This window comes from Gigantopelta aegis, chromosome 4 (genome assembly GCF_016097555.1).
Source record: "Gigantopelta aegis isolate Gae_Host chromosome 4, Gae_host_genome, whole genome shotgun sequence".
NCBI lineage: Eukaryota > Metazoa > Mollusca > Gastropoda > Neomphalida > Peltospiridae > Gigantopelta > Gigantopelta aegis.
In genome coordinates, this window is record NC_054702.1 from 97678828 (window position 1) to 97739098 (window position 60271).

The window sequence follows — 60271 nt, forward strand, 5'->3', positions numbered from 1 at the left end:
AAAGTGAAAGAGATAATAATCAAATAAAAATAAATAACCAAGATTTTAATTTTAAAAATTTGGGGGATGGGAATATGTGAGGTGTCATTTTTGTATATGTTCACGAGAGGCGATTCTGATGTAAGTTGTTCACATACGAGAAATGTGTAGCTTTAATATTGCCTGAAGTTACCAACACAGTTTATGTATTGCCTGAGGCACGCCAGTTTCTTTTTAAAATGATGTTACATTCATCGTATAACAGGTATAAAAGAAAGGCAACACTGACGTTAGATACCAGCTGACACACTGAGTTGTACAAAACCAGGTAAGAGTGTCTTCGTTTATTTTCTAACTTTGTATGTTAGGGCATAGGGCAATTCCAGCATAACTGACATGGCATTCAAATAACATTCAAACTTTTGTTTAGGTGAAAATAATGTTAAAACAAGACAACTGATTTAAGAAAAATCTAACTGACATGGCAAATTCGCTCATCTACCTGTATATTTTAATTTCGTTTAATGTATTCCTTTATGTGTGCTCTTTATATAATATGTACGTTAATTAAAACGTTTTATAAATTACAGATAGTCTCCCATAAGTCTTGTAAGGAATGGCTTACATATTTATTGTATTTTATATTACATTTTATCAGTGTGTGCATAAGGTTAGACTTAAATAAAGTATTTCTCTGCCTTGTAGTAACAACATTTAAAATAAGAATTATGTTAATGTAGTTATCATTTTACTATATTTTGGGAGATGATTGCAGGCACACATTGAACTAAAATATACAAGAATAAAAATGTAAATTTATAAACTGTTGTTGTTTTAAAGTTAAACTGCTGTAAAGCTGGATAATATGAAGTTGGAATTATGTGTAACTAAAGTGGCATATTTAAAAGAATCAATTAGCTTTACATCGAAACGTTTTAAGATACTTAAAATATTATTTTATTACATTTATTAGTTTAAGTTTTTAATATTTAATATTGTAGACAAAACATGATGTACTACAGTACTGGACTTCTTTTTGTCATCTGCGTAGCTGTGATTTGCTCAAACAGTCCAGGTTTGTACGTCACGAACGCTGTAGAACATTCAATTAATATTTTAAAGAGAATGGATCTAGAGGTTTTATTTCCAGACATGATTTGATAGAGTGTGGTCATGCTGATTTATATTTCATGGCTCGGCAGAGATATGATAATAATTGTGATTTCATGGTTCAACAAAGACTATGATAATGATTCAGATTTTATGGTTCAACAAAGACTATGATAATGATTCAGATTATATGGTTCAACAAAGACTATGATAATGATTCAGATTTTATGGTTCAACAAAGACCATGATAATGATTAATATGTTATGGTTCAACAAAGACCATGATAATGATTCAGATTTTATGGTTCAACAAAGACTATGATAATGATTTAGATTATATGGTTCAACAAATACCATGATAATGATTAAGATTTTATGGTTCAACAAATACCATTGTTAAATGATATTCAACAGAAGTCACGATAATGATTCAGATTCTATGTTTCAACCAACAGAGGTCATGATTGGAATTTAGATTCCATCTTTCAACCAACAGAGGTCATGATAATGATTCAGATTTTACTTACTGTTTAACCAAATCAATTGTAGCGTTTATCAGTACAGAGCTTAAAATTATTTGTAATGTTGTGTGTTTAAATACTTTCCGAACTGTGGTTGTCATCATCACTAGATCACTGGATAAATGGTGGTAATCTCCGACAGTTTGATCTACATAATACACGTCAGTTGGCCTAATCAAAGTGTTTTATTCACACACGTCAGATTAGTCTTTTACATTGGACTAAAACAAACAGAATATTATTTTAATTGTCAGCTTGAATTATATAATAAATAAATCAAATCTGTTTATTTATTTCAGCTGCCGCAAATGCATGTCCGGTACGTTACACCATCTTTCAGTTTATTAACAATGTACATACTTTACAAAATATTATTCATTTAATTTACATTATTAACTCCTCGATCTCCCTCCCTCAGTCTCACTCACCGCCGCCCCCCCCCCCCTCTCTCTCTCTCTCTCTCTCTCTCTCTCTCTCTCCTCTCTCTCTCTCTCTCTCTCTCTCTCTCTCTCTCTCTCTCGCACACACACACACCAAATATCTGTAGTTTACAATGGTCTGAGGTGTCGTAAGCAAATATTCCTTGTTTTCATGTTTATCTCGGCAATGGGTTGCTTCCATCACTCTAGACAAATTGGCATACTTATCATATGATAACTATAGCTTAAAATGTCGCCAAACAAACATTACTTTTCGTAGTCTTCCATGCGAAGCTGGTAAATAAACATATCGTACGCGCGGGAGATATGCAAATGATCATGTCATTAAAATTATATAATTGTAGCAGTAGCATGTCCTATGTACAAATATTTAAAATAAACGTATTTCTCTTCATTTACAACAAATGGTCATATATTCAAACGTTTTAAAGACGATCTGAACAATAAAGTTGTACAAGAGGAATCTTACTTTTAAAAAATGCTGCATTTTGTTTGCAAGTAGAAACAAACATGAAAGTAATTATTATATTATAACCAGACTATATATAATACAACAGACAAACCAACATATATAACCAAGTGTGTGCTTTTGATCCTCGTCGGTGGGCCCATTTGGCTATTTCTCGTTCAAGCCAGGGCACCACGACTGACATATCTACGGTCGTGGTATGTGCTATCCTATCTGTGGAATGGTGCTACTAACAGAACAAATGTAGGGGGTTTTCTCTCAAAGATAATACGTCAGATTACCAAATGTTTGACATCCAATAGCCGATGATTAATAAATTATTATGCTCTAGTGGTGTAGTTAAATAAAACAAATATTTGTTGTAAATGTATAATTATGCGAACAATGGAAGGTTTCGTTAATGCCATGCGTATTTCTAATTAATCTTTAATCTGTAATCTAAATCAGTATAGTAGAAATTTAAATTACAACTATTTTTTATTGGCATCAATCATATTGTTATTATTTTATTTATTTTTCATTGTACATTCTAAATATTGTCTTGAGCTAACTGATTAAATCCGCAGTATCTGTATTTGACGTGTATTAATGTCACAAACAATTGCAACAACCTCCTAATAGACATATACTAAAATTCAAATAGCCAATTGAGAAATGCCACTGCAGAACATTTTGCAAATGTTGAAGAGCTTTTTAAAGGGACTATACCGAGTCCGTAACCATTGGAACAGACAGTAACCTCATCACATGTAATACATTTGGGTAATGAAACAAATTTAAAAAAAGTGAAATGTAAAGCATTATATCAATAAATATATCATAGATTCTCTTTGAACTAATTTTATTTCAAATGTATTTGGTGGTTGTAAAATATTTTGTACGAAATTATTGTAGGTAAAAATCAATGTTGAATATAGGATTATCAAAACTGCAGGAAAGATACATTAATTCATGTTCTAAGTTAGAAAATGTAATTCTATTTCATGTTAATAATTTTAAGGGACCATTCTAAGATTGTAGACTTTTAAAAGGCTTTTGGCAAATAAAGTATTTTACGTTATTAAAATTGGGGCGAGACGTAGCCCAGCGGTAAAGCGCACGCCTGATGCGCGGTCGGTGTAGGATCGATCCACGTCGGTGGGCCCATTGGGCTATTTCTCATTCCAGCCAGTGCACCACGACTGGTATATCAAGGACCGTGATATGTAGTATCCTGTCTGTGGGATGGTACATATAAAATATCCCTTGCTACTTATGAAAAAATATAGCAGGTTTCCTCTCTATGACTGTGTCAAAATGATTATATGTTTGACATCCATTAGCCGATGATTAATAAATCAACGTGCTCTAGTGGTGTCGTTAAACAAAACAAACTTTTATTAAAATTACAATTTACTTACCTTTCTGGTTTCAATTATGAATATCTCTGTAACCAATGCCTTTCTGGATATCGTAATATTTTGTAGTATCTGAATATCGAAATGCATTCCAAATATATTTATCCATATATTTAAACCAGAAAAAGTATTTATTTTGTTGTCATCAGGTAATATCGCCTTATTGGTAAGCAACCTTATTTTGTTACTTACTTCATACTGGTTTGTAATCAACATACTATTTTCAAAGACAAGGTTATTACGGATGTCCTATAATAGTAGAGTTAATGTTTATATGACAAACTAATAGGATACTGAACAAGCGGAAAATTAGTTATTGTTAAAGAAAATCATCAGCAATGTACCATAATATAATAATCATGAACTCATTAATATATTTTGTTGCAGGCAATGGTGTGCCCAAAAGGCACAACATGTAAACAGTTCTGCGTCTCGTCCAATTCAGGTAGGTTGTTAATCATCATATAAACAACAGTGAAAATGATGTTTCATATTAATTAGCGCTTTCGCTTCTTTAAGAGGATCTTCAGATGTGTTCATTTCACTGTTGTATATATATATATATATATATATATATTGTCACGGGGATTCTATAATTCCCGTAACTGAATAAACACGATTATCCAAATCTCTCCCCTAACTGTATATCTATTAGATCTCTCTGTAACAGGCGGTTAAACCCTAGTATGGCTCGTCTCTAGGTATGATCAGAGATACGATCTTATATAAAGTATATATTATTATAGCACGTTAGTTCTCTAGAAACACAACAAAAACACAATACACTTTGGAATCTGTATTAATCTACGCTGACAAATGTACAGCCGTAGTAGTTAATTAATAACAGCAATAATAACAACCCAGAACTGATCACTTAATTAGTTAATCTCTAGGTGTCTAGTTACACAATATGCGAATCACTTCACCGTGACACAACCCCCACATGTGTGATAATTGAGAAACGCTTCCAGGAGAAGTTAATTAATAAAGGAATTACAACACCATTCCTAACTGTTTAATTTTTAATTAACCCTTACTACTCGTTCAGTAACGTGTGATAATTTAGAAACGCTTCCAGGGGAACTTAATTAATAAAGGAATTACAGCTCTATTCCTAACGGGTTAATTTTTAATTAACCCTAACTACTCATTCAGTAACCTTGTAACACAGAATTAATACTGGTACCTATCACAATAAAGACAATAACCTACAGTTTACCCAGGTCTTCTAGGATGACTGGCTAAGCTTTATATTACCAAATACTCGTATAATGTTAGAACAAAAAGTCTACGATTTACTTCGTCAGATGACCGAAGACACTGTCTAAAGAATATTGATATAATACAGTATCAAAATATTTAAAGTCACATCAATCACATCAAGGTTATACACAGAGCAGAAATGATATTTACCAAAGTCCAAACGGACTAACGTTCCCGGGAAGCTTCCTTTTCGTTCTCCTCGATATCTCTAAAAACTAGCTATTTATTATACATCAGAATATTGCCTGGGGGTACAAGGCGGTACCTCCCCCTATCATCTGATATTCCACCTCTCCCAGAGTCGGTATAATTTCTCTGATCGTCAGATTTACTGACGCCTTGGTCGCCAAATCACGGTCGTCGAACCCGCACTCGCAGAGGTATTACGTAACTACTCGCCACATGGCCTCCACAGCTGGACTAAGTGCATATTGGAATGCCCGATCGTGCGAAGTATTACGTAACATGTTGCCCACCTGAGCTACGTGCAATGAAACTGCACACGGCCTTCTAAAACAATTAAAATCGCCACAGGCGAAAACAAATTTAAGAGCATGTACCGTCACATATATATATATATCATATCATATCATATATACATACATGTATATATATATATATATATATATATATATATATATATATATATATATATATATATATACTCAGGAAAAAAAGTTCATGTGCATCATTACAATATCAGTGAGACTTATCTTTTAAAATTAAAAAATATTGTGTTTTACATAGATGTACTAATGATCTGTTAACAGTACAGTGATCCTCTTCTGTCTTCTGAACTTAAAGTATGTTCTACACAATGCTTGGTGCCCCGTCGGTGACGATGTAACCGAACCACGCACTAATGTACGGCCATGGTCGTACTTTGTAATCAATTTGCTGTAACCTCACCGTGGTGCAGGGGTGTAACATTCTCTTTGAGAATGGCCAATACAGCACAAAATTGAAGTTTTGAGTAAAATTCAGTATCCGTAAAATTCTGTGATATTTGTGTTTTTGCACAGTTCTTTACACTGTTTTTGTTTAAACCTTGAATTTTTATATTGATGTTGATCATCACTTTATTTATTTGCATTACCATAGTTTGACACCCAATAGCCGATGTATTTTTCGTGCTGGGGTGTCGTTAAACATTCATTCATTCATTCATTCATTCATTGTAATCAATTAATCGGTTGCGTATAGTTCTTCCACTGATTGGCCTTAACTCAGAGATGTATTGGGATGTTAAACTTGTCATTTCCAAATGATTCAATTCTTTATTCACTCAGACCATATACATGGTACATGAGGTAATATAATAATATAATATTTACAAAGTGAGCAAGTTACAAAAATATACAGATAACATTTGGAGAACAAAGTATAATAAATAAATAATATAGTAAATACATGTACTCATCTTCATTTCTAGATCACATTCTTGTTAAACCTTGTTTAATGTAATCACATAGTTTTATTAAAACATGTTTACTCTGCTAATTAAAAAGTATATTAATTTTTTTAACATTTGGCTGTATATAATAATAATTAGATAAATATAGTACTCTAATATCATTTAGTGCTTTACATTCAAATAAGAAGTGAAATTCGTCACCAATACAACCACTATTACATATATTACATAATCTTTCTTCCTTTGGTAAATGAGTCGCATCTTCCTATTTCAATGGGTAGTCTGTGGTTAGCAAGTCTAAATCTGGTAAATACAATTCTTCGTTTCAAAGGGAGTATGTCTAGGTATGGTTCATATGAATGTTCATTTTTAAATAATCTATAAATGATACCTTTTGGTGAGTTTTCTAGAGAACTGTTCCATTCCTGTATATACATATCGCGATAAATTCTTTAAATTTTTTGTGCTAAACATTTTCTATTGACATTAACATAAAATTGGTTTAACCAAATATAGATTAGACCAGCTAGATCTAAAATATTGTTCACTTTACACAACCATCTAGATTTAAAAGTATCATTTTCATACAGACTGAACAGAAATTTGTATATAATGGCAGACATTTTCTGCTCTTTGAAGTCGATATTCCGTTTCCATTAGCTAATAATTCTACTATATATTGTGTATTTTACGGGAAATCTCACGAGCTCACCATATATCATAAAGCTTGGGGTACTGTTTTTAACACTAAGAATGCGTTTACGAAATGATAAATGAACTCTTTCTATATCGTCTAATTTTTCAAAACCCCATACATCACAACAATACAGTAAAATCCATATGTGAACCCTCTTGATATTGACAATTTGTTAATGTGACGTTAGGTGTTGACTCCCTAAACATAAAAGATCCCTAATATCCCTAAGCTGTCGAGAATAATTATATTCTATATGCAATTATTTGGTGCACAGGAACTTTTTTCGCGAGTATATATAGATAATATCTTACATTTTCAGTGCAACCAAAGTACCGGTATGTGATATTTTTCAGATCACATACTTTAAGAATTTGATAACTTTGCAAATTATTGACATTTAAGCGAACGTACTAGGGTAACACTCCAAAATAGACCTACGCATTCATATTCATCAACCGACCTCGGTGGCGTCGTGGTTAGGCCATCGGTCAACGGGCTGGTAGGTACTGGGTTCGGATCCCAGTCGAGACATGGGATTTTTAATCCAGATACCGACTCCAAACCCTGAGTGAGTGCTCCGCAAGGCTCAATGGGTAGGTGTAAACCACTTGCACCGACCAGTGATCCATAACTGGTTCAACAAAGGCCATGGTTTGTGCTATTCTGCCTGTGGGAAGCGCAAATAAAAGATCCCTTGCTGTTAATCGGAAAGAGTAGCCCATGAAGTGGCGACAGCGGGTTTCCCCTCAAAATCTGTGTGATCCCTAACCCTATGTCTGACGCCATATAACCGTAAATAAAATTTGTTGAGTGCGTCATTAAATAAAACATTTCTTTCTTTCTTTCTTTCTTTCATATTCATTAAACAAAAACATTTCAATAGCAACTTTACATTGAAAGCTGTCCAGCGTTCAGAAAACAAAGACCGTTTAGCACTAGTTTATTATCATGTAAGGATATCCAAAATGACGTCTTTCACGTTTGACGTCATTTCCATTCAAAAAGAAACCGCGCCACATATTCTTATGTCATTTGAATATCGCATAACGGTTGACTGGAATTAAAGTTGCGAATACTCTTTACAAAAACACGTTGTATTAAACTTGCGATTATATGATAAAGGGATTATTACCCTCGTGTGTTTCGGTATCGTCAATATCATATATTAGGAATAAAAATACTACTCAAAAGAATTTAAGGGTCAAAAATTTATAACCAAATAAGTTTCAGAGTGTATTAGATTGATGATGTAAACTACACCAAAAATTTAATTTATTGTTCCATATTTACAAAAAACCACAAATAAACGTCACTGTATACAAGAAAGTCACATGACATGCTGTCAAAGTTGAAGGTTGTCAAACATGGATTTTACACATTAGAACATTCGTTTAATAGTGTGTGAATCCACCCCTGGCGCGAATACACTCGACACATCGTTGCCTCATGCTGTTGATCAGACGTCTGAAGAACTCTTGGGGAATGGCCTGCCACTCTGCCAAATGAAGGCGACCCAGATCATGAAGGTTGGCCGGAGGGGCATGGTTATCCCGAACTCTCCTGCCTAATTCGTCCCAGGCGTACTCTATTGGGGCCAAGTCAGGCGAATATGCTGGCCAATCCATCCTGGCCATACCTTGTTGTCTGAGAAAGTCCGTTACCACCCTGGCGCGGTGTGGGGTCTGGCATTGTCATCCTGCAGAACTGCCCCGCCGCCAATCTGCTGAAGGCCTGGGAGAACCAACGGCCGGATAATCTCATTCAGATAGCGGATTCCATTCAGATTGCCATCCACCACATAGAGGGGGGTCCTGTGGTGGATATAGATGCCGCCCCACACTATGACGCTGCCACCACCGAACCGGTGACGTTGTCTAATGTTAACGTCAGCGAAGCGCTCCCCAGGACGTCTGTAGACACGAATCCGACCGTCGTTGAACTGGAGAATAAATCTGGACTCATCAGTGAACATCACTCGACCCCACTGAACACGTTGCCACCGCAGATGAAGCCTGCAACAGTGACGTCTGGCCGTTCTGTGACGTGGTAGGAGTGGTGGTCGAACAGCCTGGCGACGGCAGCGTAGATTATTGGCTCTCAAACGATTGCGTATGGTTTGATCAGACACTCGAGTTCCAGTCGCAGTCCGCAGATTGTCACGTAATCGGCGTGTAGTGGTTGTGCGTTGACGTAGAGCCATATTGGTGATGTAGCGGTCCTCTCTATTTGTAGTGCTTCGGGGTCTTCCCGAACGTGGACGATTTCAAACAGAATTCGTTGCTTGGTACCGTTGCCACAGTCGGCCAACGACACTCTGACTGACACCAAGTCTCAGAGCAACATTTCTTTGCGTATTGCCATCCTGAAGCCAAGCAATAGCCCTTCCTCGATCTTCGATAGTCAGTTGAAGTCGTACCATTGTCGAATTTGGAGTGTGCACCGTACACGAACGCAAGCTCCAATTATACGGAAATTCAGCATTGGGAACATGGAATACACGTGCAAAGCGTGCAAATGAAGCGCTTTGTGAAAAAGCAAGTTATGGGCACTTAGCAGACCTTTCGCTTTCGCCCTAATTTACGTGCAAATGTAAGCATGTTTTCGCCATTAGAACTGGTCGACAGTGTCAATGACAGTGGATTTTAATTCATTTATGGGTTGCTTAGACCCACTTTCGTCAAAATGGAACAATACCATGCGTGACATTATGGTCTAGCTAATATAATTGACATTCAGAAAATAATGTCGAAAATATCGTCTGACCCTTAAATGCTTTTGAGTAGTATATATATATATATATATATATATAGAGGTTATTTCCAAAGTTTGTTTCGGTACCGTTAATGTCATACATAAGGAATAACAATTGTATTATGCGAGGCTCTGCCTACATACGTTTATACTTGTACGTTAAGGGGTACCCGCGTGGTCTGTAAGCCCCACGTATATTGTGGATTAATTTGAGCATTCGTTTTAAAGAATGTCACTATAGCGGAATGGTTATTGTGGTTTGGGGGATCATAGATTTGAGTCCTAGCAACGCATGAAAGACTGTTTATGAGGCAAATGAGTGTTTTATTCCCTGTACCGGTGCTTTAATAACTATCTTTGTCATAGGCGTACGTGCTCTAAATTTTTCTTTAGAGGGGCAGGTTGGATTTTGTACGAATTAAACGAAAATGCACGAATCTGAATAACAACATTTATTACTGATAAACAGCTATACAGGGTTGCAAACAAATCACTACACATTTTTACATGGATTACTGATATAATGATGGAAATATATGGTAAAAGGTCTCAGGTTAGCACATTTTGCTCGAAAATCTGTATAGATTTTGCCCAAATTTGAAAATTTGTTCCAGCACAACAGGGGGAGGTGGGAGGAGGGGTTCTCGCATGCTTATGATGTTTATACTATTTATACCCGACAAATACACAATATATAGATATTCATCAATCTATACCTTTCCTCTTGCTTACCTACCTACATACATACTCACACACATACATGCCACAGGTTCGAGTCCCAACAACGGCATGTGTGAGGCCAGAAAGGTTTTAATTATGCCCTGCGCCAGTACGTTAATATCTATGTATGTTATAGTGAAACCCGACATACATACAATATATAGATATGCACACATCAATACATAAGTTTCAGGTCTTCGGAGGTATGTTTGGTCACCTTGTAATACGTGTTTTATATTTATTACAGTGTGTAGAGATCCACTGAAAATTGGTCCTTGTAGAGCTGCAGTTCCACGCTTCTATTACAACAGCTTAACCAATACATGCGACTCATTCTCCTGGGGAGGATGTCAACCGAACGGCAACAACTTCGAAACTTTTGCCGAATGTTTCTTGACATGCTTAGACCAACGCAAGGGTTAAAGTGTTAAAAGTTTATTGATCAAAAGCTAACAGAATATTATAAGGTTAATAGTTTACACCTACGTATTCAGTATATATATACATATATATATATATATATATATATATATACATATACATATACATACATCCATCTATCCATCCATCCTTTCATTTAAATTTAGTCTCGATACTGTACACCCTGATGTCCATAGGTCAAGATTAAAAATCGATAATAAACAACAACCCCCTAACCCCCGAAAACCCCCCACAAAAAAAACAAAAAAACAACAACAACAACAAAAAACAACAAAACAAACAATTACTGTTTGAATCATTAAATTTTTATGCTATACGTGTATACGACTTGGAAATTCTAATTTGTTGTTAATATCTGTCCGATTCTCTTTTTTTTTACTTTTAGCTTACCCCGTTTTTCACTCTAATGTGTTTTGGTTATTATTAAAACAATACCAGCACTGTTTTGGTTGTTGTTATTATTGTTGGTGATAATGCGTTCTACATGATTAGACTGAAGCGCTGATCTATATAATTGTACTGTAAGAATGGTCATGGCTACAATATCTCGCAGTCTCGGTTCCAATAGATAGCAACTACGTAAATGGTCCCGACAGCCTACTGTTTTTCAGACTGATAGCACACCAAATATAACCATAAATGAAAAACATTTCCCTCACCAAACGTTGAAGTAAAACTAGTAATTAAAATGTACTTGTAAAAAGGTAAAATTAAAAACCAATGTGGCGGCATATCAAGCTTGGAGTCCAGACTACTCTGTCGCAAAACATAGGATGAGAAAAATATCTATAAGTCTGTGTAGGTCGAGTTTGATTAATTTTGAGTAGAACAAATCAGCTAATCTCTGGATATGTCATGACGCTGACCTCCTAGACTTTGATTTGAGCAGGACAAATCAGCTAATCTCTGGATATGTCATGACGCCAACCTCCTAGACTTTGATTTGAGCAAGACAAATCAGCTAATCTCTGGATATGTCATGACGCCAACCTCCTAGACTTTGATTTGAGCAGGACAAATCAGCTAATCTCTGGATATGTCATGACGCTGACCTCCTAGACTTTGATTTGAGAAGGACAAATCAGCTAAAATCTTTGGATATGTCATGACGTTGACCTCCTAGACTTTGTTTTGAGCAGGGCAAATCAGCTAATCTCTGGATATGTCATGACGCTGACCTCCTAGACTTTGATTTGAGTAGAATAAATCAGCTAATCTCTGGATATGTCATGACGCTGACCTCCTAGGCTTTGATTTGAGCAGGACAAATCAGCTAATCTCTGGATATGTCATGACGCTTACCTCCTAGACTTTGATTTGAGCAGGACAAATCAGCTAATCTTTGGATATCTTATGACGCTGACCTCCTAGGCTTTGATTTGAGCAGGACAAATCAGCTAATCTCTGGATATGTCATGACGCTGACCTCCTAGACTTTGATTTGAGAAGGACAAATCAGCTAATCTCTGGATATGTCATGACGCCAACCTCCTAGACTTTGATTTGAGCAAGACAAATCAGCTAATCTCTGGATATGTCATGACGCCAACCTCCTAGACTTTGATTTGAGCAGGACAAATCAGCTAATCTCTGGATATGTCATGACGCTGACCTCCTAGACTTTGATTTGAGAAGGACAAATCAGCTAAAATCTTTGGATATGTCATGACGTTGACCTCCTAGACTTTGATTTAAGCAGGGCAAATCAGCTAATCTCTGGATATGTCATGACGCTTACCTGCTAGGCTTTGATTTGAGCAGGACAAATCAGCTAATCTCTGGATATGTCATGACGCTGACCTCCTAGACTTTGATTTGAGTAGAATAAATCAGCTAATCTCTGGATATGTCATGACGCTGACCTCCTAGGCTTTGATTTGAGCAGAACAAATCAGCTAATCTCTGGATATGTCATGACGCCTACCTCCTAGACATTGATTTGAGCAAGACAAATCAGCTAATCTCTGGATATGTCATGACGTTGACCTCCTAGACTTTGATTTGATTAGGACAAATCAGTTAATCTCTGGATATGTCATGACGCTGACCTCCTAGGCTTTGATTTGAGCAGGACAAATCAGCTTATCTCTGGATATGTCATGACGCTGACCTCCTAGACTCTGTTTGTGGGTTAATGACTTTTGCAGCTGCATGGGCATAGGGGATGGGGAGTAGTCTGATTTTTGCCCAAGTTTAACGAAAATGCCCAAATCTGGATAACATTTATTTATAAAATTTGCATTATTACTAAACAGCTATAAATGGTTTCAAACGAATTACCATTAATTTTTACTTGTATTACAACTAATATTGTGAATAGAAGGTGGAAATATATATTGAAAAGTTTTATCGAGTTAAAATATATCCATCACAAGTGTATGCATAAGAAAAAAAAACATGCAGTTGAAAGGCGGTATCATTGACAAATAATGAAATCATGTTAATCTACTTTGGTTCCTGCGCGTATTTTACAAACATTCTCTAGAATACCAAGGTTAACTGCACAAAGAACAAATCCTGGGAGATTGTTAGCATTTGCCAATATGCAATGCACCTGTAAAGCAGGGCATCATCTGTATTACTACCAATAATAGTACTATATAAGTACATAATAAATATTAAGTTAAATTATTAGAAAACAATATATACAAACATGTCTTGTATTTACACCCATGTACATGTATGTTGTATGCTTTCGAACTGACTACTGCATCTAATTATACCCACGTATTCAGTATACAGTACCTGTACGAATATGGTCGACTAACAATCGTTCTATTTTTGTGGAACGTAGTTGGTCTGACTGGTAGCGTTTCGGCCTAACAATTGCGGGCGATTGGGTGCCACAGGTTTGGGGCTCGGTAACGGCATGAGGAAATTTGTGAAGGCAATAAAGGATTTTAATATCCCCTGTGCCAGTGCGTCATTGAATATATGTATGTTTAAGTCAAAACCCAACATACATACAATAGAGATATTCAAAATATAAAAATACATACATACATACATACATATCACACACAAATATTATATATAAAAAAAAACCTACCGGTACCACCAACAGTTTAACAACATGTTTTGGCCATTTTACCTTTTTCAAATTAAACTGTATATTAAAGGGACATTCCTGAGTTTGCTGCAATTGTTAAGATGCTATCGACTAACAGAGACTTTTGAACGATTGTAATTACATATCAAAGATATTTCTTCTGCATAAAATATTAGTGGCTGTATATTAAACGTGTTTCTGGTCGTTCTAATATTTGTACTAGGTTAAATTCATTTTATTTCCTTTTTTTTTTTTTTCGTACGTACGAAATTATTTGAAGCCCAAACTGGATTTTGTCTTCTTACAAATATTAAGACGACCAGAAACACATTGAATATACAGACACTGATATTCTAAACAAGAAAATATATTTAAAATATAAGCTTAATCATAGAAATATTTTATTAATCGGAAACATCTTAGAATGCAGCAAACTCAGGAATGTCCCTTTCAGGGGCGGAATTTAGCTCAGTCGGTCGAGTGTTCGCTTCAGGTGCTTGCGTCACTGGATGGAACCACCTTGGTTTTCTCAAAATATTAACTTAAAAAAAAAATAAAAAAATCTACAAAACGATTTGGGTATGACGCCATACCCGTTTTACGCTCTGGCAGAAACCCTGAATAATGTGGTCCTGTTTCAGTCTATTACAGGAACGTCGGAGCAGGGAGAGGGAGGGGGCTTTAGCCCCTCCAACAATTCTGAATAATAAAAAATATATTATTGGCATTTACCAGTATTTCATTATTTGTCATGATTAATATTTTTACTTGTAGAATGCTTTGTGATGATGAAATATGTACTGGTAGAATGCAGGAACTTGTATTTCAAGTCATTTCGTTTTCAAATAATTTGGGAAAGCAGGTCCCCATACCTCCTGAAAACTGTTCGCTCACCCCTTCCCCGCCGCCAATATTCACCTGCTTTTGCCTAACATGCATTTGCATTTATACCAGATATTGACATTTACAGAATTTTTTTGTTTTGTTTAACGACACCACTGGAGCGCATTGATTAATTAATCATCGCCTATTGGATGTCAAACATTTGGTAATTCTGACACGTAGTTATCAGAGGAAAACCACTACATTTTTCCTAATGCAGCAAGGGATCTTTTATATGCACCATCCCACAGACAGGATAGCACATGCCACGGCCTTTGATATACCAGTCGTGGTGCACTGGCTGGAACGAGAAATAGCCCAATGGGCCCACCGACAGGGATCGATCCCAAACCGACCGCGCATCAAGCGAGCGCTTTACCACTGGGCTACGTCCCGCCCCAACATTTACATATGCACACTATGCCAAGTTTGTAATGTTGTCATAGCCATTACCATTCCACCCTAGTGTCTTTCATTCTCCCATGGGCTTCCAGGCCAGGTATCCCCTTTTCACAGTAAGCCTACAGAACAAGAATACCTGTTAAAAACAACAACAATTTAAAGGGACATTCCTCAGTTTGGTGCAATGTTTAACATGTTATTGACTAACAGAGACTTTTTAACGATTGTAATTACATATCAAATATATTTTTCTGCATAAAATATTAGTGGCTGTATATTAAACGTGTTTTTGGTCGTTCTAATATTTGTACTAGGTAAAATGTCTTCTTTTTTTTCGTACGTACGAAATTATTTGAAGACAAAATCCAGTTTGGGCTTCTTACAAATATTAAGACAACCAGAAACACACTGAATGTACAGACATCGATATCTAAACAAGAAAATAATTATATTTAATACGTAAGTTTAACCGTAGAAATATTTTATTAGTCGGAAACATCTTACAGTGCAGAAAACTCAGGAATGTCCCTTTACAACCCCAAACACAAAGACAAACAACGAAATCTCTCCTCTCGGGTTTATAGGGTTTATTTCACAGGGAAACAGTTGATGAATATTCGCCCGACCCAGTTTAATGGACGCATGCACATTATTCGGTTTGTTTCTTTATTTTCATTATGTCAGTTGTTAAACTATTTCTCCCATTCTGTTCTGTCCCGGGTCAGATCCCTGGCCATGCCAGAGACCGGACCCTAGATGGACATGCCGAAACCTACGTGGTAGATGGGCACGTAAATATAGTTCTCACTCACTCTCTAGTTTTCCATATTTGTTGGTTTCTGGATTGGTAGCGAGTAGATGGGCACGGATGACGTCAGTTATGAGAATACCCCCACTTATTGTCCTCCCTTTTCAGTTAGGTCTGAGCAGCAGCTTACTCTAATTTATGAGTTTGCCCCACTTACCTTAAAGGTACAGTTAATCTTCGGCTACAGGATATCAAACATTTGGTAATTCTGACTTACCGTCTTAGAGAGGAAACCCGCTACATTTTTGCATTAGCAGCAAGGGATCTTTTATATGCACTTTTCCACAAACAGGACATCACATACCTCGGCCTTTGATGTATCAGTCGTGGTGTACTGGTCGGGATCATACGAGAAATGTGTATCTTTAATATTGCCTGAAGTTACCAACACAGTTTATGTATTGCCTGAGGCACGCCAGATTCTTTTTAAAATGATGTTACATTCATCATATAACAGGTATAAAAGAAAGGCAACACTAACGTTAGATACCAGCTGACACACTGAGTTGCACAAAACCAGGTAAGAGTGTCTTCGTTTATTTTCTAACTGTATATGTTAGGTCTATAATATAGGGCAATTCCAGCATAACTGACATGGCATTCAAAAAACATTCAAACGTTTGTTTAGGTGAAAATAATGTTAAAACAAGACAACTGATTTAAGAAAAATCTAACTGACATAGCAAATTCGCTCATCTACCTGTATATTTTAATTTCTTTTAATGTATTCCTTTATGTGTGCTCTTTATATAATATGTACGTTAATTAAAACGTTTTTTTAAATTACAGATAGTCTCCCATAAGTCTTGCAAGGAATGCCTTACATATTTATTGTATTTTATATTACATTTTATGACTGTGTGCATAAGGTTAGACTTAAATAAAGTATTTCTCTGCCGTTCAGTAACAACACTTAAAATAAGAATTATGTTAATGTAATTATCATTTTACTATACTTTGGGAGATGATTGCAGGCACACATTGAACAAAAATATACAAGAATAAAAATGTAAATGTATAAACTTTTGTTGTTTTAAAGTTAAACTGCTGTAAAGCTGGATAATATGAAGTTGGAATTATGTGTAACTAAAGTGGCATATTTAAAAGAATCAATTAGCTTTACATCGAAACGTTTTAAGATATTTAAAATATTATTTTATCACATTTATTAGTTTAAGTTTTTAATATTTAATATTGTAGACAAAACATGATGTACTACAGTACTGGACTTCTTTTTGTCATCTGCGTAGCTGTGATTTGCTCAAACAGTCCAGGTTTGTACATCACGATAGAGTGTGGTCATGCTGATTTATATTTCATGGCTCAACAGAGATATGATAATAATTGTGATTTCATGGTTCAACAAAGATCATGGTAATGATTCAGATTATATGGTTCAACAAAGACCATGATAATAATTCAGATTATATGGTTCAACAAAGACCATGATAATGATTCAGATTATATGGTAATGATTCAGATTATATGGTTCAACAAAGATCATGATAATGATTCAGATTTTATGATAATGATTCAGACTATATGGTTCAACAAAGACCATGATAATGATTCAGATTATATGGTAATGATTCAGATTATATGGTTCAACAAAGACCATGAAAATGATTAAGATTATATGGTTCAACAAAGACCATGATAATGATTCAGATTATATGGTAATGTTTCAGATTATATGGTTCAACAAAGATCATGATAATGATTCAGATTTTATGGTAATGATTCAGATTATATGGTTCAACAAAGACCATGATAATGATTCAGATTATATGGTTCAACAAAGATCATGATTATGATTCAGATTTTATGGTAATGATTCAGATTATATGGTTCAACAAAGACCATGATAATGATTCAGATTTTATGGTAATGATTCAGATTATATGGTTCAGACCATGATAATGATTCGGATTATATGGTTCAACAAAGATCATGATAATGATTCAGATTTTATGGTTCAACAAATACCATGATGATGTTTCAGACTTCATTGTTAAATGATATTCAACAGAAGTCACGATAATGATTCAGATTCCACGTTTCAACCAACAGAGGTCATGATTGGAATTTAGATTCCGTCTTTCAACCAACAGAGGTCATGACTGGAATTTAGATTCCATCTTTCAACCAACAGAGGTCATGATAATGATTCAGATTTTACTTACTGTTTAACCAAACCAATTGTAGCGTTTGTCAGAACAGAGCTTAAAATTATTTCCGAACTGTGGATGTCATCATCACTGGATCATTGGATAAATGGTGGTAATCTCCGACAGTTTGACATAATACACGTCAGTTGGCCTAATCAAAGTGTTTTATTCACACACTTCAGATTAGTCTTTTACATTAGACTAAAACAAACATAGAATATTATTTTAATTGTCAGCTTGAATTATATAATAAATAAATAAAATCTGTTTATTTATTTCAGCTGCCACAAATGCATGTCCGGTACGTTACACCATCTTTCAGTTTATTAACAATGTACATACTTTACAAAATATTATTCATTTAATTTACATTATTAACTCCTCGATCTCTCTCCCTCAGTCTCACTCACCTTCCCCACTCTCTTTTTCTGTTTGTATGTCTGTCTGTCCGTCTGTCCGTTTCTCTCTCTCTCTCTCTCTCTCTCTCTCTCTCTCTCTCTCTCTCTCTCTCTCTCTCACACACAGACACACACAGACACACAGACACACACACACACACAACACACACACACACACACACACACACACACACACACACACACACACACACACCAAATATCTGCAGTTTACAATTATCTGAGGTGTTGTAAGCAAATATTCCTTGTTTTCATGTTTATCTCGGCAATGGGTTGCTTCCATCACTCTAGACAAATTGGCATAATTATCATATGATAACTATAGCTTAACATGTCGCCAAACAAACATTACTTTTCGTAGTCTTCCATGCGAAGCTGGTAAATAAACATATCGTACGCGCGGGAGATATGCAAATTGTTCAGTGATTATGTCATTAACAATTATATAATAGTTCAGTAGCATGTCCCATGTACAAATATTTAAAATAAACGTATTTTCCTTAATTTACAACAAATGGTCATATATTCAAACGTTTTATAGACGATCTGAATAATAAAGTTGTACAAGAAGAATCTTACTTTTTAAAAATGCTGCATTTTGTTTGCAAGTAGAAACAAACATAAAAGTAATTATTATATTATAACCAGACTATATATAATACAACAGACAAACCAACATATATAACCAAGTGTGTGCTGTTTCTCGTTCCAGCCAGGGCACCACGACTGACATATCTAAGGTCGTGGTATGTGCTATCTTGTCTGTGGATTGGTGCTACTAACAGAACAAATGTAGCAGGTTTTCTCTCAAAGACAATACGTCAGATTACCAAATGTTTGACATCCAATAGCCGATGATTAATAAATCATTGTGCTCTAGTGGTGTAGGTAAACAAAACAAATATTTGTTGTAAATGTATAATTATGCGAGCAATGGAAGGTCTCGTTAATGTTATGCGTATTTCTAATTAATCTAAATCAGTATAGTAGAAATTTAAATTACGACTATTTTTGTATTGGCATCAATCATGTTGTCATTATTTTATTTATTTTTCATTGTACATTATTGTCTTCAGCTAACTGATTAAATCCGCAGTATCTGTATTTGACGTGTATTAATGTCACAAACAATTGCAACAACCTCCTAATAGACATATACTAAAATTCAAATAGCCAATTGAGAAATGCCACTGCAGAACATTTTGCAAATGTTGAAGAGCTTTTTAAAGGGACTATACCGAGTCCGTAACCATTGGAACAGACCGTAACCTCATCACATGTAATACATTTGGGTAGTGAAACATATTTTAAAAAAGTGACATGTAAAGTATATCAATAAGTACGAAATTATTGTAGGTAAAAATCAATGTTGAATATAGGATTATCAAAACTGCAGGAAAGATACATTAATTCATGTTCTAAGTTAGAAAATGTAATTCTATTTCATGTTAATAAGTTTAAGGGAACCATCCTAAGACTGTAGCCTTTTAAAAGGCTTTTGGCAAATAAAGTATTTTACGTTATTAAAATTGGGACGGGACGTAGTCCAGCAGTAAAGTGCATGCCTGATGCGCGATCGGTCTAGGATCGATCCACGTCGGTGGGCCCATTGGGCTATTTCTCAATCCAGCCAGTGCATCACGACTGGTATATCAAAGACCGTGGTATGTGATATCCTGTCTGTGGGATGGTACATATAAAATACCCCTTGCTACTTATGGAAAAATGTAGCGGGTTTCCTCTCTATGACTGTGCCAAAATGATTATATGTTTGACATCTAATAGCCGATGATTAATAAATCAACGTGATCTAGTGGTGTCGTTAAACAAAACAAACTTTTATTAAAATTACAATTTACTTACATTTTCGGGTTTCAATTATGAATATCTCTGTAACCAATACCTTTCTGGATATCGTAATATTTTGTAGTATCTCAATATCGAAATGCATTCCAAATATATTTATCCATATATTTAAACCAGAAAAAAATATTTATTTTGTTGGACTAAAAATAATTATATGCTTTCTTAGCAGTGAAAACTGCATCACATTTTGGGCTAGTAAAATTATAGTGTCATCAGGTAATATCGCCTTATCGGCAGGCAACCTTATTTTGTTGCTTACTTCATACTGGTTTGTAATCAACATACTATTTTCAAAGATAAGGTTATTACGAATGTCCTATAATAGTAAAGGTAATGTTTATATGAAAACTAATAGGATACTGAACATGCGGAAAACGAGTTATTTTTAAAGAAAAGCATCAGCAATGTACAGTAATATAATAATCATGAACGCATTAATATATTTTGTTGCAGGAAATGGTGTGCCCAAAAGGCACAACATGTAAACAGTTCTGCGTCTCTTCCAATTCAGGTAGGTTGTTAATTATGATATAAACAACAGTGAAAAAGATGTTTCATATTAATTAGCGTTTTCGCTTCTTTAAGAGGATCTTCAGATGTGTTCATTTCACTGTTATATATATATATATATATATATATATATATATATATATATATATATATATATATATATATATATATATACTCAGGAAACAAAGGTTTCTGTGCATCATTACAATTTCAGTGAGACTTATCTTTTAAAAGTTAAAAATATTGTGTTTTATTTAGATGTACTATTTATCTGTTAAAAGTACAGTGATCTTCGTCTGTCTTCTGAACTTGAAGTACGGTGTACACAATGCTTGGTGAGCCGTCGGTGACGATGTAACAGAACGACGCACTGATGTACGATCATGGTCGTACTTTTGTAATCGGTTGCGTACAGTTCTTCCACTGACTGGCCTTAATTCAGGGATATATTGTATGTTAAACTTGTCATTTCTAAATGATTCCAAATGTGAACCCACTTGATATTGATAATTTGTTAACGTGACGTTAGGTGTTGACTCCCTAAACATAAAAGATCCCTAATATCCCTAAGCTGTCGAGAACATCTCCACAGACACTGCATAGTATTCTCATGAACACCAATGAACGTTTGTGCCATTATAACCTCAATCATACCCATCGTTCGAAGAAGTTCATTTTCTTGGAGTCATGACATCACACTGACGACGATCAGACAGTATTTTTCTGAGTGATGAGAATCTATACAATAGTTTTAGAGTCCAATGATACAAAAAATGACGTCACACAGGAGCACGTGACCAATAATGCTAGTAATACAACTTGTGATAACAAAGCAAGAATAGCTCGTGCAATTAACACGACACCGCTGGAATATCGAAGTGAGTGGTTACACATTCATATACTGAGATTGTTATGACAAGTCAATTATATTCTATATGCAATTATTTGGTGCACAGGAACTTTTTCGCGAGTATATATAAATAATATCTTACATTTTCAGTGCAACCAAAGTACTGGTATGTGATATTTTTCAGATCACATACTTTAAGAATTTGATAACTTTGCAAATTAGATGTAAATTAATCGAGGTCACGGCATTAGGTTTATTGACATTTAAGCGAACGTACACAGGGTAACACTCCAAAATAGACGTATGCATTCATATTCATAAAAAAAAACCCACATTTCAATAGCAACTTTACATTGAAAGCTGTCCAGCGTTCAGAAAACAAAGACCGTTTAGCACTAGTTTATTATTATGTAAGGATATCCAAAATGACGTCTTTCACGTTTGATGTCATTTCCATTCAAAAAGAAACCACGCCACATATTCTTACGTCATTTGAATATCGCGTAACGGTTGACTAGAATTAAAGTTGCGAATACTGTTTACAAAACATTAAGCTTGATATTATATGATAAAGAGATTATTACCCTCGTGTGTTTCGGTATTGTCAAGATCATATATTAGGAATAAAAATAATATATATAGAGGTTATTTCCAAAGTTTGCTTCGGTATCGTTAATATCATACATAAGGAATAACATTATAATATTATGCGAGGCTCTGCCTGCATACGTTCATACTTGTACGTTAAGGGGTAACCGCTTATATCGCGGGTTAATTGAGCATTCGTTTTAAAGAATGTCTCTGTAGCAGAATGGTTATTGTGGTGAGCGGGGATCACAGGCTTGAGTCCTAGCAACGCATGAGAGACAATTTATGAGGCAAATGAGCGTTTTAAGCCCTGTACCGGTGCTATGCCATAGGCGTAGGTGCTCTATTTTTTTTAGAGGGGCAGGTTGGCTTTTGCCCGAATTAAACAAAAAATGCATGAATCTGGATAGCAACATTTATTACTGCCAAACATATAGGGTTGCAAACGAATCACTACACATTTTTACATGGTAAAAGGTCTTAGGTTGGCACATTTTGCCCGAAAATCTGTATAAAATTTGCCCAAATTTGAACATTTGTTCCAGCACAACGGGGGAGGGGGTGGGGAGGGGGGGGGGGTTCTCGCATGCTTATGATGTTTATACTATTTATACCTGACAAACACACAATATATAGATATTCATCAATATATACCTTTCTTCTTGCTTACCTACCTACATACATACTCACACACATACATGCCACAGGTTCGAGTCCCAACAACGGCATGTGCGGACCAGAAATGTTTTAATTATCCCCTGCGCCAGTGCGTTAATATATATGTATGTAATAGTCAAACCCGACATACATACAATATATAGATATTCACACATCAATACATAAGTTTCAGGTCTTCGGAGGTATGTTTGATCACCTTGTAATACGTGTTTTATATTTATTACAGTGTGTAAAGATCCACTGAAAATTGGTCCTTGTAGAGCTGCAATTCCACGCTTCTATTACAACAGCTTAACCAATACATGCGAGTCGTTTTCCTGGGGAGGATGTCAACCGAACGGCAACAACTTCAAAACTTTTGTCGAATGTTTCTTGACATGCTTAGGTTAAAAAGTGTTAAACGTTTATTGATCAAAAGCTAACAGAATATTATAATTACTTCTTCCTACAGCTTAGTTTAGTATTAGCTTAGTATTAACATCGCTCCAAAGTCCATTAATGTGACCCGGTTGTAGGGCCAGCACCTTGTAAATAAGGTTAATAGTTTACACCTACGTATTCAGTATACATATATATATATATATATATATATATATATATATATATATATATATCGTCAAGGTCCCTAACTGCGTTATATTTTCTCGTGCACGGTTCGCGCAATCAACATCCAATTTGTTGTCATCGGCATGTCGTTCATTTATGAGGTTTTTCTTCACAGTTCAGGCACATTTTTATAAACAATAAAGTTGAGATAAGTAAGTATCTAAATACAAAACTTTACAAACCCCTAAAGGTAGTACTATACCAAATAACTTCCGGCTGGGTCAAAGTTCGAGGTGCACCGAACTTTTGATAGAGAAGTGAACACCACAAGTCCTGTGATTGGTTATAAATGTGAGTGTGTTGGTTGTAAAAAATAATAGTTTCATCTGGGTAAAATAAATGTGCAATTTTATTTCATCTAGTACCAATGTGTCAAGTAGCCTTGTGCTTGCAACATGTATGGGGTACCTGTAAAAAAAAGTACTCAAATTTTGTGCGAAACTAGGGTAGTCATAGACGCTACCCGTTATCTCAGAAACGAGCAGCTTGACCCCCATTTTTTTCTTATTCACTTTAAGTGTAAAGGGTGGTAGTATTTATATCCGTGGCGTTTATGTCGGTTGATACGTTGCAGGTAGGAGTTTTAGCCGTATATGTTACTATTGTCGTCTATGGGATTTGATTTGGTAGTATACACCCTAAAACCATTAATTTTACTAAGTCGTTTTTGTTTATTCCTTAAAATTACCAATATCGGGTCCACATGACTCGTAGAAATTGACTTAAAATGGAGAAAGATGAATTAACATTCGGTGCGTGTCACATGACCTCACACGTGCCAGATCAACAAGGCCAAAGAATTAAGACCCCTGTTGTTAGAATTTGTTTTCAATTATTATATTCGATCTGCAAAAGGTATGCTACATTTTTGTGCCTCTACTGGTGCGGATCCAGCTTTTCTAATGGGGGGAGGGGGGTGTCCAAGACAAAAAGGGCACCATAACATTATGAAAAGGCACTATTGAAAAATTGCACACGGTTCACATGGACCATAATATAATAGTGCTACAACAGGGACGCTGGCAGACGTATTCTACAGTGTTCTATACATTGTCAGAATAAATAAATTTGTAACAAACCTAAAAATCCTAAATAAAAGGGGCACTTCTCAAATTTGAGGGGGGGGGGGGGGGGGTCCGGACACCTTGGACCCCCCCCCCCCCCCTGATCTGCCCCAGCTCTATTGTAGTGAATAGTATTCATAATCCATTCATAACAGTTGTAAATAATTTTAAGTATATAAATGCTGTTAATTTAGAATCAATTCATTAAAAAAATGATATTTTACAAACTATTCGCAGGTATGAACGTAATGCCTATCAGTATTGACATCAAGTGTGAGCGATGTGTGTTGGTAAAACGCGGACCGTACCAGAACGCTTGATAAATTGAATTTTTCCTTTAAAATATTTAATAAATTCAGTGTTCGGCAACTGTGCATAATTAAGCAACATATATTTTTTCATGTAGTTGCCTTAAAAATGGGAAATGACGAACCGCACATGCGCAGTACGATACTTTTTGAAAACGCATGCGCCTGAACGCAGTTAGAAACGTCGCACCCTTTCCTGTTTAACGGAGGGTGTTTCACTTTTATTTATTAGAATGGATTTGTTTTACGTCCACATTGTTTTTTTTTTACGTTACTTGATTGCAATTTATTTTGTTTCACGTTATTGTAGTTGAAAAATGTAGAATAGTATTTCCGTAAATATCGCATTCGTGTTTTTGTCGTTAGGTGAACGCAGTTTGGGACGTCGATGATATATATATATATATATATATATATATATATATATATATATATATATATAAACTTTCATTTATATTTAGTCTTGATACTGTACACCCTGATGTCCATAGGTAAAGGTTATAAATCGGTAATAAAGAACAACCCCCCAACACCCACCCCCCACCCCCCCAAAAAAGAAGAAAAACCCAACAAAAAAACACAAAAAAACACCCACACAAACTCCAAACAAACAAATAACAAAACAAACAATTACTATTTGAATCATTAAATTTTTATGCTATATGACATTCTAATTTGTTGTTGATATCAGCCTCTTGAGTTTTTGGACATATGTCTGATTTTTTATATTTTACTTTTAGCTTACACCGTTTTTCACTCTAATGCGTTTTGGTTGTTATTAAAACAATACCAGCACTGTTTTGGGTGTTGTTATTATTGTTGGTGATAATGCCTTCTACATGATTAGAATGAAGCGCTGATCTATATAATTGTATTGTAAGAATGGTCATTGCTACAATATCTCGCAGTCTCGGTTCAAATAGATAGCGACTACGTGAATGGTCCCGACAGCCTACTGTTTTTCAGACTGATAGCACACCAAATATAACCATAAATGAAAAACATTTCCCTCACCAAAAGTTGAAGTAAAACTAGTAACTGAAATGTACTTGTTAAAAGTTAGAATTAAAAACCAATGTCGCGGCATATCAAGCTTGGAGTCGAGATTACTCTGCCGCAAAACATAGGATGGGAAAAATATCTATAAGTCTGTGAAGGTCGAGTTTGATTAATTCTGAGTAGGACAAATCAGCTAAAATCTCTGGATATGTTATGACGCTGACCTCCTAGACTTTGATTTGAGCAGGACAAATCAGTTAAAATCTCTGGATATGTCATGACGCTGACCTCCTAGACTTTGATTTAAACAGGACAAATCAGTTAAAATCTCTGGATATGTTATGACGCTGACCTCCTAGACTTTGATTTGAGCAGGACAAGTCAGCTAATCTCTGGATATGTCATGACGCTGACCTCCTAGACTTTGATTTGAGCAGGACAAATCAGCTAATCTCTGCATATGTCATGACGCTGACCTCCTAGACTTTGATTTGAGCAGGACAAGTCAGCTAATCTCTGGATATGTCATGACGCTGACCTCCTAGACTTTGATTTGAGCAGGACAAGTCAGCTAATCTCTGCATATGTCATGACGCTGACCTCCTAGACTTTGATTTGAGCAGGACAAATCAGTTAATCTCTGCATATGTCATGACGCTGACCTCCTAGACTTTGATTTGAGCAGGACAAATCAGCTAATCTCTGGATATGTCATGACGCTGACCTCCTAGACTTTGATTTGAGCAGGACAAATCAGCTAATCTCTGCATATGTCATGACGCTGACCTCCTAGACTATGTTTGTGGGTTAATGACATTTGCAGTTGCATAGGCATAAGGGATCGGGAGCAGTCTGAGTTTTGCCGAACTTTAACGAAAATGCCCAAATCTGGATAACATTTATTTATATTTGCATTATTACCAAACAGCTATAAATGGTTTCAAACGAATTACTATTGATTTGTTACATGTATTACAACTAATATTGTGAATAGAAGGTAGAAATATATATCGAAACGTTTTATTGGGTGAAAATATATCCAGCACAAGTATATGCATAAGAAAAAAAAAAACCATGCAGTTGAAAGGGAGTATCATTGACAAATAATGAAATCATGTTAATCTGCTTTGGTTCCTGCGCATATTTTACAAACATCCTGAGGTCAGCTGCACAAGGAACAAATTATCCGTAATAGAGGGAGATAACTCGGAAAATTTGGAAATTGCACAAAGACCTTGGCTTAGTGATCATAATGACAAGATTAAGAAAGTTAAAATGTTTCTATGCATTATTATTAAAGTCCTAGTTTGCTTCATAATGATCAAGAAATACTTTCCAGAATTAAAAAGCAGAAAACTCCAATTAAGTCGCTGACAGTCATATTAAAGCGGTTTACAATTTTGTGAAACAGACATGTTTACACATTTTGCTATTAATACTTTTAAAATTAATACATTGTGAAGGCAACAAATTAAAACAATGATTAACACACACATTAAAGTGATAAAAACTACGCGTCAGGTTAAATTTAAACAGTGAATTCTTATTCAATCCCATTCATCTATAGAAACATGAAACAGAGGGAGATTGTTAGCATTTGCCAATATGTAATGTACATGTAAAGCAGGGCATCGTCTGTATTACTACCAATAATAGTACTATATAAGTACATAATAAATATTAAGTTAAATTATTAGAAAACAATATATACAAACATATCTCTTTTATTTATACCCATGTACATGTATGTTGTATTCTTTCGAACTGACTACTGCATCTAATTATACCCACTTATTCAATATACAGTATAGGTATAGCATAGTCACGTGATACATTCCGTATCGTTACTATTGCGTGAATTGTCTGGAAATCATGCTGCTAATATCCACATGTACGATAGGTATATCATAGACATGTGATACATTCCGTATGATTACATTTGTCGAAATTGGATACAATGTTACTGATATCCACCTATACATTACAGGTATATCATAGCCATGTGCTATATTCCGTATCAGTACTATTGTGTAAATTGTCTGGAAACCATGCTACTGATATCCACCTATACATTACAGGTATATCATAGCCATGTGATATATTCCGTATCAGTACTATTGTGTAAATTGTCTGGAAACCATGCTACTGATATCCACCTATACATTACAGGTATATCATAGCCATGTGCTATATTCCGTATCAGTACTATTGTGTAAATTGTCTGGAAACCATGCTACTGATATCCACCTATACATTACAGGTATAGCATAGCCATGTGATATATTCCGTATCAGTACTATGTGTAAATTGTCTGGAAACCATGCTACTGATATCCACCTATACATTACAGGTATATCATAGCCATGTGATATATTCCGTATCAGTACTATTGTGTAAATTGTCTGGAAACCATGCTACTGATATCCACCTATACATTACAGGTATATCATAGCCATGTGCTATATTCCGTATCAGTACTATTGTGTAAATTGTCTGGAAACCATGCTACTGATATCCACCTATACATTACAGGTATATCATAGCCATGTGCTATATTCCGTATCAGTACTATTGTGTAAATTGTCTGGAAACCATGCTACTGATATCCACCTATACAATACAGGTATAGCATAGCCATGTGCTATATTCCGTATCAGTTCTATTGTGTAAATTGTCTGGAAACCATGCTACTGATATCCACCTATACAATACAGGTATAGCATAGCCATGTGCTATATTCCGTATCAGTACTATTGTGTAAATTGTCTGGAAACCATGCTACTGATATCCACCTATACATTACAGGTATAGCATAGCCATGTGATATATTCCGTATCAGTACTATTGTGTAAATTGTCTGGAAACCATGCTACTGATATCCACCTATACATTACAGGTATATCAAAGCCATGTGATATATTCCGTATCAGTACTATTGTGTAAATTGTCTGGAAACCATGCTACTGATATCCACCTATACATTACAGGTATAGCATAGCCATGTGATATATTCCGTATCAGTACTATTGTGTAAATTGTCTGGAAACCATGCTACTACTATCCACCTATACATTACAGGTATAGCATAGCCATGTGATATATTCCGTATCAGTACTATTGTGTAAATTGTCTGGAAACCATGCTACTGATATCCACCTATACATTACAGGTATATCATAGCCATGTGCTATATTCCGTATCAGTACTATTGTGTAAATTGTCTGGAAACAATGCTACTGATATCCACCTATACATTACAGGTATATCATAGCCATGTGCTATATTCCGTATCAGTACTATTGTGTAAATTGTCTGGAAACCATGCTACTGATATCCACCTATACATTACAGGTATATCATAGCCATGTGCTATATTCCGTATCAGCCATGTGTACTATCCGTATCAGTACTATTGTGTAAATTGTCTGGAAACCATGCTACTGATATCCACCTATACATTACAGGTATATCATAGCCATGTGCTATATTCCGTATCAGTACTATTGTGTAAATTGTCTGGAAACCATGCTACTGATATCCACCTATACATTACAGGTATATCATAGCCATGTGCTATATGTATCAGTACTATTGTGTAAATTGTCTGGAAACCATGCTACTGATATCCACCTATACATTACAGGTATATCATAGCCATGTGCTATATTCCGTATCAGTACTATTGTGTAAATTGTCTGGAAACCATGCTACTGATATCCACCTATACATTACAGGTATATCATAGCCATGTGCTATATTCCGTATCAGTACTATTGTGTAAATTGTCTGGAAACCATGCTACTGATATCCACCTATACATTACAGGTATATCATAGCCATGTGCTATATTCCGTATCAGTACTATTGTGTAAATTGTCTGGAAACCATGCTACTGATATCCACCTATACATTACAGGTATATCATAGCCATGTGCTATATTCCGTATCAGTACTATTGTGTAAATTGTCTGGAAACAATGCTACTGATATCCACCTATACATTACAGGTATATCATAGCCATGTGCTATATTCCGTATCAGTACTATTGTGTAAATTGTCTGGAAACCATGCTACTGATATCCACCTATACATTACAGGTATATCATAGCCATGTGCTATATTCCGTATCAGTACTATTGTGTAAATTGTCTGGAAACCATGCTACTGATATCCACCTATACATTACAGGTATATCATATCCATGTGCTATATTCCGTATCAGTACTATTGTGTAAATTGTCTGGAAACCATGCTACTGATATCCACCTATACATTACAGGTATATCATATCCATGTGCTATATTCCGTATCAGTACTATTGTGTAAATTGTCTGGAAACCATGCTACTGATATCCACCTATACATTACAGGTATATCATAGCCATGTGATATATTCCGTATCAGTACTATTGTGTAAATTGTCTGGAAACCATGCTACTGATATCCACCTATACATTACAGGTATATCATAGCCATGTGATATATTCCGTATCAGTACTATTGTGTAAATTGTCTGGAAACCATGCTACTGATATCCACCTATACATTACAGGTATAGCATAGCCATGTGATATATTCCGTATCAGTACTATTGTGTAAATTGTCTGGAAACCATGCTACTGATATCCACCTATACATTACAGGTATATCATAGCCATGTGATATATTCCGTATCAGTACTATTGTGTAAATTGTCTGGAAACCATGCTACTGATATCCACCTATACATTACAGGTATATCATAGCCATGTGATATATTCCGTATCAGTACTATTGTGTAAATTGTCTGGAAACCATGCTACTGATATCCACCTATACATTACAGGTATATCATAGCCATGTGATATATTCCGTATCAGTACTATTGTGTAAATTGTCTGGAAACCATGCTACTGATATCCACCTATACATTACAGGTATATCATAGCCATGTGATATATTCCGTATCAGTACTATTGTGTAAATTGTCTGGAAACCATGCTACTGATATCCACCTATACATTACAGGTATATCATAGCCATGTGCTATATTCCGTATCAGTACTATTGTGTAAATTGTCTGGAAACCATGCTACTGATATCCACCTATGCATTACAGGTATATCATAGCCATGTGCTATATTCCGTATCAGTACTATTGTGTAAATTGTCTGGAAACCATGCTACTGATATCCACCTATACATTACAGGTATAGCATAGCCATGTGATATATTCCGTATCAGTACTATTGTGTAAATTGTCTGGAAACCATGCTACTGATATCCACCTATGCATTACCATAGCCATGTGATATATTCCGTATCAGTACTATTGTGTAAATTGTCTGGAAACCATGCTACTGATATCCACCTATACATTACAGGTATAGCATAGCCATGTGATATATTCCGTATCAGTACTATTGTGTAAATTGTCTGGAAACCATGCTACTGATATCCACCTATACATTACAGGTATATCATAGCCATGTGATATATTCCGTATCAGTACTATTGTGTAAATTGTCTGGAAACCATGCTACTGATATCCACCTATACATTACAGGTATAGCATAGCCATGTGATATATTCCGTATCAGTACTATTGTGTAAATTGTCTGGAAACCATGCTACTGATATCCACCTATACATTACAGGTATAGCATAGCCATTTGATATATTCCGTATCAGTACTATTGTGTAAATTGTCTGGAAACCATGCTACTGATATCCACCTATACATTACAGGTATATCATAGCCATGTGATATATTTCGTACCATTATATTACTGCTGTGTAAAGTTTGTGGAAACCATGTTACTGCTCACAGTATACACTAAACGATAAAGCCGATACACATCTCTGTCACGGATGTACAAATAACTACTTTACTGTTCTTCGCTCGTTGCAGATAGTGGCATGCAACTGACTGTATCACTATCTTTTAAATAAAATACGTTGAGTTCAAAGGTGACCGTAATGTTCCTTAGTGACGGATCGTCCACTGACACAACAATATCTGCCAGTATACATGTACGATTAGGCACATTCTGTGAATATATGAGTCGGTATCTGGATTAAAAATCCCATGCCTCGACTGGGATCCGAACCCAGTACCTACCAGCCTGTATACCGATGGCCTACCACGACGCCACCGAGGCCGGTCCAGCAAAATAGGGTTCCAAACAAAACAATACACATTTTAACATCGGTGTTAACTATTATTGTGAGCAGAATAATGGAAATACATGGTGAAAAGGTTTCAGGCCAGCTTATGTTGCACGAACATCTCCATCATTTTTGCCCGAAACCGAAGATTTGCTCCAGCTAATGAAACCGACCATTGCGTAACATACGTAACATAATTCATAAAATTAAAATAAAAGTCTTTGTTTTAAAAAAAAAAAAAGAATATACAACTCGACTTTGCGTCTGTATATTACAGACATCTTCAAGAGTATGAGGGAAGCAGAAAACTATACAAATGCGCAGTTCAAATTAACATGTAGGTCCCTTTTTTCTTTCTTTTTTTCGATGAACCGTTCAAAAATGCGCAAAATTCCTTCAAGAAATGCGCACTACTTTCCTTTTTGACTTAATCCTACTGTACGGGATATTCAAAATTCAATAGCACCAAAATTGCCTCCGCCCGCTACCGATTCCGGTCGGGCTGCTGGTCTTCCCTTGTACTTGCCAGCGCGGCGCGTCCCGTCTTCCACCCACCCCAACCCTTTTCCTGTCCTGCCGAGGCTGGCACCTGCACCCAGGACAGGCGTGCGCTACAACAGCTTGTTCTGAATATGCACGTAAAACCATATGACCTAACCTAACAATGCGCTTGGTTAAAACTCAAATTAACTAATCGATAAAAAAAATTCTGAAGTTTCAGACCACAAACTGACTGAAAAGTAATCCATAATTTAAAAAACGCTAACCTTTTTGTATGCCCTCAGGAATCCCTGGACCTCATAATCCTGATTAAACAACTTCTATGCCAGAATGGTATGGCGTTGTTTGAAATATGCATGCAATCAGCATTCCCTAAGTTATCTTAGACGTTGTCATATGTAGACACCAAAAGCCGGAGCAGAAGATATATTACTCGACATAAAGATAAAACTGAAATCATCCCTTTTGTCATACAGCTCGGTTTGGGGACAAGTTTCGCTTTAAATCTCTGTGCATAGATCGAGGTAGGAAACTGAGTTAATGCCTTCAGATGTTCTTTAATGTCTAACTCTTGTGGATAAATCAATGGGAGGTAATCTCTAATCCTGCTATTATTGAATAATATAAGCTCGTCAATATATTATCATTATGTTACATTGACAAATGACGCCACACAATTATTAGACGCTTGGAAGAGAAGTTTGCCTCCCACAGCATAAACAACATCGATTGACACTGGTAGGGACAAGAAACAACCATCGAATCCATATCTTTCGAGACTATGCGCTTTACCCACTAACTTGAATATTGACATTATGTTACAATGACAAATGAAGGCACGCATCTGTTAGACGCTTGGAAGTGAAGATTGGCTCCATCAACAACAATCTAAGAATCGTTGAGTATTGATTGGGACGAGACAAAAACATTGACTTGATATCATACATGACAATGCGCCCTATCGACTAAACGAAATATTGGCAATGCCGTTATTATGTTAGAATGACAAATGATGTGATGTAAGTGTTAGACTGTTGGAAGAGAAGTTTGGTTCCCACAGTATAAACAACATGTAAGAATCGGTAGGCATTGGCTGGGACGGGGAAAAGGGCATATTTTAAAAGTAGTCAACAGCAGGTCGAAACATTAAAATTAGCAACTCAAATTGGATTTTGCCTTAGGAATTTCAGAAACACATAGTGTACAAATATTAATATCCAGTTTTACCCAATGAAAACAGTTGTTAGCAGGGGTCATGTTTAAATGTTTATAAAGTCAGGACTGCCCCTTTAAGAGTCATGACTGTCATTTGTTAATGACGTGTAATGGTGAAGAAAGCATTTTAAAATATATATCCAGGTGTTCATTAAAATTATACTGATGAAATGTATGACATGTTATTTCCATCTGACACCAAAATATAATTTCTATCCGATACCAAAACTAAAGTGCCTATAAAAGACAAAGGGTTAATCAGAGAAGTAAGTTTGTTAATCTAGATTTCAAACATGTTTCTTGGTTTAAACAAATATTAGTTAATCGAAGTTCCCTCATATACTTTTTATAGAATGTTGCATTGATTCTGTTAAGTTGGCATCTTTAATTTTTATCAATGTACAACACCAAAACTATCTAAACTTCACTAAGGCAAAATGGGTTAATTAAGGAATTTGTTATGCATGCAGCTTCTCCTGCCTCCTACTAAATTATATTACTTTACTTACTAATGTGGATGACTAAAAAGGAATAAATGGGCAAAGATTCAATTTCCATCCGACACCAAAACTAGTATTTTGAAATATGCCCTAAACTTCATATCTTACACAAAATTGCGCTCTACCCATTAAGCGTATCATTGCCTTTATGTTACAATGACAAATGACGTCACGCTTAGTCGCTTGGAAGTGAAGGTTGGCTCCAACAGCATAAACAACGATCGTAGAATCGTTGAGCTCAGGCTGCGACGAGAACAAGACCCTCGACATGGTATCATATACAATATAGCGCCCTACCCACCAAGCTGAATAATTTTACCCGTATGTTACAACGACAAATGACGTCACGCATTTGTGAGAGACTTGGAAGCGAAATTATGCTCCCACAGTATCAACAACGATCTAAGAATCGCTGGGCACTGGTTGGGATGGGGAAAAACAACACTCCACTTCAAACCCTACACAACAGAACAGGACAGAACAGGAACATTTATAACACAAAATACAAATAGTCAAGATAACTTCCGAAAATATTACATAAATATCCAAACATACGAGCAGCTAAATATTAAAAAAAACAAAAAAAAACAACAACAAACAAACAAATGATACGAATATTACGAGGCACTGAAGTGTTTGTAAATAATGGATAAAACTTTATACAATTTTGTAAAGAACACCGATACGTTTACAACTGAACAGGTTTTTTTAGTTTATTTGTATTTGGTCTATTCAAGTAGTATTTATTAAGATATTTGCGTCTTTCTGCTATAAATGTTGTACATATAAATAAATAAATAATGGAATTCATCTGCAACAACATATTAGTATTACAATATGTACAAGCTTCTATTTTCATATAAAATATTTGTCCATCTTCTCTTTTCAACAAGTAAAAATTGATCAGAGATTCGAAAAAAGAAAGAAAAGTAGTATGCATCGATTTATCTATATAGGATATTAATGTACGATTCTAATTCCAATTTTTCCTTAAATATTCTGTAGGTTATTCTTTTACAATTCACCTTTCCAGGTTTGCAAGAACTGATCTAAGTCTTCTTTTAACTACTTCTTTTAAGCAATTCACCAATTTAAAAGTCTGCTGATGCCAAACACTATTCAATCCAAGCTGGTAAAATACGTTTCTGACATTTATAATCCTTGTATAATTTGTACCCGATTGAATATAATACAACGCGCTCTATTCATGAAACTGGTTATTACCCTTATGTTACAATGACAAATGGCTGGATTCGAAGTTTGGCTCCCATTGCATAAACAACGATCTAATCCTGCATGATATTGCGCTCTACCCACTAAGCTCAATACTGTCATTATAATTAGGTTACAATGACAAATGGCTGGATTCGAAGTTTGGCTCCCATTGCATAAACAACGATCTAATCCTGCATGATATCGCGCTCTACCCACTAAGCTCAATACTGTCATTATAATTAGGTTACAAAGACAAATGGCTGGATTCGAAGTTTGGCTCCCATTGCATAAACAACGATCGAATCCTGCATGATATCGCGCTCTACCCACTAAGCTCAATACTGTCATTATAATTAGGTTACAATGACAAATGACGCCACACAATTGTTAGTCGTTGGAAGCGAAGTTTCGCTCCTACAGCATAAACAAGGATACAAAAAAAATGTTGGGCAGTGGTTGCGACGAGAAAAAATGCCGTCAACTTCAAGCCCTACACGACATCGCGATTTTGACATTATTATGCAAAGTCAAAAGACGTCACACAATTATTGGACGCTTGCAAGGGAAGTTTGGCACCACAGTATAAATAACGATCTAACAATCCTGGGTAATAGTTACGACATCGCGCTCTACCCACTAAGTTAAATATTGGCATTATAATTATGTTACAATGACAAATGGCATCACGCAAATGTTAGATTCTTAGAAGCTAAGTTAAGCTCCCACAGCAAATCAAAGACTCGTTGGATACTGTTTGGGACGAGTAAAATACCCTCCACTTCAAACCCTACACGACAACACGCCCTACCCACCAAGCTGAATATTACCCTTGTGTTACAATGACAAATGACGTCATCACAATTGTTAGACGATTGGATTCAAAGTTTGGCTCCACACCATAAACATCGATTTAAGAAAATCAACGATCTAACAAAAACAACACCGATTTCATATCGTACATGACAACGCACCCTACCCACTAAATTGAATATTGCCATTATGTTACAATGACAAATGACGTCACGCAACTGTTAGACGCTTGGAAACGAAATTTTTTCCCACAGCATATAATCCATGAGCCAGGACCCCAAATTTGGCCAGTTGGTACCACCTGGGGGGACGAATGCTCAAAGTGATTTTTGTCAAGGCCTACATCCCTAGCGATGGAAAATGTATGATAGCATTGCAGGACTCACAGCTTTCTGTGTGTATCTACCCGTTTTGTGACCTACCCCCATTTCCACGACAGTTATATTTTTTTATAGAATTGCTTAAAGGTGACTAGTTTAAAAGCATTGTAAAATATTTGTCAGGGTATTTAGGAATGGAGGATATTGAAATCCTTTGAGGATTAGGGTCTCATATAACACTTTTTCTTTAACGTTACAAAATATAATTCACAATTTATTTTTCAGTAGATATTTAACATAAAATTTAGGCTCAGCATCTCAAATATTCTTTTTGAAGGACCTTATTGTAGCAGAAGCTTGTTTGGACATGTAGTTAATATTTACATCCTATATATAAAGTTTTTTGGAAGTGTTTTTGTGTAACAACCCTTTTGATAACCCTACCCCATTTCCTCAAAAGCAGTATTTCAAAGGAATTGTTAACAGGATAACTAAATAAAAACATCATACAATATTTATTAAGATATACATGGCAAACCTAAATGTAGACAAAGTTGCTGGGATATAAGTCTGAGAAATAGAAGCAATGGTGATATTATTTGAAGGTTAGGGTCTCACATAACAGTTTTTGTTTGATTATTAGGTAATGTAATTTTCGCCATTTTACAATTGTAATTCCAGTTGAAGTTTAGGTTTCCACTTTTTTAGGGCTTTAATGTACCTGAATGTTTGTTGGACTCCCACGAATTATTTAGATCTTCCATATATAAAGCATTTGTTAAGCTATTTGCTGATAAAATTATTAGCATGAGCATGGGTGTTTTTTTTGTTTGTTTTTTTAATCGTTAATACAAATTTTATTATTTTCTAATATAAGTCCATTAAAGGTTCCTGTCAACTTAAAATGTACTTTGATCACATATTTATTGTTACATGCAATATTATTGTTTAAAATCATATTGATGTACAAGACTAAGTCGAAACAATAAATCAGTTGGCAATGTATACATTGCCTTGATAGATTATAAATACCATGATAAAGATGGATGCATATTTTGCAGATATCAAATGTCTGTGCTACATTTCCATCACTGTCTTCAACCTGGTTGTCAAAATCTTCAAATAAGAAAATTATACCAGTCTATATAGATGTTGTATAGTATAGTAATCGTCTTCGGTTTCTAGTTTCCAGCCTGTATCAGCGGCACTTGGTGTCACTGGGTCATACTCTACATTACAATCTGGTTGATTGAATGTTGTTTAAATACTCTGTTTTATGAAACATATAATAGTTACGCTTGGTGCATTTCGAGGTTGATTGCATATTGTGTATGTTTTATCAAACAATCCCTGCATAATTACACTTTCGATTATGCCCTTCTTTGCACAGAACAGAAACATATCCTGGCAGGCTCTAATCTAAACAAACAGACGAAGTGAACATTTATTGGTACATTTTGTAATGTTTCAGAAAGTCTTCAAATTAGACACACAGTTTCCTAGGTACACTGGCAGTGTAACCCCCACTGTATACAACTCTACAAACATTTTGATAGTCAACACAGATTCAACGATACTTGCACCAGTTTCAGGACCACATTTGTGAGAGTAATGAAACTCCAGGGATATCTTGGGATGCCAAGCACAAAATATAGTTTCTGTCTTCTGAGCTAAAGGCAACTTACTGCATGGTGAGCTGCATGCAATAGCAAGCATCAGTCAACTTGAAAAACTGGATGGCATATAACCTTGGATATTGTTTTAATATTTGTTATCAAAACACTTTCCCTTGGAGTGTATTTGTGTATACTGCCTTCCTTCATTCTTTGACTAAGAAAGTATTTAAATTGGTGATATTGGTAACCTGATTCCGAAAGGTTCTCAATTGTTTAAAAAAATATGTTGCTCTTAGTAAAAGTCCCATGATATATACCAACCACAACATTAACATGTTTTGTGTGGCTTCCACCTCATAATGCTTTATGCAACATTGACTTACCACCTCTAAAAACTTACCATTATCACTGCTTACTACCAAGTCAATCCCACCAACAATAGTTTTAATTTTTTTTTAGACTATCTGCCTATGTCAAATTCATCTGCAAAGAGGCCCATTATAGAGGTACCAATGAAAATTAAAGGATATCTGGAAATATGCCTTGTGCCAGCTCAGTGATGCACGCAAATAGTGATTGGTCTTCAATTAATTTTTTGTCACAAACGGCTAATGTTTCAGCTTTTTGTGTTCTGATTTTGTCATGAGATTTATTGTTATATATAGTCGGCCACCCCTGAAGGCTACATAACATTGTTCTTCATCAAGTCAAAGGCAGTAAGTATCTACTGAAACTGCCTGTGCAGTACAGATGTTCTCAGCAAATGCATTTAATCAACACTGGTTGAGGCTTACTACCAGTACTATGGAATATAGTCATAATCCCTTTAAACATTTGGTTTTGGAAACTCTTTATGATAACACATTGATGTTCTGTTGTATCTTGCATTTTTAACAGCAGAATTTAACCTTAACCCTGTTGTGACCTCTAGAGTCTGGGCATCTTTGTTCACTTTAAATTAGTGGTTATTAGGAATGCATCCACAAATATTTTTATCATACATCTGATAAAAATGCTGCCTGTCTGAAAGGCTTCAAACATATCAGGGTGCTCAGTTGGAAGATAGGTTTTGTGCTTAATAAGTCGGTGTGTATGTGCCATAATACAGCTTGTCAAAGCAGAGCACCCTGGAATCACCAACTTAATAACCCTAATGTGCAATTTCCACATGAGAAGGCTAAGCATTGCATCTACGTAACTGTGAGGCATCAAAAAATGCTGAAAACTCTTTATGTGTGTGGGACAGACATTTGAATAAATCTTTCAAGAGATTGTCTAATTCTGCTAAAACTTGACAAACTGCTAGGCTGTCAAATTTCATTTGGTACAAGTCTTTAACAATGCTGGGTTTTTTCTTTTGTTGGCTTTTTGCCCAAATAGTAAACTGGCCAAGCTAGTCTCATAATACTTTTAGAGCTTCATGATATACTTGTACATGGTTGTACATCTTTACTCCAAGGACTCAACAAACTACGTCTACAGCTATACCCCTATACCTATGTACAAGCATTGAAATCACCATCATATGATGCCTATAGCATTAAGAATGATTCCATTCTTGAGATAATAATGAAATAGCCGTCGTTACGCCTTTACAAACTGTTTGAGGCAATGGTTTGTAAAGATCCTCTGGTTCACAATTTGAAGTACAATCATCAGCTCGGAATAGGATGTATTGATAGTAGGCAGGTATCTTTGAGATGGTTCATATTAAAATATCTGGTACTCATACCGAATTCGGTCCAACTTTGGCTTTTCCATTTATCTTTCTTTGTCTGCCTTGCTAGCCTCCAAATGAGGTTATTTGTTTTTAGCTAAATGTTTGGGGTTTTGTTTTATCATTGGTACCGATCCATTACCAGTGACTGTGGTCCAACACAGGCACCAGAATTATAAAATTTCAAACATTTGTTCCACCAGTGAGAGCCACCTCCAGTCTATCAATGTTGTCCCAAGATAGATTCGTCTGTATTAGGCTAAAAGGTGGTTGAAAAATATTGAAATGCTAACCTAACTCGTGGTAGTTTCTAGTTGCAGGAGACGTAAAGCTCTATCATTTGTCTTCAGCAGGGAATATGACACACCCTGTCATGTTATTTTCAATGTCTGGATTAGTTCAACATAATTATGATGGTAGTAAAGTAAAGTTTGTTTTATTTAACGACGCCACTAGAGAACATCGATTTTTTTTATCTTATAATCGGCTATTGGACGTCAAACATATGGTCATTCTGACATCCTTTTTTTAAAGGAAACCCCCTGTCGCCACGTATCTAGGATCCGAACCCAATACCTACCAGCCTGTAGACCGATGGCCTAACCACGATGCCACCGAGGCCTGTATGATATGATGGTAGTAATGCATTAATATTAAATTTTAGGAACCGTATACAGCTGTATCAATTACCACTCCAGTGTGTCAATGCAATTAATAAATAGGTAAACTTGAATATAATAAAAATGTGTTGTTTTGATCTTGTTGTAGGACCTAAGTAGCATTTAGCAGCCTAATATAGATTTGTGTGCAATACAATCCCTGAAACAGAACATTTGAAGATGTCAGCCTAAACGCCAAGTAAATTACTGTTGAGAAATGGTGGAAATTGTACTAGGTAATGTAAAAATAAAAGTGTTACTTGAGACCCTAACCCTCTAGGGATGACACGATTGCTTCTATTTCTGAAATTCATATTCCACTAACTTGCTCTTCTCTTATTTTTGCCTTGCCAATCCTAATAAATATTTTATAATGTGTTTTATTTAGTCACTGTTAACAATTCCATTGAAATATTGCTGTTGAGGAAATAGGGGTAGGGGTATAAAATGTGTAATTACACAGCAAATCCTGCAACAAAACTTTATTTATAGGATGTAAATAATAACTGGATGTCCAAATGAGCTTTTATTATAATTAGAACATTTAAAAAGAATAATACTTTATGTTAAATTTCTACTGAAAAATAAAACTGTGTGAATTGTATTTTGTAACGTTACAGAAAAAGTGTTATATGAGACCATAATCCTCCAAGCATTTCAATATTGGTAATATATCTGAATTCTCCAATCCATTATCTCCCAATCCTCCAAATTTTCTATTCTTAAATGCCCTGGCAAACATTTTACAATGCTTTAAATATAGTCACCTTTTGGCAATTCTGTAAAAATATAACTGTCTTCGAAATGGGGGTGGGGTCACAAAACGGGTAGATACACACAATGCTATCATAAATTTTTTATCCCTAGGGATGTAGGTCGTGACAAAAATCACTATGAGCATTCGTCCCCTCAGATGGTATTGATCGACCCCTCTGGCCCATGGACTAATAGTTGGTTTTGCACAGATCCATGTTTGGAGGCTCATTATTTGGAATAGAATGTAAATTCTTAAGCTTAGTGATAGCTAAGGAATTCATTTTCAAAATGACAATTTGTTTCCTTCAGCAGTGCAAAACGTTTAGCTGTAATGAGGCTTGGTATATATGCACCGGGGTTTTCCTGTGACAAAAATGTGGCGCGATCAATCTGGGTAATTTTCAAACAAAATGATTGTGTGAAAAATTAAATAGCTAAAACTGTATTCAAATGACGTGTTTTGTAAGGTTTGACGAGCAAAGTTTCCATAAATGTATGTGTGATATCCGCCAACTTCCGCTTGGGTGTATTTTGTATGGGTGTGAACATTGCCCAAATTGCACCCAAACTCATGCGGGACGGGACGTAGCCCAGTGGCAAAGCGTTCGCTTGATGCGCGGTCGGCCTGGGATCGATCCCCGTCGGTGGGCCCATTGGGTTATTTCTCGCTCCAGTCAGTGCACCACGACTGGTATATCAAATGCACCACGACTGGTATATCAAAGGCCGTGGTATGTGTTATCCTGTCTGTGGGACGATGCATATAAACGACCCCTTGCTGCTAATCGAAGTGGCGACGGCGGGTTTCCTCTTTCAATATCTGTGTGGTCCTTAACAATATATCCGACGCCATACAACCGTAAGTAAAATGTGTTGAGTGCGTCGTTAAATAAAACATTTCCTTCCTTCCAAACTCATGCAATTTGAGCACATTATGATGAAAGTTTAAGTAGCACACAGATTTGACTAAAATATTTAAAGTGAGTCCTCTTTATAATTATGATCTTTTATGTAACTTCTTTGATACTAAACATACCTGTATTGTTTTAATCTTTAAACCATAGGGGCGCATTTAAGATGCCAGGGGCTGGCATGCATAAATCCCAGCTAAAGACTCACAAATGCCTGTGGTCATCTACCATAAAACAACGACCTAAGAATCCTGCGACTTTATTAGGACGGGGGAAAACACATTCGGCTTCATATCTTCCACAACATCGCGCTCTACCCACGAAGCTCAATATTCTCGTGATGAGTATGGTACCATGAGAAATAACGTGACGCAATTGTAAGATTCTTGGAAGAGACGTCTGGCTTACACAGCATAAATAACGATCTACGAATCGTTAGACACTGGTTAGGATGGCATAAAAACTCTCGATTTCATACCTTACAGGGGCTGGACGTAGCCCAGTGGTAAAGAGTTCACCTGATGCACGGTCGCTTTAGGGTCGATCCCCGTCGGTGGGCCCATTGACAGTCTGGCTACACTACAAGTACAAATACACTGACACAATCTGATTAAAATTAGCTCTACTGGTCTACCAGTAGATATAACAGCATTGCGTGGACTCCCATGTCCAGGTGACATTTCATCTATAAATAACAATTTAAATATCGACCAATTACACTTCGCCCTTAATAGAGTTATTCGGGAGCATACAAATTCTAAAAATATCGGGCGAGACTTTAGGCAATAGGCGAATCTGTTGGTCTATTTCAGCATTAAAAAACAGGGGGAAAAGTGCAGTAATAAACTCTGTTTACTAGTATAAACAGATTTTATGGCTATACCAGCACGTTTTTTTTTTCGTCTTTGAAACGAATTTTATATAATATTTTATATTGAAATTAGTTTCCGGCATACTTCGTAATTCACCCGAATCATTTCGTATACCATCGGCATAATCCCGAATGTTTTCAAATTCTTTACATATCACTGGCATGATTTTACAAGTAAGGTTTTGATTGGTCGAATGAAAGGTCAACTGGACATTAACTCCAACGGGGTGCTGTTAGATCCACAGGTAATAGTAATTAACTAGTGGAGCTAATTTTAATTAGATTGCCACTGACAAAGCATGAAATAATATAACCATCATCTGTTAGCACTGTTATATTAATTGTCTCCTAAACGAACTTGGGGTTGATAGTTTGAGTAATGCTGCGAATAAGGCCACTATGCTATCTGAAAAAGAAATATTAAAAATTCATGATTCTGTTCTTTGCACATTTAGCTAGACTTTAAATCCGAAGACATACTCATTCCTCTTCTGTATTGGATTCCAAAATTTCATAACAATCCATTGAAGGACATGTACATCGCGGGGTTCAGAAAATGCACCACCAAATCCTTGTGTCAAAGACTGACCTTTAGCCTGTACACTATCACGAATGGTCTTATTAGGTATTGTCAAACAGTTTTTGAGACAAGAATTCAAAAGATGTATTTGAAATCATTACTCTTAATCCAGATCAAAATTCACTAATATTAATATATTTGATTTTTAACATTATATACAACAATCCCCCACAAATGTAAATTAAAATTCCATTCCTTAATCAATGGGACATGTTCAAATCTTATCTGGAGAGGAGTAAATATTTAATTCCATGATTACTTGAAATGGTTTTAATTAAAAAAAAAAAAACACCGACAAAACCCCCTCCCCACCCCACCCCCACACACGCAATCCCTCCAACAAAACAAACAAACAAACAAACAAATAATCGGCTGTCCCATAAAAACAAACATACAAAGAAACAAAGAAACAACAACAACAATATGATTAAAAGTTTGGCTAGCACCAAACTGTCACATTACGGCACATTGGGTGAACAAACATTAATATTGTAAGTAAGAAAATGTAAGTTCAAGCAGAAGTAGCGTACACTGTTTTACAGGACTGTGTACCTTTAAGCTTCTATATTTGAAAAATGTCACAGATGATGTTCATTATCTGTAAATAAATGAAATTACGCAGTATGACAGTTGGCATTTATTGACGAGTTAATAAAGATTAGTGGAGGTATATTAAAACATGGAGATTTATTAGTGTTGGGCTGATCCAAGAATGAAAATACATTAGTTGGGCTTGGGTTTGAAACATATACATTATTCTGTTTTCTTCTAGATTTTCTTTTAACAGTTGTTAACATATTTGTCCCATTATCCGTAATTGTTGGTAGTTGAATGGGTGGTGAGTAGATGAAGGGGTTTGATATCAATTATGATACCCATCCACCTCCCTTTCATGTCTTGGTTAAATGTGCCGAATCCGAAGTGAGCCTGACCTTTTGGAACAGCGTTCTCTTCTTTTTATGACTTGTTAATTTTATTTAATCTGGTACGTCAATCAACTGCCCGTATCTTTTAATAATGATGATAATATAATCATATAACGGGTATAAAAGAGACACCCAAACTAGCATCATTTCATCAGGCACATAGAGTTGGATAAGGCCAGGTAAGATTAACTTCTGTTCTTTTATAAATTTAAATTAGGTTTATACACAAAAGACAAAAAGAAAAAAACACCTATTATATAGAAAACATAATGTGTTGTAAGTCTATTTAATAATTAAAAGAGAATTGTGTGCAAGTTTTCTAATATAATGTAATGTAATGTAATGTAATATAATATAATATATAGAGGTTATTACCAGAGTGTTTTTCGGTATCGTCACATACTTTAAGAATTTGATAACTTTGCAAATTAGATGTAAAATAGTCGAGGTCTGACCGGCCTCGGTGGCGTCGTGGCAGGCCATCGGTCTACAGGCTGGTAGGTACTGGGTTTGACACATTTTATTTACGGTTATATGGCGTCAGACACATGGTTAAGGACCACACAGATTTTGAGAGGAAACCCGCTGTCGCCACTACATGGGCTACTCTTTCCGATTAGCAGCAAGGGATCTTTTATTTGCGCTTCCCACAGGCAGGCTAGCACAAACCATGGTCTTTGTTAAACCAGTTATGGATCACTGGTCGGTGCAAGTGGTTTACACCTACCCACTGAGCCTTGCGGAGCACTCACTCAGGGTTTGGAGTCGGTATCTGGATTAAAAATCCCATGCCTCGACTGGGATCCGAACCCAGTACCTACAAAAAGAAGAAATGAAAGTAATAGTGTACTTCTCTATCTATTCAGGGTGCAAACACATACATATTACTCGGTACTCGTATAACATACATTTTAATGTTAAGATATTAAATATGAACAGAGATGTTAAAGGTAGTGTGATTTATGACTTAATATACTTATTTTAGACACATTTTAACCAAGTTGTCACGTCATTAATTATATTGCATAACATATAGATCATGCTGTTGTTTGGTTGGGTAGATTAAAAAAATATTAATAATCTCACGAGAAACTGTTTTGTTTTCGCATTGTTCAGTAGGTGAAAAAACCTCACATAAAAGACTCGACAAACCATTGTTTATTACCTTTGCTTTGAAACTTTTTAAGATATTTTATAATATTATATTATTACACTAATTACTTAGTTTAATTTTTAAATATTTGATATTGCAGATAAAACACGATGAACTACCGTACTGAAGTTCTGTTGGCTATCTGCATAGCTGCGATTTGCATATGCTGTCAAGGTTTGTACGTCCACGAATACTTTAGAACTGTGTGGTTTGCACGCATCATCCAGTTAATATTTAAAAAAGAATTAATCTACAGCTTCTATTATCAGACATGATTCAGTAGAGATCACAAAATGATTCAGATATCATGGTTCAACAGAGGTCACAATTTAATGATCAGATTTCATGGTTCAACAGAGGTCACGATAATGATTTAGATTTCATGGTTCAACAGAGGTCACGATAATGATTTAGATTTCATGGTTCAACATAGGTCACGATAATGATTTAGATTTCATGATTCAACAGAGGTCACGATAATGATTTAGGTTCCATGAATCAACAGAGGTAACGATAATGATTTAGATTCCATTGTTGAACAGATATCATGATAATGATCATATTTCAATTGCTGCTTAACACTCAAACCGACTTTAGCGTCTCTTGCTACAGAGCCCACACTTTTTAATGGTGTATGTTCGCGCGCGTTTGTGCTAGTGTTGCTATATGTGTGTGTTTGGGTATACCGATGCGTGTTTGCGTTTATATATGTATGTCTGTGCGTGTGTAGTACATACGTATGTATGTATGTGCGTCAAAGTATGTACCCATTCTAGAGATTATATTGAGTAAATGGAGTTCTGTTAAACACGTGATTTAGTAGATGGTGGGAGCAAAGGGTAGCAGTGAATCAAGGAAATGTATGTGTTCGGGAAATATTTGGTTGCGTCTTATAGCAGGTTCTCTCTCATGAGACTATGTTTTACACTTTGGTTTGGGATTCTGATGAGTAATATGCTGGTAATATCAATGTTACAGGTTATACACACGCATACCCACACACGTTTGTGTATTTATATATGCACACAAACATGTATACACCTTCATTCATGCATGCATACATACATACATATAGTTGAAGAGCATTCTTTTTTAAGGATGACTCAATAGCTCAGAATGTATCATGTAGAGGCACTGATTTTCCGTTTCAGATTTTTCCCTTTTCCGTTTCGTAATGTTACAATTCCGTTTTTTTCCGTTTCAGTATTAAACAAATTCTGTTTTTGTTTCACTCACACACACACACACACACACACACACACACACACACACACACACACACACACCAAATGAGCACACACACCAAATGAGCACACACACACCAGTGGCATATAACATCATGGCAATGCCGCAAATTTTAAAAATTAATAAGCAAACATAACATAATATATCTTTCACTTGAGTAAATATCGGACAATTTTAGCTCACAATGTTCGGTTTTTCTCGTTAAATCGCCGGGTATGAGCGAAGAAAACACGACTGGTAAAACGTCTAGATACTCTACATTAAACATTTGGCGTAACATACAAAGGTACTAGTGTCGTAGCATAGCACAGGCAGATGTCGGTGTCCATAGTTTCTAGTTCGAAAAACTAATTTTAATTCATCAAATGCGCTATTTAAAGTTAAATAATGTTTTGGAAAAATATCGGGAATTCCGTTTCAGATAGGTATTTCCGCGATTCCGCGATCGCGGAAAATCAGTGACTCTAATCATGGCAAGTCTGCAAGGTGCGGGCTATTCGGTGCCACAGGTTCGAGTCCCAGCAACGACATTAGACACTTTGTGAGGCTAGAAAGGATTTAAAATATCCCTTGCGCCAGTGCGTTAATATCTATGTATGTAATAATCAAACCCGATATACATACAATATATAGATATATTCATACATCAGTTTATACATACATACATTCGCACGCACGCATACATAAACAAACATCGATACAAACATACACACATTCATACAGACTACCTATATACAAACACATACATGTATGTATGCTTGCGTGCATATAACAAACGAAAGGTAAATGTAACCGTTCTAATACCTTTACAAATGATTTGATAATTATGAAAGTTCTCTATGTGTGTTTGGACACCCAGTATTCGTGTTTTAAATTGTATTACAGGGTGTACAGAGCCTCGGAAGGTTGGTCCCTGTAAAGCTGCCTTTCCTCGGTTCTACTACAACCGCTTATCAGAAACATGCGAGGAATTTACCTGGGGAGGATGTCAAGCGAACGGCAACAACTTTAAAACTCGAGCTGAATGTATCACGCAATGTGTAATTTAAAATCAAGGTTGACAGCAACAACTGGTCATATTTCAACCAAATATTATATATACATTTACTTCGTCCTATAGCTTAACTAGCATTAGCATAGTCTTAAAGACAATTAATCTGAATCTGATGTAAGGCCAGAACTATGTAACAAAATAAGTGAATTTCGTACACCTCTTAAATCTTTCTTCGACGACTTTCATATTCAATGTAAATCTTTCACCTAGAGATAATATTGATACACCCCCTCCCCCTCCCCCCCCCCATCAGCAAGGGACAAGGTAGCAAATTGGTAATGAAAGGAAAGAAAACATTTTATACTATATCACTTGGACCTTCTAGTTTGTTTTTCACATCCGGTTCTGGAGATACTTGAGGATATAAACAATAGCGGCCATTTTATATAGAATAGGGTTATTTTTGGGAAATATTTAATATGCATTTCAACATCGAGTTTTGGACATTTTCAACAACAAAATATTAATAATAATCACTCTGGGTATTAAACTACTACGCTAGTGACTATAATTAAAATACGAAGCAGTGTCAGTATATTGTTGTTGTTGTTGTTGTTGGTGGTGGTGGTGGTGGTGTGGTTTACATCCTGCGACTGAAGGGTTGTAATTTGAGAATGGTCATCGGTTCCAAGAGATATTGGCTCTGTGTATCATACCGAGCTTACTGTTTTTCAGACTCTTGTCTGACGACGCACTAAATATAATGTAAAAAAAAAAAGTAGGAGATATTCAAATATAACACAATATAACAGAGATGTATTAATTTTTATTGCCATATTAATTGATGGTTAAACACACTCATGTGACAAATGATTTGCATTAAAGATTATAGCCAGGATAGTGATGCAGGTCCGGAGGAGACACAGATTGGCAACATGGGTGGTGCTTGTCAATTTGACGTTTTCGATATTTGCATATTTGCACTAGTAACGGGTAAAACCCCCGCGGTTCGCCAAGCACACACGAATCCGACGTGGCATGCTCCTGATTAAACGTCCAATAATATTTTGGGGGATGCCCAACGCTTGTTAGCCCAATGTCTACGAATATGTACACCATTGACGTCTGGCAGTAATGTGTCTGGCAGTCAAATGTGGGGTAATGTAGGATCGACATGCGTGGATGTTACTTCTATCCAGTCTGTTACGAATAGTCTGACCAGACACTGTAACGCCAGTTGTAATACGGAATTATCTTGCAATTTGATTGGCTGATTAACCTCGATTCCTCAACGTGTAAGTCCTAATGAAGCGGTTTTGAACCGGAGTTGTGGCCCTTGGCCGTCCTGAATGGGGACAATCATCCACATTTTTGGTTTGTTGATATCGGGCCCACAATCAGTTAATGACTGATTGTGACACATTAAGTCTACGGGCCATAATTCGCTGGGTGGTGCCAACTTGGAGCATGCCTACAGCCCTGAGATGTTCCTGACCTTGGAGACGTTGCATTGTTGAAAAGTTACACAATATTGTAAAGAATTTGACAGCAAGGTTATGATTTAGTGTTCCAGTAGCAAACAAGAAAGAATATTGCCACAGTGTGCACACACAACTTACACACAAACTAAGTGTTCAATTTCAAATCACACCCTTCGCATGTGCAACGTCACGTCACGCGCTTCGCGATAAAAAAAATTCGGTGCTGGGGTTTTTTCATGCTCTTTGTGTGGGAACATTAACGCACATTGTGCACTTATTTTGAGTTTTAGATCTCATTTCATTCTATAATTATTGATATTTGAAATGGAATATCCCCTACTTATTTTTAACAGTATATGACCACAACTTTAAAATTAAATTAAAACTGCAAATATAATTACTAACTAAAATTTTTAAAAATGGCATACCAGGTTTGCGGTCACGAAACGGGGTTAGAAAATCTCTATAGACTGGGGCGGGACGTAACACAGTGGCGAAGCGCTCACCTGATGCGCGTTCGGTCTAGGATCGATGCCTGTCGGTTGGCCGATTTGGCTATTTTTCGTTCCAGCCAGTCCACACGACTGCTATAGTCAAGGCCGTAGAATGTGCTATCCTGTCTGTAGGATGGTGCATAAAAACGATTCCATGCTATTAATGGAAAAATGTGTCAGGTTTCCTAAAGAGAATATATACCAATTTCCAAATCTTTGACATGATAGGTGTACGGGTTTTCATTTGGTGCGTGGGGGGGGGGGGGGGGGGGGGGGGGTTGAGGGGAGGCTGATTTTTATGTATTAATGGAAATAAATAATATATTACATCTGCTGGAGCAGGACGAATCAGCATTTTAAAAATACTGACTCAGAATGAATTGAACTAATTTGCTGTCACCCACAGTACATTTGAATGTAGTACTACCCACGAGTAGTAGGGCAGGATACCATATGAATGTGCTTATATCCAAGTAAAGTTCAGGCACGTCTCTCCCAGGAACAATCTTTGACTTCGTCAGTGACTGGGTTCTGGACAGAAGGGGAGGAGGGGGGTGACTTGGAAATGAGCAGAATTTGGAATAGCAATTAGTGAAAAACTTAATATAATTATTTAACTTGAAACGTTAATAATTAAAATATTTAAAGGAATTCACTGCTCGGCTGAATATTTATATATTTTGGAGCATTTTAATAGGACAACCAAAAAATAAACGAGAGAAAGAAGAGAGTGTTAAACTATTTAATAAAAAAAATTAAAAAGTAATTTTGACATAAAAGTTTGAACGAAGGTCTGAAAGTTTAAAGGGATTATCTTGAGGTTGCTGTATTGTAAGATATGTCTTTAAAAAAACATTTTTAACGACTACAATTACTCATTAAAGGCATACTTTCACGGATTTAAGGACCTTATTTCTCTAAAAATTAATAATAAATAAAAATTAAATTAAAGCCGCACACCCTAGTTCCATCCAGCGAAAATAAATTATAATTTGGTTAATCTACAAACCTGTAACACACTTAGATCACGTTTTTATCAAATGGAGTGAAAAAGCAGGTTTTATATCGATAAATACCATGGGAATCCTCATGTCCCAATTGCTTGAAATAATTTTGAAAGTTAGTATTTTGATGTCACCGGTAGATGTCGCTCGAAGCACCACAATGCCTACGTCACGACAAATTTCACAGACTTGGGGTGCGTTTCTTTTACCTCTCCTGGACATGTTCCAACTGTTCTGTCCTGGTTGTATCCCCTCTCCAGATATCGTAAGACTTAGCAAAATTATTGGTTTTAAGGGTTTGTAACGTTTTGTATTGAGACACTTACTTGTCTGAACTTTATTGTTACTGAAAATGTTCACGAACTGTGAAGAAAAATCTCACAAATGAACAACAACAAATCGGATGTTGATTGCGCGAACCGTGCACGAGAAAACAAAACGAACCAAAATGATAACGGTCACGTGGTATACCAACGTCTGTGACATTGAAATGGAAATATCCCCTCTTAAAATAGATTAGACCTTGTCTGCTCAACGGTTTTTTCTCAAATGTGCGTCCGTTTTCAAGAAATACGAAAAATGTATTTTGTGGTATTACAAACACCAGGATTACCAGAATTACCAAAAAAACACTTCAGGTGAATGGAAATGTATATTCTAAATAATAAACGGTAAGTAAAGTGCAATTTTATTTGTGAAAAAATGGGTTTAATAGCGAAAAACAACGCCGTAATGGTTAACAACTAGCCGTAACTAGGGTGTGTCCCTTTAATTGTTGGAAACCAAATCTAAATATCGCCTTACATGAACCAAGATGGAGTGAAATCCATGCCAACCAACCCTCTCGGCAATTTTAGTTTTTGAATTATGGACCATTGCCATAATTCAATTATTTTTACATTAATAAATGGAGTATGGCGTTTATGAAGATGGTTGAATAAAGTACATTTAGGGACAAATCGAATTATTTTTGTTCAGGTAAAACTTTGTTAGGTTATTAAATAGGTCAGTGGTCTGTGACAATATGCCTTTAAATATATGTTCTTGTTTAGAATATCAGTATATCTGTATATTCAATGTGTTTCTGGTCACTTTAATATTTATACGTAGCCCAAACTGGATTTGGTCTCCAAATAATTTGATACATACGAAATATATATATATATATTAGAAAATAATATGAAGTTTAACTTCGTGCTCTAGGGCGATCAGAAACAAATTTAATAACCAGCAACTAATATTTTATGTAAAAAAATATATTAATATGTAATTACAGTCTTTGAAAATCGCGGGAAACTCAGGATTAACCCTTTATAGCCCAGTCTGTATGTCCACGTTAGGGTACACAACGTGTAAAGGTTGAATCTCGTAAAATCTCGAAAACAACCTACAGTGACAGTCAGTAGATGCGACAGGTGTAGTGAAAATATAGATCTTCAGAATGCGGATCCGTCTGAATAAAGCTAACCATCCATTCATACGTGATCCGTGATGCGTGTCCGCGTCCGTATCCGTGTCCGTGAAAACACTCTCAATATGAAAAAAAGGTCCCGCTGTCATTGATGTAATCGAGGTCGTGCTAAGCTTAAGAATAACGCATCGGTGTCAGTATAAAATCACTCATATTTTCGTGCTTATATCCAATTAAGTTTCAAGCACAAAGCGATTCCTCGACGACGCGGACGCGAACATGGACACGAAGCGGATCAGTAGATGCTTCGCAACGTCTTCCCTATGTAGCGATTTCTCACGGACACAGGCGCGGACACGCGGGGGTCTTGTTCGTATTCAAGAATACGTTCAGTCATACGGTAGCATTGTGATTCTCTTACTGGTGTGCACACTTCTTACTAAATGTGATGTCTCTGAGTGCATAGGCAAAATTAAGCAATGCATTAGTAAGCTCTAGAAGTGAGCTCCATATATAGCCTATGTCGTGATCTTGCCATGATCAGAAAAGGATGACATTGTATTGTATCATGTTAATGCATGAAATATATGCAAGGATCGCGATTTATGCAGTTCGAAAGTAGTAGACTTTAAGGGGCAGCCAAGTAACGACAACAGTGAATATTAGAATCTGTTCTGTGATGCATGCGCCACCAATCTGATTGCAATCATCTCTACTAGTAATAGATATAGACCAGTGGAGCTGATTTTAATTGGATTATATGCTCAACATACTGGTGTCTACCTTGTCATGATTGCCCGGTAAACATATTATTATTAAAATGATGATTGATATTGACGTTTTAAGCTTCCTGAAATGGCTGAAAAATGGTATTTCGGAGCCTCTAGATTTCAAACTTTCCTGGTGGGAGTGGGGGGATGGGGATGCCCCCGGATCCGCTAGTGTCATGTGCCTTCCATGCTTGTTCGTTCCAAGAATTCGTCTGCCCCGAACCTCCCCACCCCTCTTAAATAAAAAAACACTAACCAAAAAAACCCATCCTAGATTGCATAGACAGTTAAAGTTTGTTTTGCTTAACGACACCACTAGAACACATTGATTTATTCATCATCGGCTTTTAAATGTCAAACGTGGTAATTTCAAATGTTGAAACCCGCTACATTTTTCCATTAGTAGCAAGGGATCTTTTATTTTAATTTCCCACAGACAGGATAGCACATACCACGGCCTTTAATATACCATTCGTGGTGCCCTGGCTAGAACGAGAAATAGGGAGATGATCTAAAGTTTTGATAGCACAGTAAGCACTTTTTCCTCGCCTATCACAGGACGTTGCTTTCCATCCTCAGTGAATACATAAAATAAACATATATATATAAACCGTTCAATCTTGTTCCTCTCAATACGCAGATAATTATTTTAATTTTCTGATGTGGATCCAGCCCAACCAATCGTTTCCACATGTGCTGTGTACATTTGGCTCTAGTTGTGCCGTTAGTAAATTAGTAAGGTGTATTATTCAAACGTTTTGGCAGTACGATTCCAGTGATCTCGTATCTAACATCTGGACTAGGACATTGATTGGCATCAATGTTTTGCACAGAGTATCCATAGTATTGCTGAAATTATGTTACAATGCTGATGACGTCTGGGCCTGCAGCCATCCATCGTTGAAAGACACCTGGATATTTAGTGAAATCAACTGCACTTCCATCTTCCTTGGTGGATGCATTATTGTTTGTTCACATGCTGGACCGATGAGGATTCCTGTTGTCTACACCGTGAAGTTGCCATATCTTTTCATATAGATTGGGATCCAGCGAGTATTATGAACATGGTAAAATAATCGTAGTGAATACATGTATACTGAATACACAATTACAAATACATTACAGTTGCTTAGTACTAAAACCTAAAACAAATACTTATAAACAAAGAGTACCGGTGAGGTACATGATACGCCCGTCAGGAGTTTGATGGAAAACCATAGATATTAATCAATATGTTACGTGTATTATTCAATTCTAATTATGTGAAATTTTTGCACTGGGATGGATGAACAGGATTTACATTTATGTGCCATAGACCGTGAAAAGTAGGTCACAGTGGCCTAGTAATACCACGCAACACACCGCTACCCCAAGTTGTTCATTCCTACATGTGAGGTTCAGTGGCCCGGTATGCATCTGTATGCAAGATATGGTCCGGACATGGATTTACTGTTATGTGCAGTACACCATGAAAAGTAGGTCACAGTGACCTAGTAATAGTACAAGGACACACCACCATCCCAAGTTATTAATTCCTACATGTTAGGTTCAATGGCCCGGTATGCATCTGTATGCAAGATATGGTCAGAGAAGAAAAAGTTAACAGACAGACGGACGGACGGACATTACCATACCATAATACGACCCATCATAGACGGGCGTATAAAAACAAAAAACATTAAAAGTCTGGTACGCGTGAAACTGTCACATTAAGACATAGACTTGACATTCTATAAACATTAAAAGTCTGGTACGCGTGAAACTGTCACATTAAGACACAGACTTGACATTCTATAAACATTAAATCAGCATGAACACATGTTGCCAAAAAAGAAATGTTTCATGTAAAAAAAAAAAAAAAAATGTTTATTTCTAGCAGAAGTAGTGTATACTGTTTTAGAGGTTCGTGTACCTTTAAACGTCTATATTTGGAAAGAGCCACAAATGTGCTGCGTTATGTCAGACCGAGCGGAAAAACATCCGCTAGACTGGTTTATGCTATTCACCATAAATCAAATGGCCACGTCGGGAACCAGTCAAATAATTCACGAATGTCAGCTGTCTGTACTTGGAGCAGATGTTCATTATCTGTAAATAAACGAAATTGTCCAGCATGACAGTTGACATTTATTGGAGAGTTAATATGTAATAATGAAGGTACATATATTAAAAACTATATAGTTAATTTATCACTTTTGGGTTGTTCCAAAATTGAGAATACATTAGGTGAGCTGTGGTTTGAAGTATATATACTCTTCAAAAAAAGTAGGGGAATCTGAAATATTAATGTTAATATCAACTATTAGTCCGAACATACGTTATGACCACAGACATCCTAGTAAAGAACGTTCAGGTCTGTTTATCAACACACCGAATCACATTCCATAGTTTGCATGTGCATCACGCAGTTGCTCCGTATACGTGCGTGGGTGTCATTCTCGATTTTGATCATTTCAAGGAAGGTGAATTAATCACTGTGGAACATTATTTCTGTCAATCTTTTTCATTCTGTTGATCATACAGTTGTCATTGTTTTGTTTTTAGTCATTTTTATTGTTTGAATTTGCGATTTACTGATTAAAAAAAAGGTCAACTTTCAAATTTCACTTTTGACCCCAATCGTCTTTCAAGATCTTTGGTGGTCATAACCTACTGTAATACTGAACTACCGGTTGTAGTGTTTGCCCAATTAATTCACTATTATCATATAACTATTCCCCACAGCTAATATAAGAGTACCTTACAATTTTGGCAATTGTAAATTCTTATTAGAGTTCCCCTACTTTTTTTAAAGAGTATATATATATATATATATATATATATATATATATATATATATATATATATATATATATGTATATATATGTATATATATGTATGTATGTATATGTATATGTATATGTATATGTATATGTATATGTATATATACTGAATAAAATAAGAAACTTCCGCTAACTTTGCTTGAACATAACTTGATGAAAACAAACCGGGGGAATAATTGTTATATATGCGTTTAAAGAGTGTTCCATGATGCATCGTTTAGTGCAAAAATCATGGCCATAGGTTAACAGAAACTGGGAGAAATTATGACCAAGTGTGGTAGGGGTTTTAAAAAAAAAAAAAAACTTAATAACGGGTATGACCACCTCTTGAAATGACCACTGCAGTGCATCGCAGGCGCATAGAATTGACTCAAGTGTTGATTTCTGCCTGTGGAATATTGTTCCATTCCTGAATGAGTGCTTGACGAAGTTCGTTGACGTTAGCGGGTGGGTTGGGACGACGCCTCAATCGTCTGTCCAGACTATCCCAGACATGCTCGATGGGGTTGAGATCAGGACTTTTAGCGGGCCAGTAATCAATGAAATCAATGTTATTTGTCCTAAGAAAATTTACAGTGTCTCTAGCTGTATGAGAGGTGGCATTATCATGCTGAAAAATCGAGATGTTATCGTTGTTATGGAACAGAGGAATGATGTGATGAGCGAGAATGTCATCGCGGTAACGTTTAGCATTTAAATTGCTATCAATGACGACTAGTGGTGAACGATAACCATAGGCAATGGCTGCCCAGACCATGAAACAACCCCCACTCCCGAAACGATCTCGTTCAAGAACACAAGAGTCAGCATAGCGTTAATTTCTCCTACGGTAGACGCGCACCCTGCCATCACCACGTTGTAAAGAAAATCTAGATTCATCCGAAAAAGGAACGGTATTCCAGCGTCGCCGTATCCAACGAGTGTGTAGACGTGCCCAATTAAGACGATTTGGACGATTACGTTGCGTTAAAACGCATCCGACGTAAGGACGTCGTGCGTGTAAACCGTTCTCCCGCAGACGATTACGAACAGTTTGCCCACTGATTCGATTATTATGAAGCCCAGGTGTGTTAGCAGCAGTAGCAGTGGCAGTTTGGAATCGATTGCGCAAATGCGTGTTCATGATATAGCGGTCTTGACCACGCGTTGTAACACGCGGACGTCCACGATGTGGCAAGTCGTTGGTGCTTCCTGTCGTTCGAAATCCCCAACATGCCTTGCAACGTCTTCTGTCGATATGCCAGCATCAAGCATGCCAATCACCCGTTCGCGTAAATTATTGGGTATTCTTGGCATACTAAAAATGCTACAATGTAAAAAAAAACGTTAATATTTTTTACAAATTTTTAAGCGTTTTCGTTCACTTGACAACAATGTCAGTAAGACAAGTAAAACAAATTGACCGAATACTACACGGGACATGTCGAACCATGCATGCACGTGCAAATTGAATTTCACGACGATTAACAGTGCAAAAATAATCGATAAAATTCATGAATCCTGATAATACAGCTCAAGGCTAATACTACCCATATAATTTCATTACACAATGAATTCTTTAACACACCAAATACTATATGTACAAATCGGAAGTTTCTTTTTTTGTTCAGTACATATATACATACATATATATATATATATATATATATATATATATATATATATATATATATATATATATATATATATATATATATATGTATATATGTGTATTTGTGTGTGTATACATGTGTTGGCTTTTGTTTTGTTGCCTTTTTATGCAGGGTTGGGGTGCGGGTTTTTTTGTATAACTGTAGAAGGATACAATATTTTATAATTGCCTGATGCATTTATTGTCCACAACCTATTCATGTATTTTGAAGAAAGATCGTCCATCTCAGTGTGAGCACTGTCTGTGTACTCTGACGGTACGCCACATTTTGGTGGAGTGTAAACAATTGACAGAAACTCAAAAAGATATATTTGGACAACGAAATGTGATGGAATCATTTCGATTCCATCCAGAAATTATATTACATTTTTTACGTCATACTGACTTTTATTGTAAATTTTAATTTTATTTATCTGTGATATTTGTATTTTTGGCACAGTCTTTACACTGTTTTTATTTAACTCTTGAATTTTTATATTGATGTTGATGCATTTACCTTAATTTGACACCCAATAGCCGATGTATTTTTCGTGCTGGGTGTCGTTAAACATTCATTCATTCATTCATTCATTCATTATTGTCCACATATATTACGGGTACTTTATTAACGTGCCTATATCCAATAAAGGTTCAGCCAATTTATGCTATGTTACAACGTGTGTTCATGTCAATAATCTGCTTTTAGACAATTTTCCTGCACATGTCTGAACTCGTGTTCAGGGCGGACACGCTTGAACCATAAATGGATAAAGGAACGGAACTAGAATGTCCCAACCTACCCATGTGAGTCGATTAATCCATATTCTCACTGGATAGGTGATGTCGAGATGTCGAGGATAACGAGAACGTGCACCTTTGACACGACGCCACGTTACCTGTCGCTGTTTAATTATTGCCTCTTTTATCTCGACCTTTATCTTTTAATAATGATGACAGCATCGCATGTATATACTACTCAAAAGCATTTAAGGGTCAGACGATATTTTCGACATTATTTTCTGAATGTCAATTATATTAGCTAGACCATAATGTCACGCATGGTATTGTTCCATTTTGACGAAAGTGGGTCTAAGCAACCCATAAATGAATTAAAATCCACTGTCATTGACACTGTCGACTAGTTCTAATGGCGAAAACATGCTTACATTTGCACGTGAATTAGGGCGAAAGCGAAAGGTCTGCTAAGTGCCCATAACTTGCTATTTCACAAAGCGCTTCATTTGCACGCTTTGCACGTGTATTCCATGTTCCCAATGCTGAATTTCCGTATAATTGGAGCTTGCGTTCGTGTACGGTGCACACTCCAAATTCGACAATGGTACGACTTCAACTGACTATCGAAGATCGAGGAAGGGCTATTGCTTGGCTTCAGGATGGCAATACGCAAAGAAATGTTGCTCTGAGACTTGGTGTCAGTCAGAGTGTCGTTGGCCGACTGTGGCAACGGTACCAAGCAACGAATTCTGTTCGAAATCGTCCACGTTCGGGAAGACCCCGAAGCACTACAAATAGAGAGGACCGCTACATCACCAATATGGCTCTACGTCAACGCACAACCAATGCACGCCTATTACGTGACAATCTGCGGACTGCGACTGGAACTCGCGTGTCTGATCAAACCATACGCAATCATCTGAGAGCCAATAATCTACGCTGCCGTCGCCAGGCTGTTCGACCACCACTCCTACCACGTCACAGAACGGCCAGACGTCACTGGTGCACGCTTCATCTGCGGTGGCAACGTGTTCAGTGGGGTCGAGTGATGTTCACTGATGAGTCCAGGTTTAGTCTCCAGTTCAACGACGGTCGGGTTCGTGTCTACAGACGTCCTGGGGAGCGCTTCGCTGACGTTAACGTTAGACAACGTCACCGGTTCGGTGGTGGCAGCGTCATGGTGTGGGGCGGCATCTCTATCCACCACAGGACCCCCTTCTATGTGGTGGATGGCAATCTGAATGGAATCCGCTATCTGAATGAGATTATCCGGCCGTTGGTTCTCCCAGGCCTTCAGCAGATTGGCGGCGGGGCAGTTCTGCAGGATGACAATGCCAGACCCCACCGCGCCAGGGTGGTAACGGACTTTCTCAGACAACAAGGTATCGCCA

General features: G+C 36.3%; 1 protein-coding gene across 1 annotated transcript; it reads left to right on the forward strand.

Moving 5' to 3' along the window:
- Positions 1-235: 235 nt before the first annotated feature.
- LOC121370103 (BPTI/Kunitz domain-containing protein-like) lies at positions 236-49128 on the forward strand. The gene is made up of 10 exons (XM_041495205.1): positions 236-307; positions 1910-1929; positions 4304-4361; positions 16801-16863; positions 17544-17617; positions 18793-18845; positions 21247-21304; positions 23646-23804; positions 46400-46468; positions 48425-49128. The coding sequence occupies exons 5-10, from the start codon at positions 17551-17553 to the stop codon at positions 48586-48588; spliced, it is 570 nt and encodes a 189-aa protein (XP_041351139.1). The 5' UTR covers positions 236-307; positions 1910-1929; positions 4304-4361; positions 16801-16863; positions 17544-17550; the 3' UTR covers positions 48589-49128.
- Positions 49129-60271: the final 11143 nt, after the last annotated feature.

Bases quoted from the DNA above. Each gene is read 5' to 3' on its own strand.
- LOC121370103 (XM_041495205.1), top strand. From the start codon at position 17,551: ATGATGTACTACAGTACTGGACTTCTTTTTGTCATCTGCGTAGCTGTG. The intron at 17,618-18,792 runs GTTTGTACATCA...TATTTATTTCAG, and splicing joins GATTTGCTCAAACAGTCCAG to CTGCCACAAATGCATGTCCG. The intron at 18,846-21,246 runs GTACATACTTTA...ATTTTGTTGCAG, and splicing joins TCTTTCAGTTTATTAACAAT to GAAATGGTGTGCCCAAAAGG.